The sequence below is a fragment of the Apodemus sylvaticus genome, chromosome 23 (genome assembly GCF_947179515.1).
Source record: "Apodemus sylvaticus chromosome 23, mApoSyl1.1, whole genome shotgun sequence".
In the NCBI taxonomy this organism is placed as follows: domain Eukaryota; kingdom Metazoa; phylum Chordata; class Mammalia; order Rodentia; family Muridae; genus Apodemus; species Apodemus sylvaticus.
In genome coordinates this window covers 14,179,239-14,247,732 of record NC_067494.1, presented here as the reverse complement: position 1 = coordinate 14,247,732, position 68,494 = coordinate 14,179,239, and the positions used below count along the sequence as shown (strand labels likewise).

General features: G+C 42.7%; 1 protein-coding gene across 2 annotated transcripts; it reads left to right on the top strand.

Annotated features, from left to right (window-relative positions):
- The first annotated feature begins 30,031 nt into the window (after positions 1-30,031).
- Positions 30,032-68,020, top strand: LOC127673829 (sperm motility kinase Z-like). 2 transcript variants are annotated; one of them, XM_052169578.1, is made up of 2 exons: positions 30,032-31,592; positions 67,961-68,020. In XM_052169578.1, exons 1-2 carry the CDS (start codon positions 30,062-30,064, stop codon positions 67,969-67,971), a joined length of 1,542 nt encoding a protein of 513 aa, XP_052025538.1. In that variant the 5' UTR covers positions 30,032-30,061; the 3' UTR covers positions 67,972-68,020. The 2 variants fall into 2 exon arrangements, with proteins under 2 accessions (XP_052025538.1, XP_052025537.1); XM_052169577.1 differs by lacking the exon at positions 67,961-68,020 and adding an exon at positions 33,028-33,377.
- Positions 68,021-68,494: the final 474 nt, after the last annotated feature.

The window sequence follows — 68,494 nt, the reverse complement described above, 5'->3', positions numbered from 1 at the left end:
AGTCTCTGTTGACCAGGGTTTGGAAGGGATGATGAATTTCTTCCAACATTTCTTTTGTTTAAAACCATTGTGTATTTCTGCTTTCTTTGCCAATGGACACTTTACTCACTAGACAGTTATAATATTGTGAGTGAAATCCTGAGTGCGTGAGCTACACCAGGAAAACAGGGGCTCATATATGTGCCTTAATTTACTATCTCCATCCTATGCACTGGCTTTAATTGCCATATCATCCTAAGTACCTATGACAACTGGTCAGCCCCTTGCCCTTTTACTCCAGTAGTAAATACTAGACAAACTCTCAGATCACACATTGTACACCACAGAGTTATCATATGTACTTAGATCACAGAACGGCATTAAAGAGTGAACGAGTTGCCATTAGAGTTCACAGAGACCAGACTGGAGGTGGAGACAGAGGATCCTAGTCCCACAGACAGGCTCCATGCAGGTGGTTAGAGAGCTGCTAAGGAAGGCAGTGGAGAGCTGCAGGGCTGCAGGGCTGCACGAGGCCTCAGGACTGAGTGAACTGCAGAGGAGAGGTGCAGGACCCCAGGATCCAGCAGGTGAGGTGCAGACCCACATTAGCATGGAGCAGCAGATGAACTGTCAGCCAGTGATTCAAGCAGGAGGCATTAGCAGTGTGGATGGAGCTGAAGCCTTAAGATGGTCAGGAATCTTCCGTTTGCAGGCAGGACATCCAGGGGGCAAGTTTATGGGATCCATTGACATTGTAGTGTTAGGTGGCCTCTTCAGAGGTCCAGGTGAGGGTATGCTAGACCCTCAGACCTGGTTTCTGACATGGTTTAGATACGTGTAGAGGCGACAGATTTTTACTTGGGGACTAAAGTAATTGTTAGCCTTTCCATCATGGATGGTGCTGGGCTGACTTGTGTCTGTGTGGAAAGTGAGGTGTCATGTCACCCCACATCAGCATTGCACTCTGAAGGGAGCCAACTGCTGCTTGTAAAACACAGTCACCCAGGGCAAGCCCTTGTTGTGTACAGTGAGCAGTAATTTAGAGTTGTGCCTAGTTTGATCATGTAAGAGTGAGAAAGTAGAGAAAAAGAGAGCAAGAGGAAGTCCCTAAAGCAACAGCCTGGTGCACTCTGCTACCCTGGTGTGCAAGACTCTGACAGACACCAGTCTCATGGGTTCCCACCAGTCTGGTCGGAACTCAACTGCACAGATTTCTGAGATGTCATCAGAAATGCATTTCCTTTGCTGGAGACACCACAGGAATATGTTGAAGAGTCACCCAATTATAGCTGGCGATGAGGTCTGCAGAGGAAGAGGAGCAGCAGGGAGCACCTATAACAAATGCAGTGTGAATCACAGTGTGCTCCTGGGCATCCATGCAGCATCCTGCTCTACTTCCTTTCTCAGACACTCCCCAACATCACAGACCATGGACCTCAGCTGCCCAGTCCTTTTCTCTTTCATTTTTCCTTCTAGATCTTTCTGCCACTCTGAGCTCTGGTATGATAATAGCTGAGATGTTTCTAAGGGTGTTATTGTACCAAAGCAAAAATTGTGATTAAAAAATAAAAAGCAGGAAACTTGAAAAATCAGCAAATATGAAAGGCTAGTAAAATATAGTCGTGTTTCTGTCTTTGCTGGTCTTTTTACTTTCACAACTTTTTTCCTTGTAGAAAAATCTTCACTTTGTCCCCCAAACTGGTCTTTAGCTTAGTATATAATCCATTACATGCTTGAACTCTTGTAGCAATCCTGCTGTCTCACCTTTCAACAAATGAGAATTGTAGGTCTGACCAAATATATTGTTAGAGTTAAAAATTTCTATGCAACATTTTACTCAAAAATAATTATATTGCCTTAAATATCTGAAATGTCACCTGATAGTAAATGTACCAACCTATGCTTATAAGGAAAATTTTTATAACCTATTAAATAATTAATACATTGGCAATTTTCCTCACCACACTGTATTTTGACTCTAGACAGTATATGACAAAAGCTAATGATGTCAGTGGTGTGTTCACGGCTCACTTTACCTGTATAGACACAGGTGACTTCAAGAGCAGAGGACAGAGACATTGGAGTTACAGTTGCACACGCACTGAATTGTGGCTACGTAAAGTGAACAAGCTAAATGAATGGATTTTGTTGTTTTCCTTATTCTTTTGACAATATGTGACTATGCTGCCCAGGCTGACCTTGATCTTGGTGGTCCTTCTGCATCAGCCTCCTGAGTGCTGGGATTACTGGACTGTCCCTCGGTGACAACTCCTTACATAGTCTTCTCGTTCTGGTCATTTTGTCCTAAGGGCTGTCCTAAGCCAGTAGCTACTAATGTACAGACTTGGATCTAGATGTGAGAAGTTTTACACTGGATCATGCCATTCAAAAGGCAAACCAACTTTGATTACACCTGGGGGAGGTTTTGTTGGCTGTGAGGAAGCAGCAGCTCCTTTCAGTATTTCTTGGATAATTTTTGGGTCTTTGGACCTTGGATTCTCTGTCCTTGCATGAGGACTTTCCTGTTCCATCCTTCCTCTGACTACAGAGGTGTGCAGGCTCTGCCTGCCTCCTGTGCTCAACAATAGTAACCCCCAACATTACTGTAGAGTGGGGACTCAATAATAAGAAGGGTATCATTTCAGTGGACACATAGCCACTGTGATGGACAGGCGTGGAGACGCCCCATCTCCTACATCCTTATCCAACTAACATGACCCAGAAATAGAGTGAGAGCAGTCTGTTCCTTACCTTTTTTTTTTCTTCATCATATACCAACAAAATAAGAAGAAGATGATGATGATTAGGATAGCTCCTCCTATACCTAGAATTACTTTCCAGGTGATATTCAGACTCTGGGTGGAAGAATTATTTGGGGTGATATTCAGTGTATGTTCATTGTGGATACCAGATGCATGCTGGGTAATGTTAGCTGTAGGATGAATCTGAAGAGCATATGCAGGCTGGGTGGTATCCAGTGCCTTCATTGTTGTTCCTTAAAAAGAAAACCAGAAAATAATATGGATATGGCTGAAAAAAGCAACATACCTCCATCATCAACTCTTTCTCTCTGGGAAGTCCAAGGAACTCATGGGGATAACTTTCCCAGACCCTGGATAGAAAGATGAATAGAATGTGTATGTAAGATGTCCTTACAGAAGTTATTTTACTCCAAAGAAAGAACATGTCTACTGAACTATAAAAAAATTTCATATTTTTCTGTGACTAGAACTGTATGGAAGTTGGCATCATTGGTGGTGTTTAATTGTGCCAGAGAAAGATAATGAAGCCTTGAAAAGTGATGTTAGAGTTGGTGGGAGGGCAGCAGTAAGTGAGAAGAAAAGGCTGGAAGTGCACAGTGATGCACACAGACTTGGGGCTCATTAGCAGGCAGGATAGAGCTGGACCACTGGTTAATAGGGAAAGAGAAACACTGGGTGATGGTATGGGAAAGAGAAATCCTTGTAGTCATCACTGGCTCTGCAGACAGGAAGACCACCGATGCATCACTCACCCAGTCTACCAGACTTTCATTATGCACCATGGCTCCCATCCACACAGGGAAGTCCACAGACTTTTCAAGTGAACTGCCATGCTGTTCCCAACCTGTGGATGTTTCCTTGTGCTAATCTACCGAACTACTTACTTGGCATTTCTCTGGAGTGTGGCCACCATTTCTTGAAGCAGTCACAGACATCTCCTTTGGAGAATTTACTGAAATCTTGTTCTACTTCCTTCTTGTTTTTCCAAAGCTCCGAGACACCGCTGGCATCAGAATGACTCTCTCTCCAGGTCATATTAGATGGATAAAAGTACATGCTATACTTCTTACCAATGCCGATGGCCCAGTGTCCATCAATGAATTCTCCTTGATTATATTGAGATTTTATGGAGACATTCAAGGCGTCATTACCTGCAAATCACACACATCATCATCTTCTACCATTTATAGAACCATCACCTCCCAATGGTCCAGTCTTTCTCTGCACACGTAAGACCTGTAATCTTTCCAGGTACATCCAGTACAGATGCTATCTGACATCTTTTATACTACAGTACTTGATAGTAGTCACTAAAAGAATATGTCCTAATATTATTAAACCCATGGCAAGTCCTACAGCAAATTTAACAATAAAGTTGAATGTTTCAGAATCAAAAACGTTTCCTGGGCTCTGTGGTGTTTGTATGGTTGGCTTCCTATCTGCTGCACTCTGGCCAGGCTGTGTGCTGCATCATGAGGATGCCCTAACCTGGGAAGCTCTTTGTAGTGGGCTTTCTGTAGTCCCCTCAGTCAGAAGATGTGATAGCTGCCTCTTGACTGTTTTGTGAGCACTGTGGCTTTGCCATTCGGCCTCCTACTATTCTCATGATGGATGCACTGACCAGCCTTGGCTCCCAGGAATTGTGGCCTGTTGTGAGCTGCTGGGTGCAGGCATTTTCATGTTTGCTCCTTCTAGAGGCTCCTTCCAAGCTTTAGGGTCTCAAGGCTTCTCTGAAGATGTGCCAATAGGAGACTCTTAGCTGGTCTCCTCCAGTGAAGACTCCAAATCCTGACCCATCCTAGAGGAACTGCTGCACTCATAGCAGTTGGCAAGAATTCCCCCCATTCCTCACACAGAGTCCCAGATTTCTGTTGGGAGCCCGCTGGACTTGAGACCCATCACCCACTTAAACTCTAGCCCTCCTGAAAACCACTTCCTTTCTGTCCCTTCTGCTCCTTCTGCCCAGTACGTTCTGCTGGGGCAGACTCCTAGAAGGTCTGCTCCTGCGAAGACACCATATCCTGACCCATCCTACAGGACCTGCTGCATTAAAGCAGTTTAGGATCCAATGCACTCAGAGCAGTTTAGGATCAGCTGCACTCAGAGCAACAGGACAACAGCTTGACTGCTGCACTGTAGACCCAACAGTCTGAAGGCCTCCCAGGAGATCTACTACAGTTAGGGCAACACAGCAGCAGCTTCTCTGCCCAGATGAAGCACCTCAGTTGGTAGGGCCAAGAGGTGGTCTCTACAGCCAATATTTTAGACCTACCAGGAGATCTGAAGCAACCCAGGGTCAAAAGAGGCAGATAACCAGACAGTCACCCAGTCCAACAAATACCAGAGATATCCAGATGGTGAAAGGCAAGTGCAGGACCATAAGCAACAGAATCTAAAATCCTTGGTCATCATTAGAACCCAGTTCTCCCACCACTGCAAGCCCTGGATACGACATACCCGAAAATCAGGAATCTGTCCTAAAATCATATCTCATGAAGACAATAGAGTCCTTTAAGGAGGATATCAATAACTTACTGAAAGAAATACAGGTAAACACTGGTAAAAAGGTGAAGGAATTGAATAAAGTGATCCAAGACCTAAAAGTGGAAATAGAAACATTAAAGAAGACACAAATGGAGGCAAACCTGGAAATGGAAAACCTAGGAAAGAGGTCAGTAATTACAGATGTAAGTATCACCAACAGAATACAAGAGATAAAAGAGAGAATCTCAGGTGTAGAAGACACCATAGAAGAGATTGACACAACTGTCAAAGAACATTAAAACATGACAACTCCTAACCCAAAGCATCCAGGAAATTCAGGACACAATGAAAAGACCACGCCCAAGAATAATCAGGATAGAGGAGAAGGAAGATTCCCAGGTCAAAGGACCTGAAAATGCCTTCAACAAAATCATAGAAGAAAACTTCCTCAACCTAAAGAAAGAGATCGCCACAAAGGTATAAGAAGTCTCTAGAACACTAAATAAATTGGATAAGAAAAGAAAATCCTCTTGTTAAATAATAATCAAAACACTAAATGCACAGGACAAGGAAAGAATATTAAAAGCTCCCAGGAAATAGGTTCAAGTAACAAACAAGCTAGACCTATCAGAGTCATACCAGACTGCTCAACAGAGTATGAAAGCCAGAAGAAGACAGGTCTCAGCAGTTCACGTGGTGGAGGCTAGGCAGTGCGGCTCAGTAACAGATCAGGTGGCTGGATGCACAGCTCGCCCACCCCAAGCGGAGCCTCCATGATGCCCAAGAGTAAGGTGAGCACTATGGAGTGGAGAAGGAGGAGCCCAAGTGCAGCTCTGCAAGGCTGTCCCACAAGCCTGCCCCGCCCAGGGGGATGAGGAGCCTACAAAGGCAGCTGGAAAGGAGAAAGCATCAGACAAGAAAGTGCAGACAAAAGGGAAGAGGGGAGCAAAGGGCAAACAGGCTGAAGACCTGATACCAAGTTTCCTCAAACTGTTCTATAAAACAGAAAAAGAAGGAACACTACCCAACTCATTCTATGAAGCCACAATTAATAGGTCCTGATACCTAAAAGACACAGGACCCACCAGAAAAAGAGAACGTCAGACCAATATTGCTTATGAATATCGATGCAAAAATAATCAATAAAATTCTCTTTTAAAAGATTTATTTATTATATATAAGTGTGCACTGTAGGTGTCTTCAGACACCCCTGAAGATGGCATCAGATCCCACTACAGATGGTTGTGAGCCACCATGTGGTTGCTGGGATTTGAACTCAGGAGCTCTGGAAAAGCAGTCAGTGCTCTTAACCGCTGAGCCATCTCTCTAGCCCAATCAATAAAATTCTTGCCAACTGAATCTAAGAACACATCAAAACCATCCATCATTCACCACGCTCAAGTAGACTTCATCCCAGGAATGCAAGGTTGCTTTCATATATGAATATTCATTAACATAATCCATTATACAAACAAACTCAAAGAAAAAAGTCACGTGGTCATCTCCTTAGATGCAGAAAAAGCAGTTGGCAAAATACAATACTCCTTTGTGTTAAAAGTATTGGAGAGATCAGAAGTTCAAGGCCCATACCTAAACATAATAAAACCAACAGCCAATATCAAATGAAATGGAGACATATTTGAGACAATCCCACTGAAATTGGAGACAAGACAAGGATAAGCACTCTCTCCATATGTATTCAGTATAGTACTTCAAGTGCTAGTTAGAACAATAAGACAACAAAAAGAGATCAAGTGGATACAAATTGACAAAGAAAAAGTAATGGTATCACTGTTTGCAGGTGATTTGACAGTATACATAAGTGAGCCCAAAAATTCTACCAGAGAACTTCTCCAGCTGATAAACAACTTCAGCAAAGTGGCTGGACTTAAAATTAACTCAAATAATCAGCAGCCTTCCTTTAGACAAATGATAAACAGGCTGAGAAAGAAATTAGGGAAACAACCCCTTCACAGTTGCCACAAATAATATAAAATATGTTGGGTTAGCTCTAACCAAACAAGCAAAAGACCCATAGGACAATAACTTCAAGTTCCTCAAGAAAGAAATCAAAGATCTCAGAAAATGCGGGGATTTCCCATGCTCATGGATTGGCAGAATTAACATAGTAAAAGTGGCCATCCTACCAAAGGTAATCTATAGATTCAATGCAATCCCCATAGAAACCCCAATACAATTCCCCAGAGAGATGGAAAGAACAATTCTCATATTCATCTGGAAAGACAAAACACCCAGAATAGTGAAAACAATTCTTAACAATAAAAGAACTTCAGGGGGAATCACCATCTGCGACTTCAAGCTTTACTACAGAACAATAGTTATGAAAACTGCATGGTACTGGTCCAGAGACAGACACATTGATCGTTAGAATAGAACTGAACACTCAGATAAACAACACAATTGTGCGTACATGATCTTTGATAAAGAGTCCAAAAATACAAAATGGAAAACAGAAAGCATCTTTAACAAATGACGTTGGTCTAACTGGTTGTCTGTATGTTCCTCCTCGTTACCAAGTGAGCATCTCAACCAGAGGCCCAAGAGAGTAGCTACACAGCACAACCCACAGGCAGATGTGAAGCACTCTGAAAGTTTGTAAGTGACAGATCCTGTGAGGGAAGAGATGACAATAGTGACAACAGGCTTTCTTCTCATAATCCACCAGGGGAAAGGTGAGTCATCCTTTCAGTTTCTGTGCACTTCTGTCTGTCAGTCAGAGGTAATTGGTTTTTCTTTTCTTTTCTTCACAGAACAGAAAAATACACAGTTGTGATGGTGGGGCACCCTCTCTGGAAAGAGCATTAAGCTCTGAGATGTCCTTTTCCGTGCACAGAAAATATTTTCTATTATCTTTTCGGGTTTTGCTGATTTTATTTTAGACATGTTTTATATTGGCAGCCCTGGTGTTCCTAGAACCCGTGTAGACCACACTGGCCTTAAATGCAGATATTTGCCTGCCTCTGCTCCCCTATTGATGGGAGTAAAGGCTGGCAGCACCACTGCCTGAGAAAATACTCTTTAACAATTATCTATTTCATGAATCAAGTCTTGGCCTAAAAACTGAACCAGTCATGTGAATAGCTACATCAATGTAAAGACCTTGCTAGAGACACACTTTCGTTCCTGTTCACAACTGTGCCCAGGAGCAGATCATGTGCTCAAGCCCTACCCCTGCCCCCACCCACCCCTAGAGCCATCTTGATCCCCAGAGGTTCTTACACCATCAGACTAGCAGGTGTGTACCCCTCCCCCACCCCATACCTGTCCTAACCTCCCCCACTCCTGGCACAGAGGATGCAGGACCTCCTGCCCTGCTGGATGCACATCTTCCTTCTGGTCCTTATGTGTGCCTGGAAACAGACCCTGTGTTCCAGCACCCTCACCACACCCACACCTGAGTCAGGTTGACTCCCAGGAGGTCTGCCACAGTCAGGTTCACATATCAGGGCTCCAGCCCCTCCCACACCCAGAGACAGCCTGACCCAAGGAACCCCATCCTAACCATGCTAAGAGGAAGAGGCTGGCTATGAGACAGCAAGGCCAGTTGACACCAATGATAACCACATGGTGGGAGGCAAGCTCAAGAAGATAAGCAATAGAAACCAATGACACTTGGCAACATCAGACCTCAGTTCTCTGACCACAGCAAATCCTGAATACCCTAACACACCTGAAAGCAGGACTCTGATTTAAACATCTCATTATGATGATAGAGGACTTTAAGAAGGACATAAGTAACTCCCTTAAAGAGACACAGGAGAGCACAGGTAAACAGGTAGAAGCTTTTAAAGAGGAAACACTAAATCCCTTAAGGAAATAACGGAAAACACAATCAAATAGGTGAAGGAATTGAACAAAACCATCTAGGATCTAAAAGGGGAAATAAAAACAATAAAGAAATCACAGAAGAAGATAACCCATTCTCACCATGGGCAGATCATGGAAACAGAAACTAAACAGAGACATAGTGAACAGAAGTTATGAGCCAAATAGATTTAACAGATATATACTGAACATTTCACCCCCAAACCAAAGAATATACTTTTTTCTCACACCTCATGGTTCCTTCTCCAAAAGTGACTATATACACACAAAACAAGTTTCAACAGACAGATGAATATTGAATTAATTCCATGCATTCTATTAGATGACCATGGACTAAGGCTGTTCTTCAGTAATAACGAAAAATACCAGAAAGCCCACATACTCATGGAAGCTGATCAACCCCCTGCTCAATAACTTGGTCATGGAAGAGATGAAGAAAGAAGTTAGAATCCACCCAAAATTAAGGCAAAACATACCCAAACTTATGGAAATCTCATAGCTCTGGGTGCGTTCATAGAATAATTGGAGAGATCCTACACTAGCAGCTTAACAGCACATCTGAAAGCTCTTGAACAAAAAGAAGCAAATACACCCAAGAGGGATAGACTGCAGGAGATAATCAAACTCAGGGCTGAAATCAACCAAGTAGCAACAAAGAGAACAAAGAGATGAACGACAAATTAACAAAACCAGGAGCTGGTTCTTTGAGAAAAATCAGAAGTACATAAGTCCTCAGCCAAACTAAGTACAGGGCACAGAGACAGAATTCACATTAACAAACGCAGAAATGAAAAGGGAGATATAACAACAGAACCTGAGGAAATTGAAAATATCATCAGATCCTACTAGAAAAGCTTATACTCAACAAAACAGGAAAATCTACATCTAATGGATGATTTTCTAGACAGATACCAGGTACCAAAGTTGAACCCTAAGGAAATAGAAGCATTCATTAAAATTCTCCTAACCAAAAAAAGTCCAGAGCCAGATGGCTTTAGTGCAGAATTCTATCAGACCTTCAAAGAAGACCTAATACCAACGCTTCTCAAACTATTCCACAAAATAGAACCAAAAGTAACACTATCTAATTCATTCTATGAAGTCACAGTTTCATTGATATCTAAAACACAAAAAGACCCAACAAAGGAAGAGAACTTCAGACCAATTTCATTTATAAATATTGATGAAAAAATACTCAATAAAATTGTTGCAAATTGAGTCGAAGAACATATCAAAATGATAATTTATCACCATGAGTCAGGCCTGGTTCCAGGAATTCAGGGATGATTCAATGTATGGAAAACCATCAACATAATCCACTATATAAACAAACTCAGAGAAAAAAACTACATGATCATCTCATTAGAAGCTGAAAAAATCTTTGACAAAATACAACCCTCCTTTTTGTTTAAAGTCTTGGAAAGAATAGGAACTCAAGGCACATTCCTAAACATGATAAGGGTAATACACAGTAAACTTGTGGCCAACACTAAACTAAATGGAGAGAAACTTGAAGCAATTCTACTAAGATCAGGGGCTAGACAGGGCTACCCACACACTCCCTAAGTATTCAATAAAGTAGTTGAAGTTCTATGCAGAGCAATTAGAGAGCAAAAGGGGGTCAAAGACATAAAAAATTGGAAAGGAAGAAGTCAAATTATGACTATTTGCAGATGATATGATAGTATGCCTTGGCCGTAACTATAACCGCAATTCCTTTTCCTAGTTCTTCGATTCCTTTCTTATACCACCCCACAGCTCGTTCCTTCTGTCCTTTCTTTCCTCTTTGATGAGTAGTGCCTTAGAGATGTCCTGGAAGGATGGCTTGTGGAAGATGGGGAAACTCTTGGCCTTTCCATCGGGTCCTGGTGCTGGGAGTGAGGGCAAGGCTGATGCGGGTGAGGTCTCACAGCTCCGCCCAGTGGCCAGGAGGGAACAAGAGAGAGGAGCGCTGTCAGAGCCCTGAGAAGAGGAGCCCCAGAAGGCCTGCCCGCAGCTCAGAAGGGCGAGGCCACGACCAGTAGGTGAGAAGCAGTACAAGACCCACGTGGGAGCCAAGCCTGGCTCAGGGGCGGGGACCGCGGTGGGGGCGGGGCCTCGCGGGCTCCCAGGTTGCTCCGCCTGAACTTTTTTTCTTCTGTTGACTGCGGGAGAACTCATTCAGAAATCCTACTGCCTCTGGCAGTGCTCATTCAGAAATCCCACCGCCTCTGGCGGTGCAGCCCGCTCCCCGCGGACCGAAGGCGACCAAGCAGTGGCGGTGGCCACTGCGGAGCCCGGGGCCACGGAGCTGCTCGCGCACCCGCGGAGCCCGGGAGCCTGGCACCTGCACAGGCTGCTTGTTGCCCGATTCTTTCTCCTCGCTGGGCAGGAGCACAACCTCATCTCGTCCTCCTGCAGCTGCCCAGGGCTCCCACCCCTCCTTTTCCTAGGTCCTCTGGCCGGCTGGCTCCTCTCTGTGTTGGCCCTGCACGCTCCCATTTAATTTTTACAGAGATAGAAAGAGCAATTCTCAAATTCATCTGGACTGGCAAAAAACAAACAAACAAGCAAAACCCCACAGGAAAACAAAAACAATTCTCCCTGGAGACACAGATTCCCACGCCAGTGTGTGAGGAAACTGCATTGCATAGTGGGTCTGTCACACTCAACAGAGGGAGTCATCCTTCTCTGTGGCTCCTCCCACACAGACGAGCCCTGACCATGGAATAGCCCATAGCATGGGAGTGCATCAGTGTCCAAGCAGGGCAGAAGCCCGCATCTAATCCCTGAAAGCACAGAGAGAGGTTTTGAGCACCGAGCACGGTGGCGCGTGGCTTTAATGCCAGCACTCTATAGTCATATGCAGGCTGATCGCTGAGGCCAGCCTGGTCTACATAGTGAGTTCCAGGACAGCCAGGGCTACAGACAGGAATGCTGTCTCTAAGAGTCACAGAGCTAAGGGGAAAGGCAGAGAACACCTCCCCACTAGATGATAACTGTCTTCAATAGGGAGAGTAGAAGGAAGGAAATGAGGGGACAGGGTGGGGGGGGGTGACTGGGACTCAGTGGGGAGGGGTGACAGTGGCAAACATCAGGGCAACAAAGAAGTAGAGCAAGCACCAGGGCATGGTGGGCTAGGGCCCTGGAATGACAAATGCATGTGGTGTAGAGAAATAAGGAGATTGAGGCAGTGAGAAAGAGCTCGCCTAAGTCTGAGGAAACCTGAGGCTGTGTCCCCCTGAGGAGGAGAAGAAGAGGAAAGTGCTAGAAAAAACACTCCAGCACTGATAGAAAAAAACCTACTCCTGGGAGGACAAATGAGCAAATGGGTCAGGAGCAGAAGGCAGCGGGGGGCGGAGGGGGAGCTTTATTCAGCTCACACCTTCTGCATGGGTGTGGCTTCTCACTGGGCAGGAACTGGCGCCCGGTATAAATTTCTCTGATTCTGACCTCACTTTGTAGAGGAGGAGCTGAAGGCAGCAACTTTATTCTCAGTTTCTTTATTCAGTTCCCAAGGACCGCAGAGGGCACAGCTGCAGGTGAGATGAAGGGACCGCGGGGTGTGGGGGTCCCCGAAAAACACGTCCTCAGCATTCAGTGCATAGTTGCACACTAAACAGGCCAGCCCTGGGCCCTCGGGGACAGGGACCTCGGCCCGCGGGAGGGAGGCTCAGAGCCACGAGGTCCTGGAGGGATTCCCAGAAAGAAGTGGGAAAAGGTGGACTAGGAACCTGCCTTTTCCTGGCTGGAAAAGTCCTGAATTCACAGCCTAGGTGCCTGGAACTTTGTCAGTTCTCTGCCCTGTGTCCTCTGCAGGGTGGCACTGAGGAATTCTCATTCTCTCCACAGCTCTGGCCACACAGCTGGGTCTCAGGAAGGATCATGGCAAAGGCAGCAACCACCACGTGTTATCTTTTCCTTATTCTGCTGAATTCTCTGGGGACCGCACTGTCAATTGGTGAGTTCCTATGGTTTACATGGAGGGGGTTGGGGCACTGAACAAGGACTGGCTAAGTCAGGGAATTCTTGCAGTCCTGGGCTACCAGGAAACTTTTGGGCTTCTCCTCCCATAACCCTGGTTCTGCCTGGCTCTACCCCACCCAAGCTGCAGTGGATAGAAGAAGTTATGAAAAAAGTTATGGCGGTAGGGTTGGGGAGGGGCTACAGGGATGAAGATCACAGCAGGCAGAAGGGAGTTCTTGGTGATGCCCTCAGCACCACTGGGGTCCTGAGGAAGTTTAAATCCCAGTCTCCAGGACTGCATATGCTGGGCACAGTGCCAGTGCTCTCCTCCAGGAGAAAGGGCTGCACCTGAGGGAGGCTGTGCTCTTTCCCACTTTCCTGTTCACCATTTTGTGGAACTTCTGCAGATCCAGGGACAGCACAGCCACACCACCCACCTTCCCATTCCCTGCCCCTTTTTCTTTCCCTTCTTTTTGTGGGTTCTTTTGTTTTAAGGCTTCAGTCCATTGCCCACCCTATAGCATCTGAACCAATCCCTGCTCTCCTTTGCTACCAAGGGCTGGGATTACAGGTGTGGACACCAGGCTCAGTTTCAGTGCGTTCTCTCCAGAGAATTCTGGCAGTTTGCTGACCACCGACAGCCCCGCGTGTCCAAAGCATGATGAGAAAGCTGAGGTTATAAAGGACCTGCTCACAGCCCTGAGAACTGACTTGACCCCAGGTCCTCCTCCTGCAAAAGAGCTGGGCTTGGTGCTGTGTGCTTGGTGCTTTCATGGTCAGGACTAGGCAGTGTGATGCAGCAGCAGCCCTGGCCTCTGGCAAGAATGTCTAGCCTACTTGATGAGTCCCAAGCATCTTAGAGAGCCTGTCTAAGCAGCACTACAGCGCACTTTCCTGAGACGCTGTAACAATATTTCCCTTACTAAATGCTACAGGTCTGTGTGTAAATGCTTCCTTCTGAGACACTTGATGTCAACATGGTCATTTTTTTCTGTCATAGCAAGTTTATTATTTTACAGAATAATTTATGCAGGACTTTTGAAGACTGGCTATCATTTGCTACATAACATATCATATACTAGAATTAAAAAAATCTTTAACCTTGAGAATAACCAGATTTTTGAATAGTTTATTCAACTAAGTCGCCTACTGCTTTTATTTTTGAATTCTGAATAAAACTAAAGAACATAATCTAAAGTAGAGAAATAAAATCTTAGCAAAACTAAATTAGTGGAGAGAATTTATAATTCTAAGTGAACTTCATAGTTACAAAAATTTGAGTTAATGAACTTCACAGTACATATTGAAAGGATTAAAGTGGAATTAATGTTTTATTTTAATTAGGAAGCCCAATTTGCTAACAGTAGCAGTATCATTCGCATTAGATTTTAATATTTTTCATACACTATGATTTCCCTTATAATGAAAAGAAAATCAGAATCATTTGTAGAAAAATTGCTCTATAAAAAATAAGGGGCACAAAGGATTTTTAATAACCTACTGGATTTAGAAACATTTTGAGTTTAGAAAGGAAGCGGTGGGGGACATTCAAACACTAATAAAAGTTCTTAGTGTGAGTGTTTAAATACTTCTGCAGCTTTCCAATCCATTTATAACAGCTTTGATTTCATAAAAGAAAATCTTGAGCACAAAAGCAGCAAAGTTCAGAATCTTTTATGTATCCCTAAGTATTAAATTATCAATTTATTATTAATTACATTTGAAGAACATTGCAAGTTTAAAAATGTTAAGTATAGAAATGTCTGATTCTTTAAACTTCCACAAATACCCAACATCCAAAGTAAGATGTAAATAAACCTCTGCTATTCAGGCAATCAATTCTAGCTGCTCCTAGATGGTACTGGAACTCTTACACCACTTCTCTGTTTACTGATTGATATAAGGATTGGATTAAAAAAAAAACAAACTATTCATTTAGTACAACTTAGTAAGTTGATGTACTTGTCTTCAGAAAAACCAGCAGCATTTTAAAAAATACACTTAAAGTCAGAGTTGGCTGAAGCCCTAAATACCTTCCTGAACAGCCATGCAGCTCAGCACAATCCAGTCTCACTTAGGGAGAAAATGGAACCTTTGCACGTTTCCCCTGGATAACAGAAACAAGGCAAAGCAAATTCAGTTTTGTGAATGAACAGCTGCCATGTTTAATACACCCGGTGCTCTATAACACTAGAGTCACTGTCATATACGGTTATATAGATATATACTTTTTAATACATTCTCTTGCTTGCATCAAAATTTAAGGATGATTTTTTTCCTGGTCAGTCATTTAAAGGGAATAATAAATAAGGTAGAAAATGATGAAATGTTTTGCATATTTCTGTGGAAGAACAGAAAACATTTATACATTTATACAGAAAATTAACTGTACAGAATGAACAGCTTATATCCACTATCTGCAATTTTTCTTGGCTGGGGTATTTAAATGCAAGAGCTCCTCCAGGACAAGTTGCAGTCATTCTTGTCAAAATCCCTCTGTCTCTTCTATTGCAAAAGAAGTTTTTCCTTTAGTTGCTCATAGCTCTTATATGGTGGTAGATCCAAGCGATTAAAACATGTATGGCTTCTTGGTCACCAGGTGTCTGTGCCAACTTTTTCTTTTCTTTCTTTCTTTTTTTTACTCTATATATTCTTTATTTACATTTAAACGATTTCTCCTTTCTTTAATCACCCCTTCCTGCAAGTCCCATAAGCCCTCTTCCCTCCTTTGTTTCCCCATCTACCCCTTCCCACTTCCCTGTCCTGGTATTGCCCTCCACTGCTGCACTGAGCCTTTCCAGGACCAGGGGCTACTCCTTCCTTCTTCTTGGGCATCATTTGATTTGTGGATTGTGTCTTCGGTATTCCAAGCTTCTATGGCTAATATCCACTTATCAGTGAGTGCATACTATGAGTGTTCTTTTGAGACTGGGTTACCTCACTTAGGATGATGGTCTCCAACTCCATGCATTTGTCTAAGAATTTCATGAATTCATTGTTTCTAATGGCTGAATAGTACTCCATTGTGTAAATATACCGCATTTTCTGTATCAAAAAATTCCTCCTTTGAGGGACATCTGGGATCTTTCCAGCTTCTGGCTATTATAAATAGGGCTGCTATGAACATAGTGGAGCATGTATCCTTATTACATGCTGGGGAATCCTCTGGGTTTATGCCCAGGAGTGGTATAGTAGGGCCCTCCAGAAGTGTCGTGCCCAGGTTTCTGAGGAACCGCCAAACTGATTTCCAGAGTGGTTGTACCAGCTTGCAATCCCACCAGCAGTGGAGGAGTGTTCCTCTTTCTCCACATCTTTGCCAACTCCTGCTGTCTCCTGAGTTTTTAATCTTAGCCATTCTGACTGGTGTGTGGTGAAATCTCAGGGTTGTTTTGATTTGCATTTCCCAAATGGTGTTGAACATTTCTTTTTTTTTATTCGATATATTGTTTTATTTACATTTCAAATGATTTTCCCGTTTCTAGCCTCCCACTCCTCGAAAGTCCCATAAGCCCCCTTCTCTCCCCCTGTCCTCCCACCCATTCCTTCCCACTTCCCAGTTCTGATTTTGCTGAATACTGCTTCATGGAGTCTTTCCAGAACAAGGGGCCACTCCTCCTTTCTTCTTGTACCTCATTTGATGTGTGGATTATATTTTGGGTATTCCAGTTTTCTAGGTTAATATCCACTTATTAGTGAGTGTATACCATGATTCACCTTTTGAGTCTGGGTTACCTCACTTAGTATGATGTTCTCTAGCTCCATCCATTTGCCTAAGAATTTCATGAATTCATTGTTTCTAATGGCTGAATAGTACTCCATTGTGTAGATAAGGTGCTTCTCAGCAATCTGAAGTTCTTCAGGTGAAAATTCTTTGTTTAGCTCTGTACCCCATTTTAATAGGGTTGTTTGGTTCTCTGGGGTCTAACTTCTTGAGTTCTTCGTATATATTGAATATTAGCCCTCTGTCAAATGTAGGGTTGGTGAAGATCTTTTCCCAATTTGTTGGTTGCCATTTTGTCCCTTTGACAGTGTCTTTTGCCTTACAGAAACTTTGTAATTTTATGAGGTCCCATTTGTCAATTCTTAATCTTAGAGATCAAGACCTCCTGTCCAGACCTGCATGATTAATTTTTTATTGGCCCAAATTTGAAGTCAGGCTTCGTTAAATATCCTGCATCATTCTCTGTTTCTCATTAAGCAACACAGTTTCCCAAAATCAAACTTCGAAGTGGATTTTTCTTACAGGTAATAATTGTGTTTTTTCATCCTGATCCAAGGTTGTGGCCTTCAGTTCACAATCACAAGGCTAGTTCTTGGGCTCCAGAGAGCTCAGGTTCACCTTCACCCAGTCTTCTGGTGACATCTACTTAGTGAGTAGGAATCCCAGCCTCTCCAGGGAAAGGTCAAGCCTCAGGAATGTTAGGATAGGGAAATCAGAGCAGGGGAAACCACAGAGATTGGAAGGAAACAGGAGGCAGAGGCAGAGAGGGGGAGGAAGCTGGTTGAAGGGACCAGGAAAGCAGCCACCAAGCCTGTGCCAGTTTACCTCAAAGCAGAATTTTGGGGAAGGAAAGGGAAAGAAGTTGTTTTTATTAATTTTTAGCACTCCTTTTGTGCTTTTTTAGTGTCATCATATTTCAAACTTGTTAAATGTTCCTCTTATAAAATATTATTTAATTTTGGATGTCAGTGCTCACACAAACACAGGACAGTAAATGCCATGGTCTGACCTGGGGGGAGGGGGTGGATATCATGACCAAGGGAAAAATCAGGGTTTTGGTTCTCAGGACCTGCACAGGTTTGGTGGATGACAAACAGAAACAAACACAGAGGTTTGAATCTGAATGTATTTAGGAGCTCTGTAGTAAGGGTTCTTATACAGGAGGAGTTGGTATTACTATTTCAAATGATGTATCCAGTGAAGCAGGCACAATTGTCATAACCATTTGGCACAAGGAAATGCAAAATCAATCAGGTATAATGTTTCCCATGTAACAGATTTAGAGGATCAATCACAGATAACATCAATCTTCCTGATTGTGACAGAATCACTTATAGTTGAGAACTAAGGCTCAGAATTATCCTCTAGCTAGAGAGGTCCACAACCTTTCCCATGGCATCTGATGATGGATGGCCATCAGAGATCGTCTTCTGGTTTCCACACTTGTGTACACAATCCATAGACACATGTGCACCAGAAGTCTTCAGTGATTATACTATTAGCACATTTCCAATCTCAGTTCATCCCTTCTTATCCTCAAGGACTATTCAAGGAGGACAGAGGACAGTTCACCCAAACGAATGAAGGGACCATTGTTGCTGTTTCAGAATATCAGAAAGAAAACCATCGTACTGACTTCGAAGGCATTCGCCATCAGGGTGAGCCTCTGCAGGGTCTTATCTCACCGCTGGCGGCATTTATCTCACAGGCCTTCAACCTATAACAGAAAGGATATATATGTCAGGGTGAGAAGAGATATACACCGAAGGTAATTAAGTTATTTACATTATTCTCACTCCATATCCTTTGCAGACAGTTTCTCAAAAGCTAAGTGTTCACAAAAATAAATTTTCCCTTTGTTGGTAGATGTGATCACAATAGTTTATTCTCAGTGTTTGGCTCTATGGTGAACTAACAGTTTTTCCAGGCCTTGAACGTGGGATGAAATGGGACCTTGCACTGGGTAATAGAGTGAAACAAGGTTTGGGAAGTTCTAAGCCTCAAGCACCTTGAAACCTTTTTATCTGAAACATTTGAGATTCATTCTGCCGTGAACTAAACTACATACAATCAAAATTCATGTATTCAATTTCTAATGCCTAATGGGACTGGGTTTTTGAGATAGAGTTTTTATAGAGGCAACTAAGTTAAAATGAGGACTATCAGGTGGGATATAATCTTGTATAACTGTGAAGATACAGGGAGAAAATAATCATTTTCACATCATTGAAAAAGTTTGGATTATACTCCTTGTATTGTTCCTCTAAAGGAACCATATCTGTTGATGCATAATCTCACTTCTAGCCTCTGAAATCATGTTTATCAATAATTTATACTATAATATCCAGTCAATCTACTTTTGTTACGGCAGCCAAAACATTTACCGTATCCTTTAGTCCAAACAAGTAAATGAGATGTGGTCTCATTACTGTTGTTTTCTTTAGTAGACATCATGCATGCATGCATACAACCTTCATTCAGGCATCTAGTATCCATATATGTTCCCATCCTAATAAGATCTAGCTATCTATGCAGGCTTCCAACCATGAAGACAAGTGTACATCTATACTTGTAACCATCAATCACCCACTTACCACTCCTAACTGCTATATATTCTCTTTGGAATTTTATTTTTATTTTATGTGCATAGGTCTTTCACGTGCATGTACGTCTGAATGAAGGTAGTGGGGTTCCTAAAACTGTAGTCACAGACAGTAGTGAACAGCCTCGTGGCTGCAAGGAATTTAATGTGGGCCCTCTGGAAGAACAGTCAATGTTCTTAACTACTGAGTCGTTTCTCTTTCCCTCTACTAAGTTATAATTTACTTTTCTGTACATTAATAGTCCTTTTTTGGTCATGCTCAAAGACACAGCTCCCAGCTCGATGACACCCACTGTAGACCCTCTAAGTGGCATTTGGGATATTTTATAGCCTCACACAGTAGCTTCACACCAGTGTCTTTTAGCTTATTGTTTGAAATATGTAAGTACTTCAGGTTCTAGTTGTTCCTCAGGACACAAGCCAGGTCCTGACAGCCCCTTGTGGGGATTTGACAACAGCCCCAACTTCAAGAGAAAAGTCACAATACAGTGGTTACTCTCTGATCTGAAGAGGAAGAATTTCCCAAAGCTGAATGATGCCTTAAAGGTGAAGACAGCACTCAAAAAAGGTATATTTCTTTGGGATGAAAAGTTCTCTATATATCTGTTAAATCCAATTGGTCCAAAGTTTCAATTAGTTTCACTGTCTCCCTGTTTAGTTTCTGTTTTCCTGATTGCTCCATTGGTGAGAGTGGAGTGTTGAAGTCACCCACAATTATTGTGTTAGGTGCAATGTTTGCTTTGAGCTTTAGTAAAGTTTCTTTTATGAATGAGGGTACCCTTGTATTTGGAGCATAGATGTTCAGGATTGAGAGTTCTTCTTGTTGGATTTTTCCTTTGACCAGCAAGAAGTGTCCTTCCACGTCTCTATTGACAACATTAGGTTGAAAATCAATTTTATCTGATATTAGAATGGCAACTCCGGCCTGTTTCCTGAGACCATTTGCTTGTAGAATTGTCTTCCAGCCTTTTACTCTAAGGTAGTGTTTGTCTTTGACCCTAAGGTGTGTTTCCTGTAAGCAGCAAAATGTAGGGTCCTGTTTACGTATCCAGTCAGTTAGTCTATGTCTTTTTATTGGGGCATTGAGTCCATTGATGTTAAGAGATATTAAGGAATAGTGATTGTTACTTCCTGTCATTTTTGATGTTATATTTTAAATTTGATTGGTTAACTTCTTTTGGGTTTGATGAAAGGTTACTATCTTGCTATTTTCCAGGGTGAAGTTTCCCTCCTTGTATTGGTGTTTTCCTCCTATTATCCTTTGTAGGGCTGGGTTTGTGGATAGATATTGGGTAAACTTGATTTTGTCATGGAATATCTTAGTTTCTCCATCAATGGTGATTGAGAGTTTTGCTGGATATAGTAGTTTTGGCTGGCATTTGTGTTCTCTTAGAGTCTGCATGAGATCTGCCCAGGATCTTCTAGCTTTCATGGTCTCAGGTGAAAAGTCTGCTGTGATTCTGATAGGTCTTCCTTTATATGTTACTTGGCCTTTTTCTCTTACTGCCTTTAATATTCTTTCTTTTAGTACATTTGGTGTTTTGATTATTATGTGACGGGAAGTATTTCTGTTCTGGTCCAGTCTGTTTGGAGTTCTGTAGGCTTCTTGTATATTCATGGGCATCTCTCTCTTTAGGTTAGGGAAGTTTTCTTCCATAATTTTATTGAAGATATTTGCTGGCCCTTTAAGTTGTAAATCTTCACTCTCATCTATGCCTGTAATTCTTAGGTTTGGTCTTCTCATTGTGTCCTGGATTTCCTGGATATTTTGGGTTACAAGCTTTTTGCATTTTGCATTTTCTTTAACTGTTGAGTCCATGGTTTCTATGGTATCTTCAGCATCTGAGATTCTTTCTTCTATCTCTTGTATTGTTGTTGATATTTGCATCTATGTCCCCTGATTTCTTCCCAAGGCTTTCTATCTCCAAAGTTGTCTCCCTTTGAGTTTTCTTAGTCGTTTCTACTTCTGATTTTAGATCCTGGATGGTTTTGCTTAGCTCCTTCACTTGCTTGTTTGTGCTTTCCTGTAATTCTTTAAGAGATTTTCGTGTTTCCTCTTTCATGACCTCAGCCTGTTGACCAAAGTTCTCCTGTATATCTTTAAGTGTTTTTTGTGTTTCCTCATTATTGGCTTTTTGTATTCTCCTGGATTTCTTTCAATGATTTTTGTGTTTCCCTTGCAAGGGCTTCTAACTTTTGATCCATTTTCTCCTGAATTTCTTTAAGTATGTCCTTCATGTGTTCCTGTACCAGCATCATGACCAGTGATTTTAAATCCAAACCTTGTTTTACTGGTGTGATGGGGTATCCAGGACATGAAGGTAAAGGAAAATTGGGTTCAGATGTTGTCATATTGCCTTGATTTCTGTTATTGACGTTCCTGCGTTTGCCATCTAGTTCTCACTGGTGTTAGTTGATCTTGTCAATGCTGGACTCACCAGTGCAAGCTGCCCCTTCCCAGGTGGCCTCTGGTGAACAGCTTACCTCCTGCACTGCCTGGAGACAGGGTGCTGTGGCCCAGGCTGTTCAGCTCCTGGAGCAGACACCTGAAGGCTCCCACTGGGGCCTGCTGGATTCACCGGAGCACACCGACTTCTCCCCGCTGGCCGCCCGGAAGCCCCTCTTGCCTCTTGCAGGACCTGGAGATGTGGTGTTCCCAACAGGCTGATCTGGATCCGGAAGCGGAGAGCTATCTTAACATCTTTTAAAAATCATTGTCTTAAAAATTTTAAAAGCTCAATGTTAAGAGCAAGCCATTTCTTGAGGTATAACTTTCTAATGAAAATCTTTTACAGATCTAAGTTTGAACTTTATTTTGAACCGCATCTGTATGAATCTGGTAAAAATGTTCTTTTGGCCAGAAACTCTCTAAGTGAGGCCTGCAAGACAAAGCTGCATCTCTCAAGCCTCTGCAGCTTTGAGCAGCTTTGAGGCAGCTCTGAGCTTTGTATTAACTCAAATGTAAATCTCCTGATCTGAGTTTGTTATCTCTAAGGCCAGACCTACACCCATCAGTCCTGCAAGGAGTAGCCTGCAACCAGACCTCATTGTATGGAGGTCACATAAGAAAGGGAACCTGTAATATCAAAGCATAACTACAATTTTTGAAAGCAAAACTCAGTTTTAAGCAATCTTTTCTCCTTAAAATTAGTGGCAAACACATTTTCATATTGTAAAGTTTGTCCATCATCTTGTGTTTGAATGTATGACAGTGTAACTTATTGAAGAGACATTATTTTAAATTGTATTTCTTATAAGTCCAATTTCCAGGCCAAGATTCACACAAAACACCATGCCAATTTAGAAGCATCTTAGAGGCCTGTATTTCCTGGGTTGTGTCATGCCACGTGAAGCTAGTTAAGATGGCTCCGACACTGAATCACCAGTTTTAAACTAACCTTTTCTTAATAACACTATACCTTTTAAATCATAACCAAGTAATTTATAACTCTATAGTCAAGATATGTAAAACATTTATACCTTTAAGACTAATTAGAAATAAAAATGAAGCGATCATACAAATCTCATAAATTGAAACCAAATACATTTTTTTTCTAGCTGTAAGTTCAGGGGAATAAAGCACTTTAAACCCAATCATCATCATGATAGACATTTTTCTAGGAGAATTAACCATTTCCACTTGTCTGGCTCCTGGCCCTTTAAGAAGCAGCTTTTTTTTTTCCAGCTGTTTTTGACTCCTACCTTAGAAAGTAAGGCCCCTCAAATTAGACTCCTCTGTGTAAACTGTAATTGGCAGGACTGCCAGCAAGATAACGCCTTTTTACCATTTTTTTTTTACATAAAACATAAAAACAACCAATAATTCAGTCAAACAAAACAATAGACAACATGAATTGACACACATATAGACAAGTTTTGGTGTACCAAGGACAAACAATAGACAGAGAGGGAACTTGATGTCCCCAAAAGATTCAAATATCTTAACCTGAACTAAGGAGATCTCCAGTAGGTTTTAGAGAGAAAACAGGACATCTTCCGTTTTCCTGTCCTCACCAGGAGAGTTTTGAAATAGTTTCCAACCATTATTATTATTATTATTATTATTTTGATACCGTGTCCTACACATGGAAAAACTGCTTTTCTGCAACCTGCTTTTTTCTCTTGTTTAAGATTTAACAAGGGGGGAAAGGGGGGTACCTAGGTTAACACACACACCTGTGGAGAGAGGTGGGAGGAGAGTCCAGGTCTTACATTCTGCCTGTGAGAGGTTTTTTTGCTTTTTGTTTTGTTTTTTGTTTTTTGTTTTTTGTTTTTTGTTTTCTGGCCACCTCAGCAGCAGTCTCTGACTTCTACCTGCATGGGTCTCCTCTGTCCATTTTTGCCTAGTCCCTGTCCAGGGAGACAGCCCTGGGAAAGCATTTGTTGAGCAATAACCTCATTGGAACCACACATAAGGACTTTCATTTGAGAGAGAATGTCTCTTCCCCAGAGGTTAACAGGCAGACCAGGGACCACGAAGGGCTGAGTAGAGCCAGTATTTCCCTCTGTCCTCCCAAGTCAGCAACTTTGAGCTCTGGAGAGTATTTTTAGATTGTCCAATCCCCTGCAGATGGGTCAGAGAGGCTTGCAAAGGCCAAGGGGGGGGGCAAGCACTTTGTGGGATCACAGTAGAATCGGCATCTGAGTCTAAGATGCCCTCAAAGCTTTTACCATTTATTTTAAGGCTGAGTATAGGATGATCTCTAGTGATTGCCTGGACCCAGTAAAGGTCTGAGGAACCTGGCTGAGAGGAGCCGCGCTGCATGCCTATCGCTGGGTATAGGGTGGCGGGCCACGTGGTGGGGCTTGTTTTGGCTCTGGCTTTTTCTAGGCATTTGACTTTGAAATAAATCTTGAAGTTAGAGTGACCATTTGTCCCTCTTAGCTCCTTTAAGAGGACTGCTTGCTCTCTGCAGCTTTTCTCCTCCAAGTTGGCTTCCTCCCCAGGGGGTCTCTAAACTTAATGACATATCAGCAAGGCATGGGTCCCTCAGGAGCAGAGGATGAAGAGAAGTTACAGGAGCCGGTGGCGGGCACTCAGACCTGTCTATAATGACCTAGGAAGGTTTTGGAGAGTTCTTTTTAGGGGAAAGCAAGGTCACAGAAGCTGCCGAGACAAAGGGCGGAGGCAATATTCAGCAGGGTCCTCGTTCGCACTCTGAATGAACCCCCAGTAACTAAAGAATGTATCAGACATTGGTTCACCTGTACCTGTTTTTAAAATCTTATTAATTTCTTTACCAACCTTATCTCAAGTTAGCGGGTGAATATCAGGTCCACTTAAAATTAACCAAGGACATTTCTCATGACAAAAAAAAGAACTTAATTAAATCTTTTTTCTTAACTCTTATTCCTCTCTCCCTGAATTAAAGCTTGATTTCTCCTATGAATCAAGTCTCTTTAGCCTTTTTTTTTTCCCCAATGACAATCAGACAACAATGTTTGGCCACTCACCTGCCCCTCTAGCGCCGCACGAGCGATGCGGTCTGTGGGGTCCTTGAATCCTCTTCCCGGGGTTTCTGCTTCATAGTCTGGTAGTTGACCATACTTCAGGTCCCTGTTCAGGCGCCACTGTAACCCATCCGGCGGGTCATTTATTCAGGGTCCCGAAGGAGCACTACCTTTGGGTCAAAGGGGGGGGGGGTAGAAGAATGGAGACAGAGGTCTCGTTTAATGTTCTGGGGTACACAGGTTTTAAAGTTTTCAGGAGTGATGTGCCTCAAGGCAAGGAAAAGGAAGAGATAAGGGTCCTCTGGTGGAGTTATCTGGTGTTTGCACAGGCTGGAGCCTACCACAGTTATCTCAGGACTTCCTTCCACTGCAATTAACGTAGAGACTCTTCTTTGTTTTACTCAGGACCTTTGCCATGTCAGCTCTCCGGGCCGAAGTGAGGATCTCTAATGGCTTCCCACAACAGAGGTTATGCTTGGGCTCAGCAACACGGACTTCCACTCACCAAGGCTGACCTGGCTACAGCTGCTGCTGAATGCCAGATCTGCCAACAGCAGAAACCAACACTGAGCCCCAGATATGGCACCATTCCTCGAGGTGACCAGCAAGCAACCTGGTGGCAGGTTGACTATATTGGACCACTTCCTCCATGGAAAGGACAGCATTTTGTTCTTACTGGAGTAGATACTTATTCTGGTTATGAATTTGCCTTTCCTGACCGTAATGCTTCTGCCAAAACCACCATCCGTGGACTCCCAGAATGCCTTATCTATCGTCATGGTATTCCACACAGTATTGCTTCTGACCAAGGAACTCATTTCACAGCCAGAGAAGTGCGACAGTGGGCCCATGATTATGGAATTCACTGGTCTTACCATGTTCCCCATCATCCTGAAGCAGCTGGTCTGGTAGAAAGATGGAATGGCCTTTTGAAGACACAGTTACGGCGCCAATTAGGTCGTGACAGCATGGAGGGCTGGGGCAAGTTCTTCAGAAGGCAGTATATGCTTTGAATCAGTGTTCAATATATGGTACAGTTTCTCCCATAGCCAGGATCCATGGGTCCAGGAATCAAGGGGTGGAAAAGGGAATAGTTCCACTCACTATCACTCCTAGTGACCCTCTAGGACAATTTTTGCTTCCTGTCCCCACAAATTTAGGTTCTGCTGGCCTACAAGTTTCGGTTCCAGAGGGGGGAGTGCTCCTACCAGGAGCCACAAGAAACATTCCATTGAACTGGAAGCTCAGACTTCCCCCTGGCCATTTTGGGCTTCTAATGCCCTTAAACCAACAGGCTAAGAAAGGAATAACAGTGTTAGGAGGGATGATAGATCCAGATTACCATGGGGAAATTGGATTGCCTCTCCACAATGGAGGTAAGCAGGATTATGTCTGGAGTGCAGGAGATTCCCTAGGGCATCTCTTAGTACTATCATGTCTTGTGATTAAAGTCAGTGGGATACTACAACAGCCTAATCCAAGCAGGATGACAAAGGACACAGACCCATCAGGAATGAAGGTATGGGTCAATCCTCCAGGAAAAGAGCCAAGACCTGCTGAGGTGCTTGCCAAAGGTGAAGGAAATTCAGAATGGGTAGCAGAGGAAGGTAGTTATAAATACCAGCTAAGGCCACGTAACCAGTTGCAGAAACAAGGATTATAAGTAATATGAATGCTTCTATCTTGTTGTGTTGAAGATACATTTGTCTTTCTTCCAATCCCTTTAACATCAATTGGTATTGAAACACTAAAAGAATGTTTCCAAGGGACATTTCCCCATTGTAAATTTGCAAATGTGTTTGCGATTGGACGAGGAATAGTTATATCATGTTAGGCATATTCACAATCTTGTTATTGTTTCATGTGGACATGAGATATTATTTGTGTCAAATTGACAAGGGGTGGATTGTAGTGGCTATTCCTGGTTGTCAACTTGACTATATCTGGAATGAACTACAGTCTAGAATTGGAAGGCTCACCTATGATCCTAATTTGGAGGCTCAGAGATATAAGTTTCTGACCTGGATCTTGGCATGGAGACCTTGAAGCACAGTGGCTATGAATTTCAGAAGATTAAGACAAGGAGATCTTCGAGTTCAAGATCATTTGGGATTAAAGGCATGAATGCACACACCTTTAATCTGGGCCACACCCTCTGCTGGAGACTCTCATGCCAATATTCTGGGCCACACCCTCTGTTGGAGACCTACAGCCATTAATCTGGGCTACACCCTCTGCTGGAAATATATAAGGACATTGGTAGAAAGAAGATTCTCTCTCACTCGTCCTTGCCTGCTTGCTTCGTGGGACTGAGAAACTGCTAGATCATTGGACTTCCATCCACAGCTGCTGCTGACCATTTTTGGGGAGTTGGACTATAGACTGTAAGTCATTGACAAATTCCCTAGCTATCTAAAGACTATCCATATGTTCTGTGACTCTAGAGAACACAAACTAATACAATGGTACACCAATTTTCCAACTACTATGAGACATCAAGTCTTGCTGCTCACCACAGACTGACTACTACAAAGCAGACTTGATGGACAGCCCCACACTTGCCACTACACACACACACACACACACACACACTTGTGCACACATGCACACACACACACAAAGAGAGAGAGAGAGAGAGAGAGAGAGAGAGAGAGAGCAAACTATCAGTACTATGGAAGAGTGGACAAATGGAGCCTTGCAGAACCAATCAAGTCAGGACACACCCATTTACTTTCCTCTACTCTTGACTGTGTATGCAATGATACTAATAGAGGTTCCAGACTTGACTTTTCCACAATGCTAGAAAATAGCCGGGAATTGTAGCCTCAAATTAACTTACTATCTCCAAAGTTGCTTTTTGTCAGGGTATTTGGGGACTATTATTTGGCTTAAAAATCCCCATAACAGTCCACCACTGAAGGATGTCAGAGCAGGAATTTAGAGAGAGAGGCAGGAACCATGGGGGAACACTTGATGGTTTTCTTCCTTCTTCCTTTTATCCATCCTTCCTTCCTCTCTATGTTCCTTCCTTCCTTCCTTCCTTCCTTCCTTCCTTCCTTCTCTCTCTCTCTCTCTCTCTCTCTCTCTCTCTCTCTCTCTCTCTCTCTCTCTCTCTCTCTCTCTCCCTCTCTCTCTCTCTCTCCTTTCTTTCATCTGATTTCTTATTCACTTTACACTCCACTCACTGCCCCCATTCCTGGTCACCCCACACACACACACACACAATACTTCCCCTTCCCCCTTTCCATCCTCTCAGGATGGGACACCCTGGATATCCTTCTCCAACCTTGTCTGGGTATTTTGTTTAACAACGAATGACACTAGGACACCAATCAATGCCTGGCTCCTCTACACTGCTAGGAATCTGCATGTGCCCTTTAATAGTAGGGGCAGAGGGGTTTTTAGCAGCTCTATTTAGCTGTCTATGTGGATGATTCTCAGGGCACACTGTGTCCCACTTTAATTTCTAAAACACTAAATGTTGCTCTGCAGAGCCATCCTGACTCAGAAGCTTTGAAGCCATTTCAGTCCCTGTGAGTTTGAACAGGTATGATCTGTGCATGCCCTACTGTGACCTCATGAGGATCCATTGTGAGAGTCCACCCAGCAGATATAAATAAGGGAGAGGCCTGCCCTGGATCTCTGAGGGTATAGAGAAGTGGAGTGGTGATTTACTTGTGAGATATACATTAGTGAGATTGTGTGAGGTTTTGAGATTCTGATTGTTTGATTTGTGAGTTGTGTGTGTGTGTGTGTGTGTGTGTGTGTGTGTGTCTGTGTGTGTGTATGTGTGTGTGAGAGAGAGAGAGAGAGTCAGAGACAGAGATAGAGACAGAGAGACAGAGAGAGACTGTGTGGGTGTGAGGGTGAGTCTGTGTATAGATTAGTTGTGTGTTCTGTGTGTCTACCTGCTTGTGTGTGTCTGTGTGAATTCATCTACAAGCTTACATACAGTTACAGGGAAAGCCCAGGGTAAGGGTTAGGCTAAGGTTAGTGTTAGTGTTAGTGTTAGTGTTAGTGTTAGTGTTAGTGTTAGGGTTGGGTTAGGGTTGGGTAAGGGTTGGGTTAGGGTTAGGTTTAAGGTTAGGTTTAGGGTTAGGTTTAGTGTTAGTGTTAGTGTTAGTGTTAGTGTTAGTGTTAGTGTTAGTGTTAGTGTTAGTGTTAGTGTTAGGGTTAGCTAAACGTTCAGTGCTGTGCTAAAGGTATGTTGAAAACTTAATTTCTAAAACAGAGTCATTCACTGGCCTCTTTTTGCCACATAGGCTATGTTTTGACCAAGGAGCCTCTGGATCTGCCTGTGTTTGGAGATTCAAACTAGGGAGGGACATTAATTAGGCCTGTTTTGTTTGGTGGGTCATTTGTTTAACTTTTGTGGTGGGCAGTGGTACTTTGCATTTAAGTCCAAACCTTGGGCTTGAACAGCAGGTTCTACACTGAATGAGACATCTTTCTAAGTCATGGACACTTGGGTTACTACTTTAAGATTTCCTTCTTTGTTTTTCTGTTTCTATTCTTATTTTCCTTCTTCTTTTATTTGTCTTGAATGGTTAATATGTTTGGGGGCCTTTTTTTTTTCTTTTGTATAACAGGATATTTGCTATAAATTTCAAATTTTAAAAATATATTTTTTCATTTTTGGTTTATTTAAACTTTTCCTTTAAAAACCATTATTGAGTACTGGTGGTGTTATTGACCGCTAGAGATAAGGCATAATTGGATGTGGTTAGTTATGGTTTCCAATTCTTTTCATTTCTCTGGCTTGCTTTTGACTTTTGCTTTTTTGCTTCAATTTAATGAGTTTTACATGCTTCTCTTTCTGTTTTGATTACTTGAGGGGTCCTGGCTTTGCTTTGATTTCCTTGGTATTTTAATTAGTTGGCCTGGTTTGGGGTGTTGGTCTTCAATTTTTATGTTATTTTGTAAATATTTTCTCAATCATTTCTTTCTTCTATTCATGTTCATTCTGATACTCTAGTTCTCTTCTCAGTTTTATCAGATAGCATCCAGTACATTACTGAGCTGTGGTCTGTCTATTTTACTAGATTGTGAGCTAGCCGTGGTTTAGGGATCAAGACTGGGTTCCTCTGCCTGTGTCATCGTGGGTCTAGGTTAAAGCTTCTTGTTTCAGTGGTTTTCACTTTGTCTTTTGTTTTTACTTTGGATCCCACTGATTTTGTTACTCTCATCCCTCATGTCTCTGTAAGTTTCTTTATATCTCCTTTCCTTTCTCCCCAGGCCTCACTGCCTTTGGCAGTAGCACTGCTACCAACTATGTACTCCGATAGTGACTCGGAGTCATCAGAGTCCAACACTGTGGTCACCATGTTCGAGGAGGAGGTGTTCACCAGGCAGTACACGGTGTTGAAGACCTTGGGCCAGGGTGGCACTTCCGATGTGAGGCTGTGCTCCCACCGCCTTACAGGTGCCCCAGTTGCTGTCAAGGCTCTTTTGAGGGAGAGGTGGTCGGACCCAACGGTGCCCGAAGCGGACATTATGAAAATGCTCAGTCACCCAAACATCGTCTCGCTTGTGCAAATAATTGAGACAGAACACACAACTTACTTAATTATGGAAGTTGCCAGAGGAGAAGAGCTACTTAAACGAGTCCGGGACGCTGGATGCCTGAAAGAAGATGAAGCTAGGAGCATATTTGTTCAGCTGCTCAGTGCCATAGGCTACTGTCACGGTAAAGGTGTGGTGCACAGGGACATAAAGCCTGACAATATCATAGTGGGTGAGGATGGAAAGGCTACACTTATTGATTTCAGCCTCGGAGACACATTCCTACCTGGACAAAAACTGGAAAGGCTGTGTGGAGCCTTCCAGTTCATTGCTCCAGAGATCTTCCGAGGCCTACCCTACGATGGCACAAAAGTAGATATGTGGGCCTTGGGGGTCATTTTATATTATATGACCACCGGATTCCTGCCATTTGGAGGAGGAACCCTGTCGGAACTGAGCAACAAGGTGATGAATGGAAAATACCGTACACCGGATCATCTCTCCGACGATATTAGGAGCATGATTAGCCTCCTGCTAACTGTCAACCCAAGGCAGAGGCCAAATGCACAAGAACTTGTACGCCATCCATGGCTCCAGCAAGGGGGAAAGACTTTGACATTCCATTACAACAGTGACACCAGATTCCCAGACCCTGATATAATGGGGGCCATGGAAAGCATTGGCTTTCATTCCCAAGACATAAGAGAAGCTTTAAAACACAAGGAGTTTGACGAAACTAGGGCAACATACCACCTATTGAAAACCCTAGCAAATCAGGATGATGGCACTTATGTGCAAAGAGATGTCACTAACCCAGGAGTGACACCTTTCCCTTCACCAACAGACCCTAACACTTACCCTCTGCCTCCCAGGAGAAGGGCCAGTGAACCTTCCCTGAAAATACTAGTGTTATCTACTGGACAACGTCCTGGGGAGACAAATGCCCCTGTTGCGCCCAAGAAGACACCCCCTATGGGCAGTCGTCAGCAAAGAAGAATGACTGCCCCTTGCATCTGCATCGCTACTTACACTGTCGTGGAAGTAATCGAAACCCTTGATAACACCTTCTCCTCTAGCTCCCAGTTCGAAAAGGCCCCAAGTGAGCCAGAAAGAAGGAGACCGTTCACTCCAAGACCCCCGCAGCCTCAGGGATGGGCCAAATGGAAGAAACGAATTTCGAATTGCATCAGGACTCTATGCTGCTGCTGCATGTCACCTGACACGACAAGCCGGAGGAAGGTGTGCCCCCAAAAGAGAGAGGACACCCCGAAGATGACAAGAAGTACAAGGCATCTTTCAGGTACATTTTTATATTTGCTAAATCTATTTTTTTACTAATATTTGCATATAGACAGTTCATGATTAGGTTCTTGAAGTACAGTGACTTAAATCTAGTTCTATCTAGATAGTGTGGGATGTGGACCCTCCTACAATTAAACACAAGTACAATACTTTCTTATTCCAGAAGTGTAGAACCAGAAAACCATCAAATCAAATCAAAACCAAAATCCACTAGTGTAACTCAGTTCCTGTGGCTCAGCTCAGTGTCCCAAGCACAGGACTCTGGATCTTCTGAGATGCAAATTGTTTTGGGCCACACCCCCTCTGGGTTTCTTTTGTCCACAGCCCACACATCCTGTCTTCTCCTGTCAGATGGAATCGGTCCACACCTATCATTGATATGGTTGGTTATCACTGAGTCTTGGCATCTCCAGTGTGTTCAGGGCTGCACTGTAATGAGGCTACACCTTCAACAATGGACTCTTCTGGCCTCTCACAGCACCAAACTGGGGCTGTTTTCTACCTCCCCTTTGACCCCTCAGCTTTCAGGCTGCCCAAACCAATACCACCCGGGAAATTCTTACACATGATCTTGTTTGACTTCCAGCATGAGAAGCAGACTTTGCCACCATTCAGACTTCTCTTGAGATATACCAAGGGATTGCTTTTGAGAAGATTTTAGCTCTGTGATGTCTCTGTCTTCTTAATCATGTCAAGTGTCTCAGCCAAAGATGAGTTGCAGCAATTGTCCTGGCTCATCGAAGTTTCCCTTTAATGTCCTGCTCTCTTGTTAATCAAAGCTGGTTCTTTGCCCCATGTCCCCCACTGATCAGTACCCAGAGATTACCAAACAAATACACTGCAAACTACAGTGGTGATCCTATGTAAAGTTCCTGGGCACTCGACTTCAATCATTAATAAAATGGCCCACAAACTTGCCCACAGGTAATCTGACGAAGGAAATTTTTTCAGCAGTTTTCCTGTTCCAGGTGATAGTAGCTCATGTCATTCTAACAAAAATCTAACCAGCACACCTCTGAAATGTAGTTCCCCCTAAACTTCAGAACAAAGCATATTTGTTTACAAGACCCTTTTTGAGATTTTAAGAGTCAAAATTAAATGGGCTGGTCCTTTAATTCCTAGAACAGGGAGAAAATAAGAGCAAAGTAACCCAAGAATAAGATTATCCTCTGAATCTAACCAGGAGGTCCATTTCCATCTACCACAGTTTTGACTACTGTTTTTCCCGTGATATAAAAACGGTATAGTGGGAATGGGGAGCCAGAATTTCCCTCAGTGAAGCTCATTCAGGTAAAGGTGAATTGGATGCCAATGTGGCTGCCTGAAAGGTTGTTCCCACATGACTTAGCTTCATGTTGTGTGCCTCCTGATTTGATGTTGTTACACCCCACATACTTTTGCCACGCCTCTCACGTTCTCCTTGGGTTTTACAGCTTTGTCCTGATTGGCCTCTCCTCACCCCAGCACATGCAAGAAGCCACACCCATCAGCAGATAGGTCTACATTTTCTCAGTCTTCCTCTCAATGGCTCTTGCTTCTCTGGCTGATGACCCAAGGTACCTGACATAAGAGGAGAATGGAGACTTCGGAGCCAGACCCATAAGCCTGCCTGCCAAAGAAAGGAGGGAGGCTGCTGCTGCTGTCAAGACCTTCTGGAAGTGGACCACCCCAGACCTGATGCTCCAGCTCAGGCTGCGAATAGTGATAGTAATATCAAATAAAGAGAATTTGCTTATTCTCAATGATTTTCAAAGGTTGTTAGGATATATTAATTGGTTTTATCTTATAGTAACCTCATCTTAAGTTTGACACAGGAGGACTTAAAACTCTGTTTTCCATGTAGATAAAAATTAACTGGCAAAGGGCAAATAACTTTACAGATAGTAGAGAAGGCTACTGTAATCAGCTGTTTATGATATGTGTTCACTGCCATTCCTTGCAAAGGGAACATTAATGTAGAATCACCCTTTCTCATCTCCACGAAAAGTTTTAACATTTTCCAATAAATATACTGGTGTGTTAATAACGTGTTCTAAGACAAAATCATAAAAGTATGCTAAAATGAATGTTTTAAGGACCTGATGAAATATTTGTTCCTTGTTTCAAACCGCAATCAAATTGGTTATTGCAGAAGACTGATAGTTCAGAGGCCATATCCAGCACATGGTACCATCCCAGAAGCAGACCACACCCAACATTTTCCTCTGCAGCCAGCCACATGGTATCTAGTGAATCATGTCAAATGAACTGGGCCTAGAAAGCCCCCATATACTTAGAGCTATAAATGAAGTAGGAAGTCATGGTTTCTTTGGAAAGTCAGTTGTGGTAGATGGTGTTTTGCTGGAACAGACATGGAAGGAGTGTTGTCTGAAGCAGACACAGGTGAAAGGAAGCTTTGCTAAATCAAGCATATGAAAAGATGCATGAGAGAGGATTCTTCTCTAAACACATCCATGTATTGATTCCCCTTACATTGCCTAGCTGAGCTCCATTTGTCATGACTCCATAGAGAGAAATGCACCAAAATCCTTCTGGTGGTGTTCAGGTGGCTTCTTGCCACTTCCTCAGACTGGGGCCAATTGGCAGAGTGATGTCAGCTGATACAGACTTACAGGGAGTGTTGCTAAGACAGACTCAATGTGCTGAGGCAAGGCCCCTGGAGGACACATGATGTTCTGAGGGAATATAAATAGGACTGAATGGACAATGGCAGGGCTTTTACAGTGCTTTTTGGTCTCGAGACTTCCATGATTGTCCCTTCAGTGAGAGAGGTGTGGCAGAGAGCGTCTGCTGGCATTCCTGTCAGTCTTGGTCACTCCTGCTGGCTCCAACCCTGAGTTACCAGTTTTAAACTAACTTTTTGTTACCAACATTATACCTTTTAAATCATGCCCAATAACTTATAAGCCAATACTTTATAGTCAAGACATGCAAAAACCTATACCTTTAAGACCAATTAGACATAAAAATAAAGTGACGACAGGAATCCTATAAAATTAAACCAATTTTTTTCTAGCTATAATTTCAAGAGAAAAAAGTACTTTGAACCCATAATCACAATTGTAGAGATTTCTCTAGAAAAAATAACCATCAACCCATTTGCCCTAGAATTTGAGATGCTGCTGGCTCTTTTAAAAGCAGCTTTTTACTCCAAGTTTAATGTGAGGCACTTTAAATCAACCCCTGCCGTGTAAACTGAGACTGAACGGGTCACCAGCAGATGAAGTTTTACCATTTTTTTAAAACATAAAACATTCAAAGAACGAAAGAGAGACAGACACAAATTGGCAAATTGGTGCACCAAAGCCAGACAATGCACAGAGCAGAAAGCACATTTGTATAAATATGTAACTGCTTGTACTTACAAGGATCCCGTTACCTTCAGGGGAGTTGTAGCTCCACTCAGGGTGGCAGAGAGGGAATCCATAAGAGCTTGGTTGCCATTCTTGCTGTGAGGCATATGTATGCTCTGAGGGGAAATGTCACTGCAGGGGCCAGAGGTGGGGACAACTTGTCAACTCCAGTCCCCCATAGCTGGTCCAGAACCAGCCTTAGAAGATGGGGCTGAAGGGGCGGGTGGTGTCCTCTGTGAATTCAAAGAAAGAGGGTAGGGAGAAGGGTCTAAAAGGAGGAGATCGGCATCAGGATCTGATAAGATTGTAACTTGGGGGTCTCCTGGAGAGCATAAGTCCCCAACAGCAGAGGTCCTGTGGAGGATAAGAAGCAATGGGCCCAGGAGGGCAGAAAGGTGGCTAAGTCCTCCCAGACAATGATATGTGGGACTTGGTCTGAGTGACTTGCAGACCCAGTCCTAAAGATTTGTCAGAGTCAGAGTAGAAGCAGCCTGTCCCATGGATTCAAACAGTCATCAGTCCAAGTCCAAAAACAAAACAGAGGACACTAAGACAGTAAGAAACAACCGCCCAGGAACCACCACAAAAGAAAAACAGACTCAGATGGCTGAGGGCAGAATCCCCCTTTGCCCAGATGGAGATGAACCCTATCACATTCTTTCTCCCAGTGGGAAACCAGAGCATCCTCCCAGTCCCCCAAAGTCCCCACAGCATTCCAGCACCTCTGCCTGCCATTCTGGCAACTACAAAAACAGACTCAGATGGCCAAAGGCAGAATGCCCCTTTGCCCACATGGAGAAGAACCCTATTGGATTCTTTCTCCCAGCGGGAGACCCGAGGGTCCTCCCAGTCCCCCAATATTGCCACAGCATTCTGGCAAGTCTGACGGCCATTCTGGCAACTACATATCAAAACCAAAACTACAGACCAAATGTGGCCTTTAGGAGAAAAAAAGAAAGAGGCACACAACACAAACACACAGACAAAAATGACAGACACGTATCCCACATTACCTTGCTTGAGTAAACCTCCCCATACACTGCGTCTGGGGCTTGAGGAGGGAAACTTCCCGGGCAATGAATCATATGTAAGAGTCTGTCGGAAGACACCGCCACACTCAATAAGGCCACAGAAACCAGAATCACTACAATCTGCAAGAGGTTTATTGTTCCAGTGTACACGGGGCTCCCTCAGCACACAGGGAGGAGATCCTGAGCTCACTAAGACTACCCTTTTTATGAACATTTTGGCTGGGAGTTCAGGGGTCCCCTAAGTTGGACAACTGTGACTGGTTACCCTAAGCAACATTTAAAATTATTGGTCACCTCGAGAAGGGAGGTTGTCTCTGCAATTTGGCCCTGTCCTGCCCACCTTGAAGCAGTTGTGGTGTTTCCTGGCTTTGTCTTTTTGTTGATTCACTTCCCTCTCTGGCCTCAACCTAGGCAGGCTGCTTCTGTATAGGCCTTATCCTCCCCCAGGCAGTCCTGGGCAGAATGCAAAGTTTCAGTCCAGCTTTGAGCCCCCATTCTGGGTTGTGGGGAGCTGGCCTGCTGTTTCTGACAGGGTTCTCACAAGGTGTCACCTGACCAAGCCCGCTCACTCAGTCAACAGGTTCTCCAGTGCAGGAGTGAGGATTGAAAAGAAAGAGACAATTAGACAAAACTGCAGTATGACCTCAGTCAATTCTGAGACTGAAGGCAGGTTTAATAATTCTCAATCCATTTTTGTACCAATTTAATTACATGCAGGAATTAAGATCAATAGTAGTACAATGAAGAACAAGCAAGACAGTAAACACAAAATTGTCAAGGCAATAAGCAAAGTTCTGTGACACTTGTTTCCCTTTGTCAGAATGACCAAAACACCTGAGCCTGCTTCCTTGTCCAAGCCCAGAATCTTGCCTGAAGCTTGCTTCTCTTGTTCCACTCTAAGTTAAACATTCCTGACATAACCTACGTCCCTCTAATGCCCAAATGTCAGATTCCTGCCTGAAGCCCATGTCCTTGGTCAATGTCAAGTTCCTTCCAGGCAGCACAGCACCCCAAGAAGGCTCTGCACATAGGTTAAAGCTTCTTGTCTCAGTGGTTTTCACTTTGTCCTTTCTTTTTACTTTGGATCCCAGTGATTTGTTACTCTCATCCCTCATGTCTCAGTAAGTTTCTTTGTATCTCCTTTCCTTTTTCCCCAGGCATCAATGCCTTGGGCAGTTGCATTGCTACCAACCATGTATTCAGACAATGAGTCAAAGTTATCAGAGCCTGACACTGTGGTGTCTCTGAAGATAGAAAGCCTAGGAAAGAATTCAGGAGTCATAGATGCCAGCATCAGCAACACAATACAAGAGATAGAAGAAAGAATCTCAGATGCTGAAGATTCCATAGAAAACATTGGCTCAACAGTCAAAGAAAATGCAAAATGCAAAATGTTTTTAACACAAAATATCCAGGAAATCCAGGACACAATGAGAGACCAAATCCAATGATTATAGGTATAGAAGAAAGCGAGGATTTACATCTCAAAGGGCCAGTAAATATCTTCAACAAAATTATAGAAGAAAACTTCCCTAACCTAGAGAAAGAGATGCCCATGAACATACAAGAAGCTTACAGAACTCCAGATTGGACCAGAGCAGAAATTCCCTCTGTCACATAATAATCAAAACACCAAATGCACTAAACAAAAAAGAATATTAAAAGCAGTGAGAGAAAAGGTCAAGTCACATATAAAGGCAGACCGATCAGAATTACACCAGACTTTTCACCAGAGACTATGAAAGCCAGAAGAGCCTGGACAGAGGTCATACAGACCTAAGAGAACATAAATGTCAGCCCAGACTACTATCCCCAGCAAAATTTTCAATTACCATACATGGAGAAAACAAGACATTCCAGGACATAAGCAAATTTACACAGTATCTTTCCACAAATCCAGTTCTTCAAAGGATAATTGTTGAAAAACACTAATACAAGGCAGCAAACCACACCATAGAAAAATCAATAAGGTAATGTTTCAACAAACCCAATAGAAGATAGCTATACAACCAGAATTTCACCTTTAACTAAGAAGATAACAGTAAGCAACAATCACTTTTCCTTAATATCTCTTAATAACAACAGTCTCAATTCCCCTATAAAAAGACAGACTAACAGACTGGATACATAAACAGGACCCAATGTTTTGCTGCATGCAAGAAACCCACTTCAGTGACAAAGACAGTCACTATTTAAGAGTCAAAGGTTGGGAAAAATATTTTCTAAGCAAATGTTCTCAAGAAACAAGCTGGAGTGACCATTCTTATATCAAATAAAATGGGCATTCAACCAAAAGTTGTTAAGAAAGATAAGGGGGGATAAGGGGAGACACTTCCTAACTTGTCAAAGGAAAAGTCTACCAAGATGAACTCTCAATTCTGAACATCTATGCTCTGAATGCAAGGGCATTCACACTCATAAATGAAACTTTACTAAAGCTCAAAGCACACATTGCACCCCACACAATAATAGTGGGAGACTTTAACACCCTACTGTCAAAAACGGACAAATCATGGAATCGCAAAATAAACAGAGATACAGTGAAACTAACTGAAGTTATGGACCGAATGGATATAACTGATATTTATAAAACATTCCACCCTAAAGCAAAAGAATATAACTTCTTCTCATCACCTCATGGTACCTTCTCCAAAACTGACCATATCAGGCCTTAACAGATAGAGAAATAGTGAAATTATTTCATGTATCTTATCAGATCACCATGCTCTAAGGCTGGTCTTAAGCTCAAACATAAGCAATGGAAAACATACATTACACATGGACTTTGAATAAGACTCTTCTCAGCGATACCTTGGTCAAGGAAGAAACAAAGAAAGAAATTAAAGACTTCTTAGAATTTAATGAAAATGAAGGCACATCATACCAAAATTTATGGAACACAATGAAAGCAGTGCTAAGAGGAAAACTCATAGCTCTGAGTGCCTCCAAAAAGAGAATGTTACAAAATAAGCACGTTACAATTCACCCAGCACTGGAAGCTCAAGAAGGAGGAGGACTTAAGTGAGGGTGCTTTGGTTCCTCTGAGAAAGGGAACAAAATGCTCACAGAAGCAATAAGGGAGACAGAGGCTGAAGTAAGGGCCACCTAGAGACTGAGCTACCTAGGCATTCATCCTATAAAGTCACCAAACCCCAATACGACAACAAGAAGCATATACCAAAAGGAGCATGCCATGGATGTCTCTGGAGGGGCCCTGACAGAGCCTTTCAAATACAGAGGCAGAGGCTAGCAACCAACTATTGGACTGAGCGTGGGGTCCCCAATGGAGGAACTGGAGGGTGGTCCTAAGGAGCTGAAGGGGTTTACAGCCCCATGGGAAGAATATTGATTTCGGCCACCCAGATGCACCAAGACTCCCAGGGACTGAACCATCAACCAAGGGATACACGTGGTTCCACCCGAAAATGTGGCAGAGGAAGGCCTTGTTGGGCATCAGTAGGAGGAGTGATCCTTGGTCAGGTAAAGGCTCAATAGATGCCCCAACAAAGGCAAACCAAGGGGGATAGGTGGGAGTGTGTCGGGCAGAGGGGCATATATGTGGAGGCAGGGGCTGGCAGGAGGGGTTTTGGGTCTTTTGGGAAAAGGGAAATCGGGAGAAGTCTTCTCATTGGCAATACAAATGAAAGCGATATTCATTTTTTTTTTTAAAAAACGGGGGAAAAAATCTAATCAAGTGCTCTACCACTGAGCATATCCAAGAATTACTCTATTAAGAAAAGCATAGCCTATTCCCCAAAAGAGAAGTGATTAAATACATTGGTTTTCTGAAAGAGTTGGAGGGAAAGGACTTATATAACTTTAGGTGTTAGATGAAATTTGTATTTAGGTTGAGGGTATAATGCAGAAACATTGCAAGGACTCTCTGGATTCCACCCATAACAGATTATAAGACCCTGAAAAGACCCTGGGGACCACATCTGGCCTGGGTGCTTATTGACCACCTCCCTAAGCCTTTCTCCTCTGCATTTGTACCCCGCCCTCCACCTGTTACAAATAACTCAATCTCACCAAGTTTCTCCTGTAACTACTGCCCATGCAAGTTGACTTTAAAAGTAGTCACATTCGCACAGACCTGCCTCTGGCTATACTTGATTTTCAGGAATGAGCATTTTTCTCCCATTCACTATGCAGTGAACAATCTAAAACCATAAATTAACAACTATAGGCATTTCAATTGACTTGTTCCTCTACATGGTTCAAACTCCAAGGTTATTCACTTCATTTTCTTAAAAGTAAGCAGCAAAGAAGAAAACTGTTAAAGAAACCGCGTTTGATATTAGAGTAAGGAGAACTCCATCCAGTTCCACTCTTCTTGCTCTTAAAGAAGGAACATGTTCAAGCCTGTCTGCTTTCCTTGAAACTCGGGGAATAAAACTACTTCATGGGATTCTTGGCTTTAATGGAGTTAGTACACGTCAACTCCTTACTTAGTATCTGACTCAAATGAAGCAATCACTAACTTCCTAGTATCAATATTATATATCATACCAGGTACTCTAGTTTCACTTCAGTGGCTGTGATAAAATACCCTGGCAACAAGCAGCTTGGTTGTGGGATTTATTTCAGCACACAATTCAAAGTTAAGATCCATCACCATGGGGAAGTCAAGGTAGAAACTTTTAATGCAAGTTTCACCACATCCACAACAGAAAGATGACAGTAAACAATGTGTATATGCATACTTGCTTGTATCAACTGAAGTTCTCTGCTATTACACAGCGCTGAACACACTGCATAGGGAATGGTACTGCCCATAGTGGATTGTATCTACTACATCAATTATCTTAACACAGTCCCATACAGATATGCCCACAGATCAACCCAATGCAGACAATTCCTGATTTGAGACTCTCTTCCCAATTTGTCAAGTTGACAAAGCAAAGCCATGTCTGGAAACTACTTAGTATTTAAAATGGAATAGAAAAATATATATTTTGTTAGTGTCTCTGTCTCTCTCTGTGTGTCTCTCTGTCTCTCTGTCTCTGTCTCTGTCTCTGTCTCTCTATCTCTCTCTCTCTCTCTCTCTCTCTCTCTCTCTGTCTCTCTCTCTCTCTGTGTGTGTGTGTGTGTGTGTATGGTGGTAGTGATGGAAGTGGGATTTTGGGGTGATGCTAACTAGGTCATGAGGCTCTTTTTGTTTTTTGTTTTGTTTTATAGAAAACCCAGAAACACTTAGTCCATTCATCTCATAAGATTTCACGGTGATAAATGGTAACACCCTGTTTGTATTATGGTTAAGTTGAAGAAAATACCTATGTGATTCTGTTAATTCTCAGATCTTTGGAGGATACACTGAAGTTTATTTCACCTCGGATGGATGGTTTCTCACACTGAATAACTCTTGGAAGTTAGAACGTATGAGTACAAAGGGCAAACACCACAAAAATACTAAAAGAGGCTAAAGAAGTGCCCTAAGATGAGCTCTGGGTAACAGGTTTAATACAAGACGTGAAACTCTCCTCTCTGGTGCATGGTAAACTGCGATGTTTCCCATGCATTGGAGAGGAGAGTTCGAACCTAGTGAGTCTGAGGGCTATGACTCAGCCTTCCTGAGGACAGGAGGAGTCTGGTACTAAAGAAAGATCAGTCCTTCCAAGGGAATTCCGGATTGGCCACCAGAGAGGGCAGGGTCTGGCTGTCTCCCAGTCGCTAGCCTAAGAGAACAGGCTGTAGACACTGTCCCAAGCAATATGTGTTTAAGTTGAAAAATCCAGGTATATGTCTGCTTGAGCTAGCCCCTTTAATTCACTGAGCTATGAATGAGTCATATTTAAACAGAAATGCACACAAGTCCGAACACTGATATAAAAAGAATATATTGCTATCACACTGTCTTCTTACAGTTTTCAGGAATTACATATGAATCAGTAAGAGTCTAATTTGCGCAGGAAAGTCAAGAAACGTAACAGGTATCTTAGCAGGCAGATGTCAGAGAACTGATGGCTGAAAAAGAAGCCGAAGGTGGAAACTAGTATATACTGACTGCAATTCCCACACTTAGGGCTGGAGAAATATAGAAGGCAAAGGAAGTTCACTAAATGGAGATTCGGACCCATGAGAACTGGGTCCGGCCAAGGGGCAAACCCTTCGCATAGACGAAGACGCTGGAAACTAGGACCAAAGGCTGCTAGAACTAAGATGGGATGAGTCCAGGAATTACTAAGAGAACAGCAAGTAAGCAGCAAGCAGGTCCTGTCCCTCCCCCTCCAGTGCCCCCTAGCGGTGAGAACTAGAAGCGCAACCGAGAAGCAGGACTTGCTCTAACCCTCCTTCTAAAAGCCTTCATCCCCAACCCAAGACTTACTTCTCTTCCAGAAAGAAGAACACAGGAGTGTAAGGCACTCTAAAAATGGTTGCATCTCTAAAGGCCTCCACCACAAAAACGGGCCGTTTGTCTGTTTTCTTTTAGTTACTGAAACACCTTTCTTCTTAAGGTCTGTTGTTCCAATTTCACGGTTATTTCTCGTTATTTGTGCGTTTGCACCCGAAGTCTATGAAGGAAAGAGAGACCATGCCGGAAGTAAATGGTTAATTTGTTTATTTTCTCGTTGTGCTTAATATTTACAACTACCTAGAAAGGACGAGCCCTGAGATCTGCTTGCAGATCTTTGTCTCAGTGTCTCCAAGCGTTTCCTTTTTTCTCTCTTCATTGGGGGATGGCCCTGTCCGGTTTGGGAGATTTCTATTTTCTTTTGAGGTTGTCTCTGTTCTTCTTTAAATGCAAAGACACCTGACTTATGGGTGTGGGGAGGATGTCGCGACCAAGGTAAGGCAGCATGCCCAACAGTATGTTGAGAAATTGGTACCTTTTTCAGCCTTCCAGCTTCTTCTTCTTCCAGGATGAAACCTGACATTTCAAGCAGCTGAGAAGACTCTGCTGTGCTGGGCAGTCCTTATCCACGCTGACCTCCATCGCCCCTTGAAGCCTGTGGACTGGGAACTGAAACCCAGACACCTCCCTGGCGCGGACCCCTGCGGGCGAAGCCGGTTGAGCACAGTGGACTCTGGGCTCCAACCGTCCTGCGTCTCGCGCTTGGAGAGGAGCCCTGGAGAGCCCAAGTCGCATTCCTGAGATGTGACCTGAGCTGACAGCCCATACATGGTCTCGGGACACCCGTGCCTGGCCACCTGGTCCTGCAGCCACTGCTGCTGCTGCCTAGGCTGCTTCTGCTGTTGGCTGCCTGGGGACTTGCAAGTAGGAGAGTCGCTCTGTGGGGCACAGGGCCACCTGGCAGGAGCCTGAAAGGGTTCACACTGTGCTCCTGTTTGCCTGATCTGAGCTGGGGTGGGAGTACAGGGGTAGCCCTCCTGAGTGGCCCAAATCTCCACCCTGGAGACTGGTGATCATGGTGACAAGGGGGAGGCTCCCACTAAAACCTCTGCAGGTCCAAGATCAGAGTTTGGAAAAGCCAAATCAGCCCCAAAGGGGTAAGCCACATCCCTTTCTCCTGGCAATCCTGACAGGTACATATATGTGCTTCTGAGAAATCACAAAGCATAAAACACTGGAAGGATTTTTCTCTGTTGATTTAAAGTTTAAACCATAACTGCTGGAATTCAGAAAAGCCAGGCTGAGTCACAAAAAATAAAAAAGTATTTTCCTTTCTTTTCTTTTCTTTTCTTTTTCTTTCTGTTTTTCTGTCATATAAAATCATACTCTCGGCAACGTATCTCAAGATTTTAATTAAAGACAACAGCCACAAGGCTTCCCAAAATATCGATTGTAGTTTTATAAAATTGATTCAGACCCCTCCTGTGTCCTTTAGCCTGGAAAGAACTAGCGAATGGGGAAAGCAAGTTGCAGTGAGACTGCAGTCAGAGAAAACACGAAGCTCATTAAGTTCTCAGAGGCAAGAAACATGTACGCTGGCCTTAGAGCAGCTTCTGAGCAGTAGAGTCTTTAGATTATATTCTAATTCCTAAATTTATGCAAATGTATGATTATAGTTTAATAATCCAAGATAAGCCAATGTGAAGAGGCTTATTCAAATATCCCTGATGTGAATTTGGCTTTTTGTTTTTAAAGGACAGTTGAAGTTTATTATCAAAGGTTTAGAAAGAGATTTAAGTACAGTAATCAAGGGGGATGAGATAAACACACAACAAACACGCACATATACATACATATATACCTATATACATATATATAGATATAGATATGATTGAGAAAAGATCACCACCTACACATATACTGTGTGCAATAGAGCCACCATACTGAACTTGCTTGGTTTTAATCCAAGAAATAAAGCTTGCTCACTAACTGGACTAATGAAATGACATTACAAGGCAACAATACTCCTAGCTTAAAAGCCAACTTTGAAACACACACACACACACACACACACACACACACACCAGAGAGCTGTTGATCTATGAGACCCAGCATGTAGCATGGGACTGACCTCCACAGACACTCTCACAAATACTAGGAAAGCCAGTTAGAAGGTACATTAGGTGCTTGGATACCATTCCTACACTTAATCACTGAACCCATGGATAATCCTCACTTCTGCACGAATGTGGACTTTTAAGAATTGTATGACATTACCACTTAGGAGTAGATACTACTTTAACTTTGAGACTTTTCTGCACAAAATTCAAAGCTATACAAGATAGTGTTGATAGGATCAGGCTGTATTATCCCAGAACACCCAAAGAGAAATAACATCCCATGTAGCATCAACATTTGATACACATTTTGATGTTTCATTTAAGGTAAACAACTACAGGAATTTTGAATGTCCCTGCTGTTCCCTGAGGGGTGTGTAACACTGCCAGTGACTCTCCTCCCTCTCTGGGCAAAGGGTTTACCAGATTCATCCCTATGGCCTATTAACCTCGATCCTATAGATCATTCCTGCATCTTCACGTCTGTGTGTCATTTCTGTATCTCCACAAGGATGAGGAGCCATGATCAACATCACATAGACAGACATTTTAAATCTAAAGGAGTGGGAAACAATGAATTCCTCAGACAGTATGGCTCTGGTCAACCCCACAATGGCTTCCTGGCTTTTGGAATTTTCTAAATCCTGGAATTTTCTATGCCCTCATCTCTCTCTCTCCCTCTCCCTCTCCCTCTCCCTCTCCCTCTCCCTCTCCCTCTCCCTCTCCCTCTCCCTCCCTCCCTCTCTTTCTCTCTCTCTCTCTCTCTCTCTCTCTCTCTCTCTCTCTCTCTCTCTCTCTCTGCTCTGTCTCCTCCCCTCTCTCTTTCTTCCTGCAGTTTAAATTTAGCTATCATGATTTTGAGCCAATTTCTTCTTCTTCTTCTTCTTCTTCTTCTTCTTCTTCTTCTTCTTCTTCTTCTTCTTCTTCTTCTTCCTCCTCCTCCTCCTCCACCTCCTCCTCCTCCTCCTCCTCCTCCTCCCTCTCTCTCTCTCTACAGCCTTACTTTAATTACTCCCCTTCTTGTATTTTCCCAATTCCCAGAGCAAGGATCCAAATGTCCCAGGATCTATATTTGCAGTTCCCTCTGATAGAAGGGTGCTCCCTCATCTACCATGGCTAACCTCTGCTGAGTCAGCATTTCACCTCAATGTGTCTTCCCCTAAGTGGAAAGCCAGACTTCATAGTACTTAACTGGTCCCCCTATCCAACTGCTGCTTCTTTGAATTACCCCTGCAACATCAGGGGGTAATTAACAACCTGTCCCCTGTTAGAGCAAGTCTCACAGGAAACTCAACACCCAGACAGGCAAGATGCCCCACCCATTACTAAAAAAGTCCTTCCATAGACAGCTCCACACTTGCTCCTTGTTGTTCTCATCCATTCTGTGTTTATCTTGAGCTGAAAGGTCGACATGAGGCAGCTACCATACTTCAGCCTTTCTCAGCCTCCCTTCACAGTTTCTTGGGAGGCATCGTGCCACGCCCCCTTTCTCCATGTTATTTTCATGGTGTCTCCCAATGGTCTTGTAACCTCTTGGGCTGACTCCATGCAGAGCTTGATGAGGTGGTTACCTTATTAAATGTGAAACCTGGCCAGACTGTCCTTCCCTCAGCCATCATTTCTATGACCTACAAGGGCCCTCTTCTATCTAGTTTGTCTTCTGAAAGACAAATTCTGGCCAGATTCAGGATTTCACAATACTACATTTTCTCCACTCTAGCAGGGGTGACGTCCTGCTTGCCTCTTTGAGCTACAGAGGAAAAAAGTATGATTTTACTGTTCTCTCTAGAATCCCTGATATCTGTGATAGTGAGGTGTTAGTACAACCAAGGCATTCGCACAGAGTTCTTCCTGCTTTTCGAGGGAGGTTATCACATCCCATCTTGAGCCACCAAGATGGTGGCTCACCACTCTACCCACTACCTGATCCAATGCCAATTCTGCTTGTAGCTCAGAGGACTAGAATGCCTCCCTGTTGCCCAGACTTGCCCCAGTCCCACTTCCTTTCCTCATGGGAATGCCCTCCAGCTCCCTCTGCAGATGGAGAGTCAGTCTCCTCCCACACAACTAAACAACTAAAAGGTTCTGTCAGCAATGGGTACAATCAGCTTATTGGTTTACATGTTTTCACCAGTTCAATTTCCCCCTTCCCTACTTTCTAACTGTTCTCCCTACATCTGCCTCCTTGTTCTTCCTTCCAATTAACCTGTTAGTTCTTACAGAATTCTCTTAAATGAACAAGAAAATATATAACCACATTACCTGTTTTAAAGCAGTCATAACAAGGTACCACAAGCTGTCTGGCTTAAAAACTCATAGCTTTATTGCTCAGGGCTGTGGAAACTGGGGCCAGGTGCTGGCTCACTCTTCCTAAGTCCTGGGGTGAGAGCAAAGGGGAGTTCAGTTGCTGACAGTGTCACCTGTTCCCAGACCTGCCCCAATCACTGCCTTGTCTGATCTCCTCTGCAAGTGGCTGCTTCTCTGTGTCCCTTCACATGGTCTTCTCGAAGAGTCTGTCTGCCTTTGTGTTCAAGTTTTCCGTTTTTTGCAAGAATTTCAACACAGCCTATTGACCGGAAACTTTCTGTTTCCAACTAAGGGCAGGTTTTGAGTTACTGGCTGGGGATGGGGAATGTCAGAGTCTCAGTTACTTTTCTTGGCAAGTACAATTCCACTCTCAACATCTACCATGCACCCTGAGATCTATCCACAGACAGCAAAATGGCTTATGTGGTGAGAAAAGAGGGTGGCTTCCCAACTGCAGATTCTCCTCTTGAACATCTTCAGCAGTCTGCGTCCACTACTGAAGGAATCCTGCGGAAGTGTCAGGCTGGGAACAATGAGGCACTGAGAAGGTTGGGAGCAGATGTGAGGGTTTCTGTTCTGCTTCCCACAGCAGAAGCAAACAGGAGACCACATTGCACTCCCAGCACAGATGATGGTGTGCCCTGCTTCAGAGATGCTCGCTCCTGAGACTGCTGTCCCTCTGCACTCAATAGTTCGTAGACTTTAAGTGCAAAATAGAATTTCATGTATGGAGGGATGAGGAATTTGAGGTGCTCAGATTACACAACATGAACTTAGTGTTTTATACAGCCACTTTGTGTTCTCAAAATTGTTAAATACATCCTCGCTCAGTGTGATTTTTAAATAATTTTTCTTTGTGGCTTTTCATTCATTTATTCATTCATTTTTTCAGTGTCATTCATTTACACACATAAGTCTTCGAGGCTCCTGACTGACAAGCAAAAGACACTTTCTCCGTGTGGTCTCCAGAGAAAGACAGAAATATGAGGGTGCAAATGCCAGAACTGAGAGAAAAGGTCTACAGAAACACAGAACAGGACATCTGATCTACTCAGAGGGCAAGGTGAGCCTCCTACAGGAAGGACTCAATGTAAACATATGCATTTGTATCTGAATGCAAACGTGTGGCAGTTTGGATCTGAACTGTCCCACAAAGGCTCAGGTCTTGACTGCTCGTCCCCAGTCTGTAGACCTGTCCTAAAGGCTGTCTGCTTAGGGCGTGGGCTTGGCTAGCAGAAGTAGGTCACTGGGGGTGGCCTTTACTGTCCCTGGTTCTGCTTCCTGGTCTATGCCAGGGAGAGAGAGGCCACCTTTCCACCTCTACAGGCAGAGCAGCTCCCACCTCCAACCCTCTCATTACATAAATGGAAACCCTCCAAAAAAATCGTCATCCAAAATAAACCTTCCTCTTCTACATTCTTCTGCTTTGTGTCCTGTCACCATGGTACAAACTTTAACTAAGGCAATGGGCCATTTCACATTCTCCCTACCTCAGAAGGAAAGTTGCAACAAAGGACAAACATGTCTTTTTCTTTTATAAATATTTTTATTTTCTATATTCTTTGTTTACATTCCAAATGATTTCCCCTTTCCCAGATGCCCCATCCCCATAGGACAAACATGTCTTAATAGAGAAAGAAACAGTACATGCTTTTAGAAAAATGCATGAAATTCAGAAAATTAAAGTTTCCTGTCTTATTTTTATATATTGCATCAAATATTTATATATAAAAATATCAAAAATATATTATATACATAGATTTAAATATTTATAAATATTTATTTATGTCAAAATATTACAATTTTAATATACATCTAATCTTTTATAATTTAAATATTTTTATAAAACCAAAAGGAAGATAAATCTCACACTAAACAGATTCTATCTCTACATTACCTAGTACTAACAGTCTCTTTCACATACATTTCTTAGTTACAAACACATCTGAACAAAGAATCGCAGAAAGGATGTTCTTTCTGAAAGTGGTGGTTACCGAGTGGGTAGGAGTTGGGAGTTCTGTGGGTACAGACCTTCCTCCAGGTCACTGGCAGAAAGAGTCACTGTGGTCTGCAGCCCTCTGTAGCATCGACACAGTGAATCAAACCACAAACAGGAAAAGGCACACCTGTTAAGCTGTGGTTTTTAATAAAGTTACCCTGTCCCACTTCCTGAGTCAACACAGCTCTTGAAAGGCCCTGCTAGTTTTAATGAATGTGTGTGAGGTGGGTGGCTCATTGATCCAGTTTCCACCCTATTTCTGGAAAAGTGCCAACTCTGTCAGTGCAGCAGTGGATTGGTTGATGATTAGGTCTCTGCACACCCAGGTCACCCACGGCCCTTAATACAATATTAGGAAACGGGATCTTTGTGGCTATAACGTAAAGACCTCAGTACCCAGTCATTTTCAACTCCGACTGGTGCACTTACAGGAAAACAAGAGAACTCTGAAAGGCACCATGGAAGCAGAGATGTACTAAGGTTAAAGTTACAGCAACCATGAGCTCAGAAACCCCTCGAGCCCCAGAAACTGGAAGGAATGAGAGAGTAGGCTTTCCTAGAACCTTTAAACAGAGCATAGCCAGAAGAACCCTTAATTTGTGACGGATAGCCTCCAAAACTCCTCTTCTCTGTATCCTACAGCCGCCCCCCTTGTGATACTTTACCATGGCAGCCCAAGGAAACTGCCACTGGCTGTGGATTCTTCTCCATGAAGGGCACCATCTTGCTGCCTGCTTCTATACTGACTTTTTCTCTTTTGAATACTGCAAAACAGTATGAGCACCTGAGTGAGGCAACCTTCTTTGGGGCGTGCGGAGCAAGTAGAGCCCCCATTCATTTTATTGCATCTAGCTCTACAGCTTTCTCGAAGCATAATTCAACAATAAAAAGGTCTGCCCCTCATCCTGCTCACTCTCAGAAGCATCAAGGCACCAGCTTGCCAGTCCAGAGGGGAGTCAGTCAGTCTATAGCAGTGGTTCTCAACCTGTGGGTCGTGACCTCCTTGGGGTCACCTAAGACCACCAGAAAACATAGCTATTTACATTATAATTCATAACTGTTGCAAAATGACAGTTATGATGTAGCAGCAAAAATAATCTTATAGTTTGGGGGGAGTCACCACAACATGAGGAACAGTATTAAAGGTTCACAGCAGTAGGAAAAGAATGAGAATCACTATCTATGGAAAAGTCCTTTCTGTCAGTGCTTGGAATAGATGTTATGCTCTGTCTCCACAGTGTTCAACTAAATGGCTCCTGGTACTTATTCAATTGTATATATTGAGCCATCCCTAAATCATCACATTTTCAAATTACGGATAGTGTGTGTGTGTGTCTCTGTGTGTGTGTGTGTGTGTGTGTGTGTGTGTGTGTGTGTGTGTGTGTCTGTGTGTGTCTGTGTGTGTCTGTGTGTGTCTGTGTGTGTCTGTGTCTGTGTCTATGTGTCTGTCTGTCTGTCTGTCTGTATATGTGTATTCATGCATGTATGTGTGTATTCATGCACATATGTGTGTATGTGTGTGCATGCACATGCTGTATGCATAAGTGTGGGGTGTGTGTTTGTGTGTTTGTGTGTCTGTCTGTTTATATGTGTGTATTCGTGCATGTATATGTGTATTCATGCATGTGTGTATTCATACATGTATGTGTGCATGTGTGTGCATGCACATGCTGTATGCATAAGTGTGTGTGTGTATATGTGTGTGTGTTTGTGTGTGTATGTGTGTGTGTGTTTTGAATCCAGACAAGAATTCTTCACTATAATTCCTTGATACAAATGTGGGTGAGAAGGAGTCTCTTCTTCCCTCTCTTCCTCTACTGCCCTTGTCCATCTTTTCCATCTTTAAATCACTTCCTATTTTATTTCTAACTCTCAGTAGATTGTGGCTTTAAAGCTCCTGCACATTTTTCTGTTAATTTTTTTCACACTTTTCTCTTTTTGGCTCTCTGAAGATTTTAACAGTGCTGATCTCAGTGAAGAATTGTACTGCCTCAAGGATTGAGAACAGAAAGGAAAAGTTTCAAAGGGAGCTAGAAGTAAAACTGAAGATGTAAGCTGATGTTGAAAGGTGTCTCTTAATTGAACTTGGTATTTCCGATCACAATTCATTACAGCACAGTAGTGATCCCAGATGCTTTGGCCTTCACTGTATTCTTTGTGCCAGAGTTTTCTCTCAGAGACACATAATCAAGGATTAGAGACACCAGCCTACATTTAACTCTGCTGCTCCACAAGTACGTTAAAAATCATTCTTCTTGTTAGCATCCTAAAATGTGGGGAAATTGGGCATTTGATCTTAGAAAGCTCCTTTTCAAAAGAGGCAGGGAAGGGGAAGATGGTCCAGGAGAAGCTGTGACAGTGGGCCAGGGTCTGTAACAGACCACAGAGCTGGCATATTCAAATTAACCACAGCCTCTCCCAAGGGGGTGCCTGGGGCAGGCTGTGCACGAAACCTCTCAATAGGGAGTGTCCTAAATTCCTTTTCTTCAGAGTGGCAGTTAAAGCACAACATACATGAGTCCAGAAATATAACTGTGGGCACTTACAGGTCTATAAGGGTAATGTGTAGTCTCAAATCCATTTCTCTTCATATTAGCTGCACGAACTTGTATATGAGTCAGTTGCCTTATCTGTATAATTAGGTTGATGATAGCATAGACCATAGGGCTTCTATGAAGACTAAGTTGATTGTATAAATGCAGAGAATTACTCAGTCAGAGGAAGGATTCTAAACCTTAGCAACTATTTCTAATAAGCCTGCCTGTCATCAACTAAATGCTATAAGATATGAAGGGGTTTTAAAATCTATGTTTTATGTAGTCTTATGCAAGTTGAGTTTTGTATTCATACTCTATCCACTATTAAAACAGAGTCTGGGGACTTACCAATTTCACTTGTCTCTAAAGAACCCTTATCTCCTGAAAGAGACCTGAAGCAAGAGAGCAGCCAGCTGTGAGGCCCCTCATAACCCTTTGCAGAATGCTCAAATGTCACTGTAGTTAGAGCCATTGATTGTCATTGACCAAAGACAAATCATTAAAATTTCATGATTGACAAAAGGTGCGACAGATACAGACAGACAAATTACACCAATCTGCAGCCACTGGTCAGCATCCACTTCTAGAAGTAAACAGTCTGTGAGCAGAGAAACAAAATGTTCTGTGATCCAGAGATGATTACCATGGTTTAATGTGCCCTGATAAAAACGGTTTGGAAATGAGCAGGCCATGTCTCAAGAAGGAATAGAATCAGGATCCTGGAAAGATGGAGAGACAAGATGTGACCTACTTTGTTCATAATGGGGCCACCCCCTGGATAATACTTTGATTCATTGACAAGGAGATGATCCAACACTGATACATTTTCTGCCTAAGCAATAAAGCAAATAATGTCGGTCACAGTGACAATTCTGCAGACTGAGATTGCAGTGTTCCTTTGAGAAATGATAAGCCAGTGTGTGTGTGTGTGTGTGTGTGTGTGTGTGTGTGTTTCCTGGATTTCTGTTTTTGTATGGTTTGGTTTGATTGGGTTTGGTTTGGCTGGGCTGCTTTTGTGGTTTTTTTGTTTTGTTTTTCTGTTTTAGGTTTGGATTTCTCTGTGTAGCCCTGGCTGTCCTGGAACTCATTCTGTAGGCCAGGCTGGTCTCGTACTCAGAGACTTGCTTGCCTCTGCCTCCAGAGGGCTGGAATTAAAGGCCTACACCGTCTAGTTTCATTTGGTTACCTAAGTTTCTTCATAACGATAAAAAGAAGTAATAATAAAAATCTTTCAAGGTTAGTAATGCTTCATACATATACTCACTTATAGCTGAGCATGAAGGGGGCACTCTCTGCCTCTCCTTTATTTTTCTTCTATCAGTGACTAGTACCCTATTTTCCTTCAGTTTTATATATTTTTTAAGTTTGTTCTCTATTGCTGTGTAAAGATCACTTCAAATTGAGCATCTGAAAGAATTTCACATTATCTCACACAGTTTCTGAGGACCAGGAAACAGCAGAGACTTCTCCAAGTAGTAGCTAAGAACATCTTATAAGCATCTACTCAAGAAAACAACAAGGATGCCCTTGTCAGGAGATTAGCCCAGGGCCAGGGAATCTGTTCCAGAGCATGTTAAGGTGTCTTGGCACAAGATATCATTCAGGTCTTCAATAACAGTGAGCTGGGCGAGTGACTGCATTGACCTCTCCTTAGATCTGCTAGTAATCTGCTCAATTTGCCCAAAAGAAAGAAAAACGAGAAAGAAAGAAAGAAAGAAAGAAAGAAAGAAAGAAAGAAAGAAAGAAAGAAAGAAAGAAAGAAAGAAAGAAGAAAGAAAGAGAGAGAAAGAGAGAGAGAGAGAGAGAGAGAGAGAGAGAGAGAGAGAAGAAAGGAAGAAAGGAAGGAAGGAAGGAAGGAACGAAGGAAGGAAGGAAGGAAGGAAGGAACGAAGGAAGGAAGGAAGGAAGGAAGGAAGGAAGGAAGGAAGGAAGGAAGGAAGGAAGGAAGGAAGGAAGGAAGGAAGGAAGGAAGGAAGGGAAGAAAGAAAGAGAGAGAGAGAAGAAAGGAAGAAAGGAAAGAAGGAAGGAAGGAAGGAAGGAAAGGAAGAAACAAAGGAACAAAGAAACAAAGAAACAAAGAAACAAAGAAAGACAAACAGAGCATTTTATAACCTAATTCTGGAAGTCTTAGATTCTGTCAAATGTTCTGATTACACAGGCCATCCTAGCTATGCTCTGGGTGTTAGCTTCTGAGTGTCATGAAAAAGTTAGTGTGTGAGCACCCCGCAGGGAAGTTTGCTTGTGCAGGGCAGGCATATATATACAAGATGCACAGTATTTATCAAATCCACTTTCTTTTCAAAGAGTGGAATGGCATGGTAAGGATATTTAGGAACGATGAGGAGCCTTAGTGGGAAAAGCATTTGCCACACACACCTGACAACTTGAGTTTCAACCCTGACACCTACACAGTGAAAGGAAACCAGTTCCTACAGTGATCCTCTGATCTTCACACAGGCAGCAAGGTACATGCATGCCCATGTTCACATGCACACATGGCACACACACACACACACACACACACACAATAATAATAATAATTTTAAATTTTATTTTAATGTATACTATGAATTATATTGTACGAATTATATATATATATACACACACACAAACACACAATTATTTTAACCATATGTACTACCGACCCCTCCAACTCTTTCCAGACATCCCCTCAACTCTTCATGACTTATCTTTCCTTGTATGACAGTTTAATCAGTGATGCCTGGATTCACATGATTGTGGGGCTATCCACCAGAGCAACGTAACAGTGGGCCATACTCCATACTCCCAAAAACTTTTCTGTCCCTCCCCCAGCTGCCTTAGAGGTAAGTCAACTTCCCAAGATGAGTAGAACTGTCTCAAGGCCAGCAGAGGGTCCAATCAGTGGCATCAAGGTTAGCACAGACTCTAGTCAACAAAAATTCCCATCAGTGGGTACTCCATCCACTAGGGACATCAGGCAGTGGGAAGTCTAGTCACATGCTGCTCCATTCAGCAAGGATTCCTGTGACTCCAATGAGCATAGATCCTAGACAGTGGGGTTTCTGGTTTGTGGGGCCTCCAGTGAATGGTCCCCACAGTCAGTGAGGATAGCAGCTAGAGGGACTTCAGTCAGCTTTGGTTCCAGATAAAAGGGACCACAAGCCCACAGGGACTCCATTCATCTGGTCCTCCAGTGGGTATATCCCTGGAGTCAGCAGGATCGCTAGTCACAGCAGACTCTGGTCACCTGGGACTCCAGTCAGTGGTCTTGACCTTTCCAAGCATCTCTTTTGTGGAGAGGCATTAGAAGGTTCTAGAGACAGAAGCTGTCATCCCTGACTGGGTAACACCTAATTGCTCTTCGTGGAATTCTTCATCTTTCTCTCCTCTGGACTGTACAGTGGTGAGAGATAAGAGGGCCCCACAGTGGATTGTCTCATATGTGCTTTTCACAGAATTTTAATAAATGTGATGTGTTTCTGGAAATGTATTTTTTAAAATGACTGCCAACAAGTTGGGGAATAAAACTGCTTTTTTGGTGGTAATAAACAACCTAAAAATGGTTTGATATAATATCGGTGACCTTTTCCTGAGACATTGGAAGCCTATAAATGGATTATTCATTGAGTCCTGATGTTGGATTATTCATAATCTGGTCACACAAGGCCTCAACTTTGAATGCTGCTACACTCATGACTGAGCTTTAGACACATCAAAGTGAGGACACCGACCATACAAATTGTCACACTCCATCTCTGGCCTACAAGCACTTGTCCATGTCACAATGCAAACTATAGAGCATCTTTCCGAGAGAGTCCATGGTCTTAACAGTTCGAGAATTATTTTAAATCTATACCCAAAGGCCCCTCTGAGACTCAATACAAACTCTTTGCTATGATTCTCTAAGATAAGTTGCAGAATTTCATGATACAGGGGCCTGGAGAAAGCACTAAATTCCAAAAGTGAGGATCAGAGGATGGCAATGAAGAGTAAGAACAAAGGAATAGCAGTGGAAGGCAGTGAGTCATTCAGTCATGTAGTGCTAAGTCCTTCAGTGTCTGAGAGTTTTTCTATTGGTGTGACAAACCCACAGGGGTAGCCCCCCCCCCCCATAAAAATCTGGTGCCTTCCCACATCAATCATCAATCCAAAGGATGCATCACAGATTTGACCACAGGCCAATCCTGTGGGTACATTTTCTCAGTCGAGATTCTCTTGCCCCCAAAGTAGTTCCAGCTGGTGACAAACAGACCTAAAGCTAGCCAGATCATCCAGGGCACCTGATGGGTAACACTTTTAGACAATATCCTGCCAGAATCCTGTTTTCCAAGATATCAATGACCAAGGTGAATACAGCTTCTTTCCTTCCAATATCAACTACCAATGTTAAATCTCTGATCACACATTTTATATCACAGAAAAAATGTGCTGTGCATGTATATAAATACATACACAGACTATATATACTATATGCACATATGAATTATATACATGTACATCATCTACATTTACATACACACCTTTTTTATTCCATATATTCTTTATTTACATTTCAAATGATTTCCCCTTTCCTGGATCCCTCCTCCCCAAAAGTCTCATAAGCCCTCCTCCTTCCCCGCCTGCTCCCCCATCCACCCCTTCTGAACTCCCTGTCCTGGTATTTCCCTACACTGCTGCACTGAGCCTTTCCAGAACCAGGGGCCACTTCTTCCTTCTCTTGGAAATCATTTGATATGTGGATTCTGTCTTGGGTATTCCAACTTCTAGGCTAATATCCACTTATCAGTGAGTATTGACTCGGTTACCTCAGTGATGTTCTCCAGCTCCATTCATTTGTCTAAGAATTTCATGAATTTATTGTTTCTAATGGCTGAATAGTACTTCATTGTGTATATATACCACTTTTTTTTTTATCCATTCCTACGTTCATGGACATCTGGGTTCTTTCCAGCTTCTGGGTATTATGAATGGGGCTGCTGTGAACATAGTGGAGCATGTATCCTTATTACATGCTCGGGAATCCTCTGGGTATATGCCCAGGAGTGGTATAGCAGGATCATCCAGAAGTATTGTGCTCAGTTTTCTGAGGAACTGCCAGAATGATTTCCAGAGTGGTTGTACCAGCTTGCAATCCCACCAGCAGTGGAGGAGTATAGAATGTCATGACCTTGGCACAACTCAGCACTGCATTATTTACCTGCAACAAAGAGATAATCCCCCTAGTTTAAACTGTTATTTGATTCTTAGGTTAAATTGATTTTCTTTCTCCCTCTTTAGAAGCCTCACTGTGCGTCTGGTCATCCCAAGTGCTACCAAAGTGTCTGAAAGCAGATCCTGGGTTCATCACTCTCCAGACCAGCCTTGCATCAGCTGCTGCTACAGGCAACATTTCAGGAAAAAATCACCTATTTTCTTTGTTATGCAGCGTCCTCTAGTATTCTCCTCTTTCCCCCTTCAGCCCTTCTACTACAGATGGCCCTTTAAATGGAGCCTCAGATGTATACTGCCTGGCAAAATAGGACCAGTTCCAGAACTCCTCATTGGAGTCCCCCCTCTCTTGGACTGACACTCCCCTGGACTATGCCCCCTCAAAGCATGAAGCAGTTAGGGGGGTCATCACGACCTTTCCTGACAACACTTAGTGTCAGTCTCTGAGATGGGGCATGAAGGCAGTTTAGATGGATATAGGTAGACTAGAAAAGTGAGATCAGGCTTCCTGACATAAGCCTTCTTATTCACAGAAGACATTATGAGACTCAGTGTGGGAGCTGAAACTATAAGGTAAGGGAGGACACAGGGCCCTACAAAATACCTAAACCAGAAGCCGTTTCGAAGAATTCTAGCATTAGGTATCAACTATCCTATAGGAATAAAGGTGTTACTTTTACCGTCTCCATGGCTTCTGTCCTTCCTAGTGTCCAATTCTTAATGCAAGTAAATACCTCAGGCATCTTCTAATTATATAACTCATTAATCTCATTATAGAACTCATATGTGGCCTCTATGATGCTTCAAAGGAAGTTTCTAGAAGTGGATTGCATTTGAAGGGCTATGACATCTATTAACCTTGTCAAAAATTGCAATGCTAACCTGGCTAAACCACTCAATAGTTTAACAACAGGTTAACACAAACACACAGAAAAGGGAGTACATTTCAGAGTCAGAGAAAAACTATGAATGAATGAATGAAGGTGATCAGGGAATCTCAGGAAAGTATGCAGAATGTAAAAATAATTAAGCAAATCTATTATAGAAAGGGGTGTGTGACCTTCCAGTCTGGGCTGGTTTACCTTGGATACAAACTCTGCAGCCAGTCCCATAGCAAACACCCAGAGGAAGTGACACTTTCAGGTTCTCTAACACATCCAAGATCATAGGATCAGAGGTGAGGAGAACATAACATCTGTCCCTACACCATCAGGCTTAAATGGAACCATCAGAATCCAGGACATAGGAACCTTCTAATCTCGGGTGGATTATCTAGACATGACTTCTGAAGGAAGTCCCATAACATGCACAGGAATCTCCACTCCTAGGCACTCTAACACACCAAGGATCATAGGATCACAGGATCATAGGATGCCATGAGCTTGGTCACACCAAGATCTCAGGGCACAAGAGGCATTTTGTCTCCCAGGAGCTCTGACAAACTAAGAATCAGAGGATCACAAGATCACGGAATCACAGGACCACAGAGACAGCTGGCCTCTGAGGAGTTCTGAGACCAGCAGAATCACAGGCTGCAGGCAGATATAAAGAGGGCAGGTAGCACCAGAGATAATCAGATGGCAAGAGGCAAGTTTAAGAACATAAGCAACAAAAACCAAGGTAACTTGGCAACATCAGAACCCAGTTCTCCTACCATAGCCAAGTCTTGGGTACACCATCACATCAGAAAAGAAAGATTTAGGTGTAAAATCACTTCTCGTGGTGATGATAGAGGACTTTATAAAGAACATAAATTTGTTGGTTGCCGATTTGTCCTCTTGATGGTGTCCTTTGCCTTACAGAAACTTTGTAATTTTATGAGGTCCCATTTGTCAATTCTTGCTCTTAGAGCATACACTATTGGTGTTCTGTTCAGAAAATTTCTCCCTGTACCGATGTCCTCAAGGGTCTTCCCCAGTTTCTTTTCTATTAGCTTCAGAGTGTCTGGCTTTATGTGGAGGTCCTTGATCCATTTGGATTTGAGCTTAGTACAAGGAGACAAGGATGGATCAATTTGCATTCTTCTGCATGCTGACCTCCAGTTGAACCAGCACCATTTGTTGAAAAGGCTATCTTTTTTCCATTGGATGTTTTCAGCCTCTTTGTCAAGGATCAAGTGGCCATAGGTGTGTGGGTTCATTTCTGGATCTTCAATCCTGTTCCATTGATCCTTCTGCCTGTCACTGTACCAATACCATGCAGTTTTTAACACTATTGCTCTGTAGTATTGCTTGAGGTCAGGGATACTGATTCCCCCAGATTTTCTTTTGTTGCTGAGAATAGTTTTAGCTATCCTGGGTTTTTTGTTGTTCCAGATGAATTTGATAATTGCTCTTTCTATCTCTGTGAAGAATTGAGTTGGGATTTTGATGGGTATTGCATTGAATCTGTATATTACTTTTGGCAAAATGGCCATTTTAACTATATTGATTCTACCGATCCATGAGCATGGGAGGTTTTCCCATTTTTTGAGGACTTCTTCCATTTCCTTCTTCAGAGTCTTGAAGTTCTTGTCATACAGATCTTTCACATGTTTGGTAAGAGTCACCCCAAGATACTTTATACTGTTTGTGGCTATTGTGAGAAGCATCTTAAAAAATGCTCAACTTCATGAGTCATTAGGGAAATGCAAATCAAAACAACCCTGAGATTTCACCTTACACCAGTCAGAATGGCCAAGATTAAAAATTCAGCAGACAGCAGGTGTCGGAGAGGGTGTGGAGAAAGAGGAACACTCCTCCACTGCTGGAGGGGTTGCAAACCACTCTGGAAATCAGTCTGGCGGTTCCTCCAAAAACTGGGCACCTCACTTCCAGAAGATCCTGCTATACCACTCCTGGGCATATACCCAGAGGATTCCCTACCATGTAATAAGGATACATGCTCTACTATGTTCATAGCAGCCCTATTTATAATTGCCAGATGCTGGAAAGAACCCAGGTATCCCTCAACAGAAGAGTGGATGCCAAAAAATGTGGTATATCTACACAATGGAGTACTATTCAGCCATTAGAAACAATGAATTCATGAAATTCTTAGGCAAATGGATGGAGCTAGAGAACATCATACTAAGTGAGGTAACCCTGACTCAAAAGGTGAATCATGGTATGCACTCACTAATAAGTGGATATTAACCTAGAAAACTGGAATACCCAAAACATAATCCACACATCAAATGAGGTACAAGAAGAAAGGAAGAGTGGCTCCCTGTTCTGGAAAGACTCAGTGAAGCAGTAATTGGCAAAACCAGAACAGGGAAGTGGGAAGGGGTGGGTGGGAGGACAGGGGTAGGGAAGGGGGCTTGTGGGACTTTCGGGGAGTGGGGGGCTAGAAAAGGGGAAATCATTTGAAATGTAAATAAAAAATATATCGAATAAAAAAATCCAATTCAAAAAAAGAAAAAAGAAAACAAAAGGAGGTCAAAGGGATACAAATTGGAAAGGAAGAAGTGAAACTATCACTATTTACAGATGATATGGTCATATACTTAAGCGACTCCAAAAATTCCACCACAGAACTCCTAAAGCAGATAAACAACTTCAGCAAAGTGGCTGGATATAAAGTTAACTCAAACAAATCAGTAGCCTTCCCTAACTCAAAAAATAAACATGCTGAGAAAGAAAAAGTAACAACACCCTTCAAACAGACCCAAATAATATCACATACCTTGTTGTGACTGCAACCAAACAAATGAAAGATTTGTCTAACAAGAACTTCAAGTCTCTGAAGAAAGAAAATGAAGAAGATCTCAGAACATGGAAAGCTCTCCCATGCTTATGGATTGGCAGGATTCATGTAGTAAAAATGGCATTCTGGCCAAAAGCAATCTGCAGATTCAATGCAATCCGCATCAAAATTTCAACTCAACTCTTCACAGAGTTACACAGACCAATTTTTAAATTCATTTGAAATAACAAAAAAAAAACCCAGGAGAGCAAAAATTCTCAAAACTAAAAGAACTTCTGAGAGAATGACCATCCCTGAAATCAAGCTGCATTACAGAGCAATAGTGATAAAAACTGTACAGTATTGGTACAGAGACAGGCAGGGAGATCAATGCAATTGAATTGAAGACCAAGAGAGAAACCTACACACCAATCATCAGTTGATTTTTGACAAAGGAGCTAAAACCATCCAGAGGAAAAAAGACATTTTTAACAAATAGTGCTTGTTCAACTAGTGATCAGCAGGTAGAAACAGCAAATCAACCCATTTTTATCTCCTTGTACGACAAAATTCAAGTCCAAGTGGATCAAGGACCATATAAAACCAGATACACAGAAACTCATAGAGGAGAAAGTGGGGAAGGTCATCAAACACATGGGTACATGGGAAATTTTCCTGAACAGAATACCAGTGTCTTAGGCTCTCAGATCAAGAATCAATGAATGAGACCTTATAACATTGCAAAGCTTCTGTAAGGCAAAGGACATTTTCAATAAAGCAAAATGGCAACCAACAGATTGGGAAAAATTCTTTACAAATCCTACATCTGATAGAGGGTTAATATCCAATATAGGCAAAGAATTCAGAGAATCAAATAACCATATTAAAATGGGGTAGAGAACTAAACAAAGAATTTTCAACAGAGGAATATTGAATGGCTGAGAAGCACCTGAATAAATGTACAACATCCTTAGTTATCAGTGAATTGCAAGTCAAAACAACCCTGAGATTCTACCTCACAGCTGTCAGAACAGTAAAAAATAAAAAACTTGGGTGACAGCAAATGCTGGCGAAGATGTAAAGAAAGAGGACCACTCCTCCATTGTTGGTTGGATTGCAAGCTGGTCCAACAATTCTTGAAATAGTTTGGTGGCTCCTTAAAATTGGACATAGTACTTCCTGAGTTCTGAGCTATGCCATTCCTGGGCATATACCCAGAAGATGCTCCAACATGTAATAAGGACACATATTCCATAATATTCCACTATATGCATAGCAGCCTTATTCACAACAGCCAGAAGTTGGAAAAAACATAAATGTCCTTCAACATAGGAATGGATACAGAGAATGTGGTCCATTACAAATGGGGTACTACTCAGCCATTAAAAATGAAGAATTCCTGAAATTCTTAGGCAAATGGACAAAACTAGAAAATATCATCCAAAGTGTGGTAACCCAATCACAAAAGAAGAAACATGGTATGCACTCACTGATAAGTGTGAATATTAGCCCAGAATCTCAGAATAGCTGAAATACAATAAACAGGTCACGTGAAGCTCAAGAGGACAGAAAACCAAAGTGGGAAACAACTGTAATATACGCCTAGCAAATGATCTGATTGTAGAATATACAAAGATCAATTCTGAGAAGGAAACAGAATGCTGGCGGCCAGTAGCAAATGCATACACTAGGGCATACTGAAATAGCACCAAGGAATCCAAACTCCATATTTTCATGAGTCGAGATGGTTTGTATTTCTGAATAAAAGGGCATTAGCCTGTCACAGATCATCTGCTTCATAGCCAACTTGGTATCTCCCATGTCCTAAGGTGTTAGACTTGGCACCACCTGTTTTCATGCTGAGAAAAATAAAAATTATGTCTTTCATTGCCAAAATTATCTGTTCTATGGAATTCCACAGAGATACTTTACCCTTTAGCTACTCTGGAGAATTTATTCAATATCTAAAGAACATATTCACATTGAAGAGGGAGGTTTTTTCTTTCTCTGAGAAGAAAGGAGTAGCAGTTAAGCAGTGTGTAGCTTCTAGAATCCCCCAAGCTCTCTCACTATATCTGCCTTCATCTCCCATGCAGTACGATGTGTTCCATGTGTGTGTTCCATGGAACTTTGGACAAGTTACATGCTGTGTGATGTGCTCCAAGCAGTATGATGTGTGACATGCAGTGTGATGTGTGCCGTGTGTGATGTGCTCCATGTGTGTGATATGTTCCATGTGTGTGATGTGTTCCATACTGTGTGATGTTTCTGTCCAGATCATCCCATTATCTCAGAAGAGGAAGAACAGGATAGGTATGGGAATATTTTCATTTTTGCTTTTAGACTAAAAGAAGAAGAAATAGAGACAATACATTTCATAGAATGCTGGACATGGTAGCACACACTTTTGATGGCAGTATTTGAGAAGTTGAGGTAGAGGATCAGAGTTTAAAGCCAGCTTAGAACACTACAAGTTCACAGCTTGTCTGGGTATATTGTGAGATGCTGCCTCAGAAAAGATAAAAGGTTATGGCGGTAAAAAGGACAGCACATCTCAATGATCCAGGAATTTAGGTCACATAGGAGAAACATAAGTTGGAGACTAGTCTTGGATATGTAGCAGTATTCTATTATAAAAACAAAAATGTTTATGCAACACACTAACAGGGGACTGCAGAGATGGCTCAGAGGTCAAGAGCATTGCCTGCTCTTCCAGAGGCTCTGATTTTAATTTCCAGCAACCACAGCCATCTGTAAGGAGATCTGATGCCCTCTTCTGGCCTGCGGGCCTACATGCAGGCAGAACACTGGATTCATAATAAAAAAAAAATACATTTTTTAAGAAAAAGAAACAGTAACAATAAAAGAATGATAAAATTATGTATGAATAAAAAGACACTATTTGTGAATAGGTTTGTGTATGGGCAATGTTTTGTTCTACTTATCTATTATTATGTTAATACACAACACTTTATCTTTATGGCAACAGAACAATTCCCTTTAAGTTGTCTAAGTAATTTAAGTATTTACACATTGAACTACTTTATTTACCTTCCACTCTTGAAGTTTTCATCTTCATCTGATCATTTTTTACTTCCTACAAATCAGGCAGCTGAAATTATTTTTTATTTTAAATTAAGATGTAACATAGATAATACACATAGAGCACACTGATTTCAGGATTTCCTTTGGATACACACCGAAACATGTTACCAAACCTAGATCCTACAAGGAGCTTGTAGCAGCCTGGGCATACAGCAGCTGTTCACACTGTGCCTACGTGCTGTTCACTGTCTCATTCTCAGGCAGTTGGCACCACACCACGTGGGATGATGCCTCCCACTGTTAGGGTCAGTCTTCTTCAGTTAAACCTCCCTGAAAATGTTCTCACTGACACAGAGGTTTGTGTCCTGGGAATCCATTGGAGATGGCAATCAGAATTCAACTTCACATTTAAATGGCAAGTACATTTATTCAGAAGACTGAGAGCTCCCCTTGGGGCTCCCCTCTAGAACTAGACAGGAAGACCCCATTGCAGAAGACACTACTCACTGTGGATATAAGTGTTTCTCTGTGAAACCAAGGTGGAAACGGTTCTGGAAGCTTTCTCCCTTTTGGCTAGTGTTTGGAGTGCCAGGAGGTTCCCTGAAGGCTCTGGGTGGGGATGAGGTAGCATTGATGATCTCACTCAGCTGTGCTCCCTGTGTGCTCCAGAACTATTCTGCCATGTAAGGTACACTCATTGTTGCAAAAACAGCATTATGGTTCCAGGGGGTAAGCAACCAACTCTACACTGAGCTTGAGGTCTGTTCCACATGCTTGCTCCTGTAATCCTGGTAAAAACCTTTAGCTAGAGAGGTACAGGTCGGACAGGAGCGATCTACTATTGATGCTTCAGAATACAGACAGAGTTAAATTACTTTCTATATATTGGTGATTATATCGTTAAACTAATACAATTGTCAGCCCTAGTTAGAGAAACGTCTTCTGTGAATGAATCAAAGCAGAGACTCACAGCTGGTCAAAGTCCTAACAGGATATCTTCATGACCCACGTTAGACACAGGAAAATTTCAGAAAAGGGATGGAAAGTCTAGGAGAGCCAGAGGGTAGAGAAGAATGCTATAAACTGCTACCTGCTTGACACCACAGGGCAACAGGAGTCACAAGCACACCGCAGCTGTGCTTTTATGTTTCTTGAGTCGTTAATATGTTTGGGGGCCTTTTTTTTTCTTTTATATGACAAGATATTTGTGACAAATTTCAAATTTTAAATTTTTTTTTTCATTTTTGGTTTATTTGATCTTTTACTTTACAAAACATTATTGAGTACTGGTGGTGTTACGGACCACTAGAGATAATGCCTAATTGGATGTGGTTAGTTACGGTCTCTAATTCTTTACATTTCTCTGGCTTGCTTTTGACTTTTGCTTTTTTGCTTCAATTTAATGAGTGTTATATGCTTCTCTTTGTGTTTTGATTACTTGAGGGGTCCTGGTTTTGCTTTGATTTCCTGGGTATTTTAATTAGTTGGCCTGGTTTAGGGTATTGGTCTTCAATTTTTAAGTTATTTTGTAAATATTTTCTCAATCATTTCTTTCTTCCATTCATTTCATTCTGGTACTCTAGTTGTCTTCTCAGTTTTATCAAATAGCATCCAGAACATTACTGAGCTGTGGTCTGTCAATTTTACTAGATTGTGAGCTAGGTCCTGGTTTAGGGATCAAGACTGGGTTCCTCGGCCTGTGTCACCGTGGGTCTAGGTTAAAGCTTCTTGTTTGTGTGGTTTTCACTTTGTCTTTTGTTTTTACTTTGGATCCCACTAATTTTGTTACTCTCATCCCTCATGTCTCTGTAAGTTTCTTTTTATCTCCTTTCCTTTCTCCCCAGGCCTCACTGCCTTTGGCAGTAGCACTGCTACCAACTATGTACTCAGATAGTGACTCGGAGTCATCAGAGCCCGACACTGTGGTCAGCATGTTTGAGGAGGAGGTGTTCACCAGGCAGTACACAGTGTTGAAGACCTTGGGCCAGGGTGGCACTTCCGATGTGAAGCTATGCTCCCACCGCCTTACAGGTGCCCCAGTTGCTGTCAGGGCTCTCTTGAAGGAGAGGTGGTTGGAGCCAACAGTGCCCGAAGTGGACATTATGAAAATGCTCAGTCACCCAAACATCGTCTCACTTGTGCAAGTAATTGAGACAGAACACACAATTTATTTAATAATGGAAGTTGCCAGAGGAGAAGAGCTACTTAAACGAGTCCAGGACGATGGATACCTGAAAGAAGATGAAGCTAGGAGCATATTTGTTCAGTTGCTCAGTGCCATAGGCTACTGTCACCGTAAAGGTGTGGTGCACAGGGACATAAAGCCTGACAATGTCATAGTGGGTGAGGATGGAAAGGCTACACTTATGGACTTCAGCCTAGGAGCCAGATTCATGCCTGGGCAAAAACTGGAAAGGCTGTGTGGAGCCTTCCAGTTCATTGCTCCAGAGATCTTCTGAGGCCTACCCTACGATGGCACAAAAGAAGACACATGGGCCTTGGGGGTCATTTTATATTATATGACCACCGGATTCCTGCCATTTGGAGCAGGAACCCTGTTGGAACTGAGCAGTAAGGTAATGAATGGAAAATACCAAATACCGGATCTTCTCTCCAAAGATATTAGGAGCATGATTAGCCTCCTGCTAACTGTCAACCCAAGGCAGAGGCCAAATGCGCAAGAACTCTAAAGCCATCCATGGCTTCAGCAAGGGGGAAAGACTTTGACATTCCATTACAACAGTGACACCAGATTCCCAGACCCTGACATAATGGGGGCCATGGAAAGCATTGGGTTTCATTCCCAAGACATAAGAGAAGCATTAAAACACAAGGAGTTTGACAAAACTAGGGCTACATACCATCTCATGAAAACCTAGGCATGTAAGGATGATGGCAAATATGTGCAAAGAGAGGTAACTAACCCAGGAGTGACACCTTTCCCTTCAGCAACAGATCCTGACACTTACCCTCTGCCTCCCAGGAGAAGGGCCAGCGAACCTTCCCTTAAAATACTAGTGTCATCTACTGGACAACGTCCTGGGGAGACAAATGCCCCTGTTGCACACAAGAAGACACCCCCTATGGGCAGTTGTCAGCAAAGAAGAATGACTGACCCCTTGCATCTACATCGCTACTTACACTGTGGTGGAGGTAATCGAAACCCTCCATAACACCTTCTTCTCTAGCTCCCAGTTCGAAAAGGCCTTAAGTGAGCCAGAAAGACCTTGCACTCCAAGACCCCCGCAGCCTAGGGGATGGGCCAAATGGAAGAAACGAATTTCAAGTTGCATCAGGACTCTATGCTGCTGCTGCATGTGACCTGATACAACAAACCGGAGGAAGGTGTGCCCCCAAAAGAGAGGACACCCTGAAGATGACAAGTACAAGGCATCTTTCAGGTACATTTTTATATTTGCTAAATCTATCTTTTTTACTAATATTTGTGTATAAACAGTTCATGATTAGGTTCTTGAAGTACAGTGACTTAAATCTAGTTCTATCTAGATAGTGTGGGATGTTGACCCTCCTACAATTAAACACAAGTAGAATACTTTATTATTCCAGAAGTGTAGAACCAGAAAACCATCAAATCAAATCAAAACCAAAATCCACTAGTGTAACTCAGTTCCTGTGGCCCAGCTCAGTGTCCCAAGCACAGGACTCCGGATCTTCTGAGATGCAAATGGTTTTGGGCCACACCCCCTCTGGGTTTCTTTTGTCCACAGCCCACATATCCTGTCTTCTCATGTCAGATGGAATCAGTCCACACCTATCATTGATATGGTTGGTTATCACTCTTGGCATCTCCAGTGTGTTCAGGGCTGCACTGTAATGAGGCTATACCTCCAACAATGGACTCTTCTGGCCTCTCACAGCACCAAGCTGGAGCTGTTTTCTACCTCCCCTTTGACCCCTCAGCTTTCAGGCAGCCCAAACCAATACCACCCGGGAAATTCTTACACATGATCTTGTTTGACTTCCAGCATGAGAAGCAGACTTTGCCACCATTCTAACAGACTTCTCTTGAGATATACCAAGGAATTGCTTTTGAGAAGATTTTAGCTCTGTGGTGCCTCTGTCTTCTTAATCACATCCAGTGTCTCAGACAAAGATGAGTTGCAGCAATTGTCCTGGCTCATCAAAGTTTCCCTTTAATGTCCTGCTCTCTTGTTAATCAAAGCTGGTTCTTTGCCCCATGTCCCCCACTGATCAGTATCCAGAGATTACCAAATCAAATACACTGCAAACTACAGTGGCCATCCTATTTAAAGCGCCTGGGCCCTCAACTTCAATCATTAATAAAATGGCCAACAAACTTGCCCACAGGTAATCTGATCAAACAAATTTTTTCAGCACTTTTTCTGTTCCAGGTGATAATAGTTCATGTCATTCTAACAAAAATCTAACCAGCACACCTGTGAAGTGTAGTTCCACCTAAACTTCAGAACAAAGCATATTTGTTTAGAACATCCTTTTTGAGATTTTGACATTGGACTGGTCCTTTAATTCCTAGAACAGGGAGAAAATAAGAGCAAAGTAGCCCAAGAATAAGATTATCCTCTGAATCCTACTAGGAGGTCCATTTCCATGTACCACAGTTTTGACTACTGTTTTTCCCGTGATATAAAAACACATATACTGGGAATGGGGAGCCAGAATTTCCCTCAGTGAAGCTCATTCAGGTGAAAGGTGAATGGGATGCCAATGTGGCTGCCTGAAAGGTTGTTCCCACATGACTTAGCTTCGTGTTGTGTGCCTCCTGATTTGATGCTGTTACACCCCACATACTTTTGCCACACCTCTCACGTTCTCCTTGGGTTTTACAGCTTTGTCCTGATTGGCCTCTCCTCACCCCAGCACATGCAAGAAGCCACACCCATCAGCAGATAAGTCTACATTTTCTGTCTGCATTTCAATGGCTCTTGCTTCTCTGGCTGATGACCCAAGGTACCTGACATCAGAGGAGAATGGAGACTTCGGTGCCAGACCCATAAGCCTGCCTGCCAAAGAAAGGAGGGAGGCTGATGCTGCTGTCAAGACCTTCTGGAAGTGGACCACCCCAGACTTGATGCTCCAGCTCAGGCTGCGAATAGTGGTAGTTATATCAAATAAAGAGAATTTGCTTATTCTCAATGATTTTCAAAGGTTGTTAGGATATATTAATTGGTATTATCTTATAGTAACCTCATCTTAAGCTTGACACAGGAGGACTTAAACCTCTGTTTTCCATGTAGATAAAAATTAACTGGCAAAGGGCAAATAACTTTACAGATAGTAGAGAAGGCTACTGTAATCAGCTGTTTATGATATGTGTTCACTGCCATTCCTTGGCAAAGGGAACATTAATGTAGAATCACCTT

Coding starts and splice junctions, on each gene's coding strand:
- LOC127673829 (XM_052169578.1), top strand. CDS start 30,062: ATGTACTCCGATAGTGACTCGGAGTCATCAGAGTCCAACACTGTGGTC.